Source organism: Brachyhypopomus gauderio, chromosome 5 (assembly GCF_052324685.1).
Source record: "Brachyhypopomus gauderio isolate BG-103 chromosome 5, BGAUD_0.2, whole genome shotgun sequence".
NCBI lineage: Eukaryota > Metazoa > Chordata > Actinopteri > Gymnotiformes > Hypopomidae > Brachyhypopomus > Brachyhypopomus gauderio.
Window position 1 is genome coordinate 28112040 of NC_135215.1, and position 63418 is coordinate 28175457.

The following is a 63418-nucleotide window of genomic DNA, read 5'->3' on the forward strand; positions in this document are numbered from 1 at the left end:
GTAAAAGAGTGATGTACACAAGGACGTCTCATGCCAATTACTCCATTACCACACCAAAACGAGATGGACATCATTAAGCAAGCTTTACTGCTTGTTGTCAGAAACATTACTAAGAGCACTGGCATGCTTTATTCTATTAATAAAGAATAAACCTCAGAAATGTTTCCTCCATGAATTCATGCTTTTGACTCATTTTCATGATATGATTACATCTTGTTTGGACTGTATGTAATTATTTACAAGTTCTTCATGTGTAGTCAGATACTACATATCTGACTACATACAGATGCAGGTAATATGTTAACTAATAATTCTGCTGTACTATTTGTAGACTGATATGATGTATGTTTGACACAGAAAAAGGCAACGCCTGAATAAATAACTTGCAAATAATGGTTTGGATGGGCGTTCTCTGAATGCTGTTGAACAAACTCTATGCGTATATGTAAAAGAGCGCTGCGTTACCTGTGTAGGTGAGTGAGCAGCATGAGGTCATAGGAACATCACCTGTAAGTGCATGAGTAGCCAGCTCAGGCCTGCTCAGCTGCATTCTGCTCAGATCCGCATACCAAGGATTCGCCCTGTATAGTTTATTTTCCTGTTTTCCATCACAACAGGTTGAGCCAGACCAATCCCCATCAACTCACCACACCTACATATCCCAAAATGGAAACTGGGAGGACCAGATGCTTAATAATTTTTCAAGAGAACAAAATTGGACTGGGAAATCCTGTAAAGATGTTCGTACATGTTCTGCGTTTGTTTGTTTTTTTATGATACAAACCACAATTTGGAGGCAATCCTTTTCCCAACAGCATAAGCTGAAGGAGCAGTGATCCACTACCATTTCACAAACTCCACATGCTTGGTTTCATTTAGTTCTTTCATTATGAAACCCCCCAAAAATACAAGGAATTATTATTTTTTTTCATTGTGAATAAGCATTAGACCTAAATCTGATCATCTTCAGACCTATACAAACTGTTAATCTGTATCAGTGTGTTTGTGTGTGTGTATAAGGTCTAAGAGGCAAAAGGTTTGAAGAGAAGATTATTCTCTTCCCTTTTCTTTGTCTCATTCAGAAGCACTTAAGCACTCCCTTGTGACTGGTTACCAGTCATCTAACTGATCAGACTTAAGTTATTCGGACTTGCTTGCGATGATTGATAACAGAGGTTTGTACAGTAGAAACAATATAATCACGATCAATTTAATTAAGACTAACAATTTCTGGTAGGGAATAAATTACATCTTAAATGGTTTAAATAGCATTAAGTAGCATCTTCCAAACATTTCCCTTTCCGTGTCTCAGGCCAACCAACCATACTATGAATTGCATTCTTAGCATACAATCCATCTGAGAAGTCAAATTAGATATGACTGCCTTTCAACATTTTTATTCATGTTTTTAAATAGGTAAATTAGTACTCACTTGACTATTGCACTTGAGCAGTACTAATATTCCCTATCATTTTAATCTAGTGAAATTGGCAAGACTGAAAGATGGACTAAGTCCATCCATCCATCTATTGTCATCCGCTTTATCCAGGTTCAGGTCGCAGGGGCAGTAGCCTAAGCAAAGAGGCCCAGGTTTCCCTCTCCCCAGCCACCTCTTCTAGCTTCTCTGGGAGGATACTTCCCCGTCTTCCCCGGGGTCTCCTCCCAGTTGGGAGTCATGGCCTGGCGGTTAGAGAACTGGTCTTGTGACCGGAGGGTCGTGAGTTCGATTCCCAGACAGGCCATGACTGAGGTGCCCTTGAGCAAGGCACCTAACCCCAACTGCTCAGTTGGGCATGCCTGGAGCACCTCCCTAGGGAGGTGCCCAGGTGGCATCCGGACCAGATGCCCGAACCACCTCAACTGGCTCCTCTCTAAGTGGAGGAGCAGTGACTCTACTCAGAGCCTCTTCCGGATGACCATGCTCCGTACAGGAGAGCCCGGACCCCCTGCGGAGAAAACTCATTTTGGCCGCTTGTATTCGCAATCTCACTTTTCGGTCACTACCCAGAGCTCGTGACCATAGGTAAGAGTCAGAACGTAGATTGACCAGTAAATCGAGAGCTTTGCCTTTTGGCTCAGCTCTCTCTTCTCCACAATGGTCTGTTAGCATCTGCAATATTACAGGCGCAGCACCGATCCGCCTGTCAATTTCTCGTTCCATCCTTCCTTCCCTTATGAACAAAAACCTGAGATACATGAACTCCTCCACTTGAGGCAGGGATTCATTCCCAATCCAGAGAGGTCACTCCACCCTTGTCCGACTGAGTAGGCCTACCATGGTCTCAGTTTTAGAGTCAACTAAGTCATTCCCAGCCAACAATGTTTGATTTTAAGATCTCTCCACACGTGTTCAATGGGATTTAGATCCAGACTCATTGCTGGACACTTCAGAACTCTGAAGTATGTTTGGGGTCACTGTCCTGCTGGAAGACCCATGATCTAGGACACAAACTCAGCTTTCACTGAGCCCCACACTGTGACCCAAAATCCTTTGGTAATCTTCAGATTTCATTGCACATAGTCAAGGCACCCAATGCCAGAGGCAGCAAAACAACCCCAAAACGTCTCTGAACCTTCACTATATTTCCACTATATTTGATTGTAGGCACTTTTCCTTGTAGGCCTCATTCCGTTATGGGTAAACAGTAGAATGATGTGCTTTAACAAAAAGCTATAATCCTTTCCCAGAAGGATTCTGGGTTACTCATGTACATTTTATCAAACTGCAGTGTGGTTTTTTTGTCTGTGTGTCAGCTGTGGGTCTCCTGCCACAACATTTCATTCAAATGTCGACGGATAGCTTGTGCTGAAACTGATGCACCCTGAGCCTGCAGGAGAGCTTGAATTTCTTTGGAGGTTGATTAGAGCTGCTTGATGGGTGCTGCTTCCCCACCATCCGGACATCAATTTTCCTCTTCAGTCCACGTCCAGATTAGCAACAGTGCCATGGGTTATTAACTTCTTGATTATGTTGCGCACCGTGGACAAAGGAACATGAAGATCTCTGGAGATGCACTTATAACCATGAGATTGTTGGTGTTTTCCCACTATTTTGGTTCTGAAGTCCTCAGATAGTTCTCCTCTTTTTGTTCTCTATGCTTAGTGCACACACAGACACACAACACAAAGACTGAGGCAGCTTCTCATTTTTTACCTGGTTTCAGGTGTGATTTGTTTATGGCCCAGACCTGTTTTGTGCCACAGGTGAGTTTGAACGAGCATCACATGTCTGGAACAAAGTTATTTGCCGACAATTTTCAAAAGGTGGCAATAATTTTGTCTGGCCCATTTTGCATTTTATTCTATTTTGCATTTTATTTATAATTTTAAAATTATTATATAAATACCTTGTCAACTATTCTGAATATTTTCCAATGCGAAGAACAAATTACTCTCATAATATATAATACCCCGGTACATAATAATAATGCCCAATAGCATGTTAGCCTATATCGTTCATATTATGTGAGGCAAATAAATATACATGTAACAAGTAAAGACTACAAATGTTTAATCAACATTTAACTTTTTTTTTTTCAAATTTAGCACTATTTTACCATTGTCTGCATGACAAAACTTGTAAGATCACTGGTCATTTTGGATAACATTGTAGTGCAGACATTACAACATCTGGTTGTGAACAATCCTGAATTCTCTGCAGTGGTACATTTCACAACAAAACACTCCTAATGACATTGTTTACATCTAAATTATTTCATTATTCAATGTATTTTAATTCCTGTAATTTAACATTACATAAAGATATTTAAGTAGCCCAACTGAATTATCTTGCACCAATTAGTCAGGTTGCTATATTCTGCAGTCTCTGTGAAGATTCAAGCACATTCTCAAGGTGATTGAGTCCTTTATAACTTTATTCAGCAGGGGAAGTTTCAGAACATGATGTAGAACATTTATTATAACTTAGCAAAAAAAGGCTTTAACAAGAGGTGTGCCATGACAAAAAAAAAATGCCTTTGATTTTGTTCTCGCTGCAATGGTGCTATTTATGAAGGTAGCAGAGAAAAGCAGTGTGTAGCAGAATAGTGTTTGCTGTGTGTGCACATATAAAACACATTCATGTGTTTCAGATCCTTCAATAACTGTAGAATTGCTACAAAAACCGGAGTCTAAATAATAATAATGATAATAAAAAACATAGGCAGACACATTGGCACATAATATACATACAAACACTTAACCTTGAGACAGGACATGGAACTCATTGCATTCACTTATTCTTGTGCCAACACACATACATACACATTCTCTCTTTGCACATTCATTCACACATACATGCATGTATATACACACACACACTGCATTTTACACCACTCATTTCATACTCATTGCAAGGAATTTCTAAAACAGATAAAAAGATATAAGCGCTAAGAGAACAATGAAGTTAAACGTGTTCCTCACTACTCTCCTTGCCAAATTTGGATCACTGTGGTTTAGTAGGCGAGGCACTGCCATCTAAACCTAAAAATACCCTGTGGGCTGGACCAAGGAGAGAGAAACAGGCCCACCCATGTCTCAATGTCTTTTCCACTCAGTAACAAGTTTCAAAATTCATCAATGATGGAAATAGAAATGAATTGTTTCAGAAACTCAAGGACATATTAGTGTAAATTAAAGAGCTGACACACTGCGCAAGAATATGGGAGAGAGAAGACAACTAATTTCACCATGGAACTGGAGAACTCACCCTGCAATCAGAAGATAGCTGAGAAACCATTAATATCATCAGCAATCTGTTTGCCACATCTCTGATCTGGATGCCTGGGATATTTCACACACAGCATACTCACTGCTGCTGAATGTCCTCTTTTAAACACTGCAGCTGTTTAAAATAAAAAAAAAAACATGGCCATTTTACTCTGCATCATGAGGCCATGTATGTATGAAAATATGTTGAGAAGCAACCAAATTCAGCAAAGGCTCTGTGCTCAGCATGTAAACAGGGGCTAAAGTAATCTACACAGATGCATCTCCCGAGTGTCCTTGTGAGGGAATGGCTTGATGCAAGAAAAAAAACATTAAAAGAACAAAACATAGGAACTTAGGACCTGACATTTGTAAGGCCACCTAAGTTAGCTGGGCTTCTGTATTACCTGCCCCCAGGCAGGACCTTTGAATTTCCAAGACAAATGCCACTTTCGCCTTTCGAATTTTTCGCAAATTCACATGCTTGACTTGGTAACTGTTATAAGTGTATGGCAGCTGATGTCATTAATAATGATAGGAAGGTCGTCCACTGTGTGATGCTATACCTTCACTGCAAAGTACTTATTCATAAAGAATTTTGATTACATTAATTGTACAGAACAAGTCAAAGAACACAGAGTACATAATCAAAACAAAATAATACTATTACCTTTAAGCTGAAACAGATGGATGTGGACCTACAAAAACTACACAAAATCCCTTAAAGACTCACTCAGCAATTACGACGTTTTTCTAAGCAGTCCCAGTTTACGCAAGGCATCTCGTCTGGTTTCTTCCGTTGTTCCTTTGCCAGAGAACTGCACTGTGACACCCTCAGCGCGTAAAGAGGATTTGGGAGCAAACATGCTCAGGACCTCTGGAGGCATGTGTGGCCTTTGCACACTCTGGGATGAGGTGGGGCGTGGAGGTCTGGGGGCTGGTGAGGCCTGCATTGCAGGGGGCCTGGCCCGGACCACGGGCTGAGGAACTGGGTCAGGGTGCGAGGGTCTGGCCTCATGGCTGTTCTTGGGCGACTGAGCCTTGCTCTGCCCTTCTGCTTTAGCGAGCGGGAAGACACTGGATCTACTGCCAGTTGGACTGTCGAGGTCGCCAAGACTGGTCCTGGCCGTGACAGTGCTCGTCGGCGAGTGGCCGGCGTGAACAGTGGAAGGGGTTATAACTTTGGATCTGATGCCATAACTGTTGAACTGGGTGTCTGCGGGCTCCTGCTTGACTGGGGGACCACTGGCACCTCTTTGGTCAGAGACGGGCTCGGACTTGGAGCTCACTATGGGATTCAACATGATGGTCTTTCCACCATAGTTGTTAAAGTCACGGTGTGACACCTCCGCACTCGCTGCCGATACTGGAGCACTAGACCTTCTGTTGTAGCTGACAACTGCAGGGGGGTCAGCAGCTGTGATTACAGCTGATTTTCCCCCATAGATGTTAAAGTTGCTAGCACCAATTTCACTCTTCGGTTTTTGCTCATAGCTGCTGCTGTGGCCTGATTCAGCGGCATTTACGCTGCTGTTCTTTAGACTGGCACTGGTGTCAGGACTGTTACTAGCACGTGTAACGGAGGTGTGAGCACTACTGCTAGCTATATCGGGACTGCGACCAGCTTTGTTAATGACTAAGCTAGCAGGTCTGCTGCTCCTGAAGCCACCACTGCCACTGCTGCCACTGCTGCTACTGCTGCCACCGCTACCACTTCTGCCACTGAAGCCACTGCTGCCACTCAAGCCACCGCTGCCACCGCTACCACTGCTGCCACTCAAGCCACTCCTGCCACTCAAGCCACCGCTACCACTGCTGCCACCGCTGCCACTCCAGCCACTGCTGCCACTCAAGCCACCGAAGCCACTGCTCTCCACCTTAGAGCACACCGCTCCTGTTCCCGTGACAGCTGGTGCCGTATTGCTCCCCGTAAGGCCCAGCTTTGACAGCGCCTCCATCCTGGATGCGTTCAGTGTGGGATCTGTGAAGGACACACTCCGGGTGGGCGTGCTGCGAACATGGTTGGGCTCCCCCCCCTCCAGAGGGTGGGCATTGGGGGGGAGGTTGGCCAGCATCTGCGACCGTCGCTCCTGCAAGTTGACAGCTGCCACAGCAATGGAGTGGGGGCTGGGGTCGCAACCGCCCCGCGTCATGCAGATGTTGTCAGGGAGGCGGGCCGGCTTGGCATGCGTGGGCGGGCCACATTTGGAGGGCTGGTTGCGCTGGGCTTCCATGCTACGTCTGCGCTGGAGCAGCATGGAGGGAAGCGAGGGCGAAACACCAGCGCTCTGGTGTTCGGCGAGCCTGCTGGCGATGACCACGGGGGTGGGGACGTAGCCAGGGGGAGGATGGTAGTTACTCTCCTCTGACGAATCAGAGACTGCGGAGGGGGCAGAGAGGGTGGGGTCAGGGAAGGCCATGGAATCCCTTGTGGGCTTCCCCTCAAACTTGGCTTGACTCTGAAAATCTGGCACAGAGAAGAAAGGCACTGTTAAATAGCTAGCACACCTCTCACACAGCCCTTGTTAAACTGGGCAAACTTGCAGTAGTACTAGATTATAAGGCTCTGCGGATTGCAATACCTTTGAAATATTTGCATTCTTCAAATGACATAGCCCAACAACATCTATTAACCAGGTCTGTATTACGACCTGCAAACCTTTGGTTTTTTATTTGTAGCTGTTACAAGATTGTATGACATTTTTTATGACATTTTTCATGTGACATTACATTGAGCCAATGTTCTTATAAAATGTATCATGTGACATTACTCTGAGACACAGTTTTTTTTTACAGCATTTATCATATAATTCTGAGCCACAGTGGCTCCAGTAAGCCCTGACTACTGGTACCTGGTGTGGTGAAGTGAGGTGAGGAGTGGACCAGGTCAATGATGTCATGGTCCATCTGGCTGGGGGACAGGGCAGTGGTAGGTGTCCGGTGTGTGGCCGAACTGGCTGAAGTGCGCAGGTGCTCCTTGGCTGTGACTCTTCCAGATGACGACGCTACACTGTCGTCCTCTAAACCTGTCTGCAGGGAATCGATTGTCTCCTCAAAGAAAAGAATACACTCCTTCTCCTCCAGGCTGAGAAACTGCAGGGCATCATCCTTCTGAAGAGAGAAATGGCGAAACTGTTCAAATACCGACTTTCAAACTGAATCAAAAATGGATAATAACAATGGATAGAACAGCGTGCCAAAGCAATACTGTAGCTTTAAGGTTGTATGTGTATAGGGAAATATTTGCTGTCCAGGAGTTTGGCATTTGGCTTGGTTCAGAAGAACATGAAGCTTTACTTAATTTCAGTAAACTGAAAGCACAACTTCATTCTGTATTTCTGTCGATTTTGGAGACCTATGGCATGTGGTACACTAAAGAGAACCAGACTACTATGATCATCTTGCAAAGCCTGTAATGTGAGCCATCCTCCTCCTTACAGATGGAACTGAAGAAGAGATATGAGGTAGATGGAAAGGTCTGTGGTGATGTGTTAACATTACATAAGCAGTGTTACTCCACTGTAAATGTAGAAAAGAACAGACACCCACCCCAGACATAGGAAACACGAGTAAACAGGAGAGAGGACACTGTGGTTTGTCATAGGTTAGTCTGCTCTTCATTTTTTATTTATTTATTTTTTCTTTGCGTTCCATTTTTCAGAAGAGATCACGCCCTGCGATTTATAGCAGAAACATGGGAGGAGGTGTTGAAGACAAATAGTACGTAAACAGAGAGCCTTTATGACCTGCTGCCTCTCTGTCTTACTCGATCACCTCCCAGCTCCTCCTCTCCCCTCAAACACGCAACACCGTGTGCCGCCCGCCAGCGGTCCACTCCTGTGTGGGTGCGGGCGAGTGTGTGCGTGCGTGTATGAGTGAACAGTGCGCTGCTTGTTTCGTCAACCCCGGGCCCCCACCCCCAACAGGTCCGGCTCTGAAGTGGAAAGGAGGATCCCTCCACCTGCGGCTCCACAGGCCAGAGGGTGGAGGGGGGTCCGTACAATGCTATGCTTCAGAAATAGGAGATTAAGTAAGCCTCTAAGCTTAGGCCTGTACACTACACCTTCAAAAATATATAGCCTATATATATTTTATGAATGCACTCAAAATGTAGAATAGCACCACTGTTTGATGGGGGGGGGAGCAGAACCAGCTTTTCTACTTGTCTAGAATGTAGATAGCAACACACATCACTACACTCTCACATTACTCTGACTCGTGGTAAACACAAAGCATTAGGCTCTGTAGCAAAGAGGCTGTAATGGCTCTATTTCTAATATTATCAGAAAACAATACCAGCACTACTCAAACACAGCGTGGAGGAACAGACACTAGTGTGCACGCGTGTGTTTGTGTGTGAATGTAAGAGAGAGAGAGACAGTGAGAGTGAGTGAGGAGCAAGTTCGTTTAAGAGCCCTATTGCATTACGGTCTCCATCAAAACAATGCTATGATAGGTTCATGACATTACACACACTACAAAACATCTATTCTCAATGTTTGTAGTGTGATAGTTGCTTAAGGTCAACAGTCTTTTAAAACTCTATAGGAGATAAATGTGCTGCTCCTATAAAGATGCGCACACACACGCATGCACGCACACACACACACCTGTGATAGGAGGCCACACCTAGCAGAAAGTATGAAGACCACAATGTGCTTTTCTGTCAAACTCTGCAGTCAAAAACTGCAGCAGAACTGGTTTGCCCCAGTCTCGTCGCCCTCCTTGCATGTGTACAGTTCAGATGTGTGTGTATGTGAGAGAGAGAGCGAGACAGAGAAAGTTAGAGTGTGTATGTGTATATCTAGAATATATATATATATATATGTGTGTGTGTGTTTAGGCAGCTATCTTTGTGTATACTTGGCTGTCCTCATGCAGTTCTATGCTATGTGATGTGTATGTGTTTCTGAGTGTGAGACACCTTTATACTCACAGAGTGGTGAGACATTGAGCCATTGAGTCCATAGTGAAGGCGTGGATTGCTGTGAACGTGAAAATCCATGTTTACCAAGTTTCTTTAGGTGCAGTCAAGTGGTCAAGGTCAACGGTGCAAACATCTCCATAGCTCGTGATGGCCTCAACCGGCCCACATTCGTACGCACACCTGAAAGGCACAGCATTTCAGTGAAAAGAACACCATAAGCCACCTCTAACAGTACAGCCAGCCTCAAAGAGTACTGTCATGTTCATATCACGAGTTAATACTCATGAATGTGAGTTATTAGTATAAACAGTAAAATGTTCCACCAGCTGAGGTAGCTCAGTTGATAGCATGAATGGGCTAGTTGTATGCGGCTCTCGAGGAGCAGTTCAGAGCCGCTAAGATCACGACACGCTTAGGTTTCTAATGATGAAGGGGGAAATGGGAGTTACTAATCAAAAGCGACGTATAAATAAATACATTCCCCCTTATCATTTACAAGAGCATCTTAAAAACCATAGGCTACCTTAACACATTTTTTATTAAACTTCGATTTTATTCTGACCACAAAGTCACCTTAATTGTAACAGGAATGTTAGAACATAGAGCTAGGTTTTCACAAAGAAAGGTAATACATCAACTTTCAATGGTAACGCGAATATTACACTGAACGCTGTTAAGATGATCTTAACGACGCTCTGAAGAAACGGGCTCCACACAACCACAGAGCGTTTCTCACAAGTGCGCTCCGTGCCTGCTGAGGGACCTGGTCCTCCTCCAGCCTTATTCATCACTTTTCTATTCATTGGAGAGTTCAATAAAACCAACGAAGTAAAATGAGGATAGGCAATTTTTTGTTCAATACATAACCCCATAAATTAAACAAAATTAACTGTGATAGACAGCGTTTAACAAAAGCGAAACATAAAACCAAACAAAAATTACTTTTTGACAGAATTACCTATAGAAAAAAATCAATATAAAACGCACCTCTGACTCCAATGACCTGAATTCCGTTTGTCCGCCGATGAACAAACTGCCGAATCCACTTAATGTAGCCAATAAAACATGAAGCTAGTCTATTATACTCGAGGCAAAGGAAACGTGTTTCCCTTTTAACTGCTAGCTAAGAATTGCCTGGGCGCCGTACTCCGTCTTGGCGAAGTCCCTGTGCGTAAGTGGCACGTCTGGTTTTCCAATCACGCGTCACTGTAAGATCTCCTCCCTTACTGGAGACTGCGCGGCAGGCACATGCATACTTTTACTGTTACTTAAACACATACCTTTATGCTCTCACTATGTGACTAATCAGAAAACTTATGCAACTAGTTCAGTACTTTTAAAAAGTAGTTTTCAAAACACCAGGTGAAATAGTGGTTGATTTGTAACAGCATGTGTCAAACATGACCTCCCCTTAGGTAGTTCAGGAACACTAATCTAATGTATCCATGTCAGTTAATGAACTTTGATATCGAGCTTATAATGTTAATATACCTAATAACTTTAGTTGCAAATGCAGTTTACATGGATTAGGTGTGTTTCAGTTGGATTAGACGAGGAGTACCAGAGGCTGTAATGTAAATCCCCAGACTAAATAGTTACATAGGATGTTTTAATATGCCAAACAATACTGATAGAACAACTGAATATTGAAATGAATCACTTAGAGATTTTAGAGATTAATTCATCTCTATTACATAAACGTAAAATGAATTTTCTTTATTTTAAAAGGGTTCAAATATCTATCCATCCATTTTAAAATGTTTATCTTCTTGGTAATTAGCCTTGCAGCAAAATGACAACCACATGAATTTAAGCCTTTGCTTGACACCACTTGATAAGCTATATGGCAATATAATATGTACATTAAACGAGCATAACATGTTTATAACATAAAATCCATTTCTAACATTAGATATCTTGTGTTGTCTATCTGTTACTGTCACTTAAGTTAACTGGTCGGTTTTGACCCGTGACTTAGCCATTAGTTACCCTAAAAACAAATTATATCTCATATATTTTGTTTCTTACCTCTTGGTTATGTTGTTAGACTTCCTTATCCATTACAGTATGGTTTGTTTTGTTTGTTATGGTCCCCTGGGCCTTTCTTTTGACATCATATACAGTACACAAAACTCTAAACTGATTTGGCCTTACATGTCTAGAAATGTCTGCCTTTCCTTGTTTTGTGAGAAAGGCTATAGAAGCCCCTACCTGAAGATGGTTAGAGGAAGAGCTGGCTGTTGGTATACAGTGTGTTTATGATTTCAGTTTTGGGAATTATTATTGTTTTCTAATTATACCTGGGTCGAAACTGAGCCTAACAACAGAAATATCATATTTTCAACAAGAGCATTTTATAATTTAGTAGAAAAAATGTATTTTGTTTGGATATAAGTTCCTGATAAAGTAAAAAGGTCTTGATGCAGTAAACAAATGTATGAATTACTTTTGCATTTAAAACCTACAAACGTGTCGGTCACGACCCTACCACTAGAGGAAGATTAAAAGCAATCTTGTGGTGTTTTAAGAGTATTATGGCGCATGACTCCCTCGTGTGCTAATTAGGTATATGGGGCAGAGATTGGTCCATACATACGAATTCGCAGATTTTACCATATATTTCCAGGATTAGGGCCGTGTTCAAATAGTACAAACATTCATTAATGTGTTATGCTTCGATGATGTCTGAGTGTCGTACGTATGCATTTCCATACGTCCATGGACGTTTTCAAATGCCTTGGTTTGATAGAATAATTAGCATTAACTGGCATTTCATTGCTCTTTAATGTTTTTACTAAAGATGCATATGAGTTGAAATAAACAAATGTGGGATTCGCAATGCATAAATCATTATTGAGGGTGAGCCAACGAATGCTTCTTAGACCAGGTTTTAGTCACACCGTAGTCGGTGAGACTCTGAAGTACAGATAAAAATACTTTAGTTACAAGTCACAAGGGGAACGATCATATATTATGGCTGCCTTCATTCAGCGTCTGAAATGCATTACAGGGCTTAGGACTTTTATTTTGACAAGAGAGGACTGAAAGTTGCGGCACTTGTTCGCATGTTTATTTCCCTGAGAAGTATGTCTGAAGTAGCGTTTCGCAGGTTAGCGAGCCTCACCTGGGTAAGAAGGCATTTTTTGAGGTCTTCGCAAAGGATACTCAGCACTCAAACCACTCCACCACTGACCATACGCGAGCAAGAGGATGGAATAAGGTTCGAGGAGCCCTCGGTGACCTTTTCGTGGGCATATACTTTCGGTGTGGTCTGCAGGGCACAGCTCCAGTATCAGCGTACCTGTGTGACCTTAGTAGAGACGGTGCCGTACAGCAACACCAGCCGAACCGCATGCCAGTTCCTGCCATTTGTGAATGGGGTGTACAGCTTTTTTAAAAGTTTGAATTAGGTCGGGCTAGCTAGCTACAGTTTAGCCGAGAAGAGTCTGGATATAAGAATGTTGTCTTAATTATATTAATGTGTTGAAAGGTTTATTTGAACGTTTCGATAAATTACAAAAAAGCGAATAACTGGCAGTAGCCAATAGAAATGTGGCCTTGGTGCGCTGGATTTTACGAATCTTTAAGTGTTCACTTATATCAAATAATACATTTTATTTCAAGAAGCGATATATTAAAAACAATATTATAAATAGTTCAATCAAAACTTTGTTCTCGAGAAGCTCGCACAACTAGGGTCTCATCTCTTGTAGTTTACAGTGACACACAAGTAAGCTCATGCTGTAATTTTAGGAGGATCGTTTTGAATAACCCAAAGAAGAGGAATGCCTTATCTCTGGCCATGCTAACCTCTCTGCGGGAAGACATCCTGACTGATGTCGACAACGTGGACCTCAGAGTCATCATAATATCAGGCATGTCATATTTGCCAAAGCTCAGAAATCAATCAATTTAAGAAAGCCTGACTTCCATTGAAATACACCAAACAATCTCTACACACAATGTCCCTTTCTCCCCATGCCTTTGTAGCTCGGGGTCCTGTGTTCTCTTCAGGTCATGACCTTAAGGAGCTGACATCGTCACACGGCAGGGACCATCACACTAGTGTGTTTCGTGCTTGCTCAGAGGTTAGACCATAGTCATGCGTTATTAGTCACAAATAATCTGCACTACTGCATTAAAAACACTAATATGTATATAGAAACATTAGCAAGTATGTAAACATTACCATAAAACAGGGTTTTACTTCAGTTAATCCCTCTGTTCACATTATTGTTATTGAAGGTCATGACCCTGATCCAGGATCTACCAGTACCTGTGATCGCCATGGTGAATGGCATTGCTACAGCAGCAGGCTGCCAGTTAGTTGCCAGTTGCGACATTGCTGTGGCAACAGAGAAGTCTACCTTCGCAACCCCCGGTGTGAATGTCGGCTTGTTCTGCTCCACTCCGGGAGTGGCGCTCGGGAGAGCGGTGCCCAGGAAGGTAAGTCCCACGCGCAAAACCCAGGATAGGCAGCAGATATGCGGCTCCACGTGCTCTCATTCCCCACCCCCCCACCAGGTGGCGATGGAGATGTTGTTCACAGGCCGCCCCATCACGGCGCAGGAGGCTCTGCTTCACGGGCTGGTGAGTAAGGTGGTGAGCGAGGAGCGTCTGGAGGAGGAGGCGCTGGGCATGGCGCGGAGGGTGTGCGAGTCCAGCCGGCCAGTCGTGGCTCTGGGGAAAGCGGCGTTCCAAAGGCAGATGGCGCAAAGCCGCGATGCCGCGTACGCCACCGCCGCGGCCGTCATGGTAGAGAACCTGGCGCTGCGAGACGGGCAAGAGGGCATCACAGCCTTCCTGGAGAAACGCAGGCCAATGTGGACCAACAGCACGGAGAGAGCCCACGACTGACTCCCAACACACGAGTGCACAGCTACGCAACTGGGTTTGAAAACCACTTTCTGGAGGTGGGACACACAGTCCAACACTGAGATGGGATGATTTATTCCAAAATGATGTACTGCTTTCTGTGCTGTGTGATAGCAAGTTTGGCTATTTTCAAGACAACTTCCTGTTCATCCCTAGTGCACAAATGAACTGTTGTACTTTTTTCAGGGATGTATGACATCCTTAGATAGATAGATTCACGTTGATAAAAAAAAAAAAAACTAAACATCTATCAGTTTACTGCTCACCGTCTACTTTTCAGTGGCTGTGACTCTGAACATGATGTATTATGATGTAAGCAAATATTAAAATCTGAGAATTTGTTGGGTGGGTTTGTGCTTAAATGTCACCGTTAGTACCAGATGAAGATGTTTAAATGCCAATAAAAGCACTGACAAAACCTGATGTATATGTTCATCTTTACTGAAAAAGAGATGTAAGCACATCCTTCTAGTGAAACCTTTTTTTACTATTTCAGGCCTGTTGAGCGCAATTCCTGATTTTTTAAAGACTGCTCACTAATCATTTTCAAATGCTAATTCTGGCATCTTGCACCATTAAGACGGGAATAACACACTGTATAACTGTCTCATTCCTGAAACAGGGAATGTACTTACTGAACATCACATATGCAAACTTAATCGGAGGTGTGAGTGTACTGGCTTCACTATGTCCATTAGCTCTTACTAGTGTGTGTAAGACACGCACGAATATTCAGATGAAACCTCTCCTGATGTCAGCTGGTCTGCTCCCACCTGGCCTCAATGAACGCCGACCAGTGGGGATCCCAACACCTGGCTCATGACGTGGTAGAGGGCCAATTGGGTCGTAGCGTGGGCGGGGCAGGATCCCTTGTGGGAAAGGTCTCTCATCGTACTCTCCACCGATGATGCCAGGAGGGTAGAAAGGAGCAGGGGGCACAGGGATGGGGTTGAAAGGGAAAACGGGGTAGGGGTAACATCGGATACTGGATAAGCACATCATCTTCCTCTGACTGAATCTCTTTTTGTAAAGCTGTAGGAAAACATAAGAATGTAGGATATAACCGCACTTCTTTTTCTCAACACCACCAATACAATCAAACTGGTTTATACATTAAAACCAAAGCAAGCTGAAGTAAAGTAAAATCAGTAAATAATTGAAATAAACTATAATACAATGAGAATACAGATAACCCTGCATCTCTAAAATGGCATCTTTACAGAAAAGGGTAAAACATTTCAAAGTGTTTTGCGTTTAATGTGAAAAAACTCAGCATTCTTAGGGCAACATATTAATAATGTAACTGCAAATAGAATTGGTTTGTTTCCTCACCTCTTTCCAGTCTGTGTCTCTGTGCTCAGTGTCGGCTCGAATACACACTACAGAAAGAGAAGTCAATTCTGTAAATGGACACAGTTACAGTGGTTCCTTGTACTTCACACACACACACACACACACACACACACACACACACACACACACACACACACACACACACACACACACACACGTTTAATAGAATAATAATCACAATTCTTGCTGGAGGTAATGATAAACTAATCTAGGCTGTGTGTGTGAGAGAGAGAGAGCGAGAGGATGAATATGTGGGTACCTCTGAAATCACGATGCAGGATGTGTCTCCAGATGGCGGGGTCCTGCGTGGCGGAGTGCAAGTGTGTGCAGACCGCCGACAGTGAAAGGAGGGAACGCACGTCCAACAGCCGGAAGATCCTCAGCAGCAGCTCAGGAGGCAGCGCAGCCAGACCAAACAGTGCAGGCAGTCCCAGCACTGCACCAGCAGGGGGAGACACACGCAGCACATGAAGGAACATGTAAAACCAAGAACTGAAACATCAGAGGTGAAGATGGAGAAGGCAGAACTTTTCTAAGTCAGCATCACTAACGCTAATTTTAAAGTAACAGCATACCTTCTCTAGCAGTGGCAATGAGTGGGTAGGCCAGCTGGTCTTTAAAAACACGAGAGAGCTTCTGCAAGTCTTTGTAGACAGCTTCCACATTTTCACCTGCACAGAGACCACATTCAGTCATGACAGGCTTAAAATACAGCATATTTGAAGCTGACAGCACATGACAAAAAGGCGGGGTTCCACGCTGCAAAACTGGCCACGCCCCAGTCACACCTGGCCACGCCCCAGTGATGTATGCATCTGGTTTCAGCACCAACTTCCATGCACTCTCCACTGCGCTGCTCGTCTTCAGAGTGGCTGCGAGGTGAATAAGCACAAAGAAAGCCCATTGGCTACAGCTGCGACAGGCAAACACAGACAAGGGCAGCATTCTGGGTTGACTGGCGTACCATTAAGGACGAGCGTTTGGCCCATCGGCACGGCGACCACCAATGCCGTGCTGTTTTCACAGAGTGGGTGGGTGTACTGCAGTCTGTAAACGCCTCCTGCCGCACGCCAGCCTGAGGGCATCTCTCCCGTCTTGACATCACAACCCTGCACACAGTGCAGAACAAGGTAGCATGCAGTCAGCACGGAACAAACATACTGCAATATTTTTGTTCCATCCCCACATACTGTGTTATCCCAGAATCAGATCCCACTACATGCTTGATGCGTAGAGAACAAAGCTACATCAAAAACAAAAATATATATTTTAAACAAGTATATCTGGACATAGAGACAATGTCATCTTTACTATCAGTTAATCTGAAGGCCAGAATTAACTTTAAGATGGTGGGCCACATATAATTTCGCACAAACCCGCAATGTTATATCCAATAATAAATAATAAATATCTGCAATGCTTGATACAGCACAACTCAAGAAGCTATTCTTTCTTCGCTATGGAGACATTTCTTCCTTTTAGATGCTAACCATCAAACAAGTACCAAACTTCAGAGAAGTTAAACGATGGCACAAAAAAATAAACACACTGTGATGCTCAAGTGTCGGCGTAGATGTTAGAAAACCGAGTGTTCTCTGTGTGACCTATGACCTGTGGCAGGAAGCCGGTTTCCAGGAGCAGCAAGTGACTCGCCACCAGCAGGCAGTCGGAGGCGCACTGGCACCGCGCGGCCCGGAAGAGCACAGCCAGCGAGTGAGGAATCCTGCCCTCCTCTGCCTCACAGCACAGCATGGGCTCAGGGACGAAGGGTGCCGACAGCCCCTCCGCATCCTCCACTTCCGCCATCCCGTCCTCGGGCTCAGGATCATTCATGTGCTTGCTGCTGCTGCTGCTGGGGCCTGCCTGAAGAAAGCAGTGCAGTCAGCACTTCATTACTGTCATCAGAACTGAACAGACACATATACACAGGAGTGCACACACACACACACGCACACAGTGCAGTCACTACTTCATTACTGTCATCAGAACTGAACAGACACATACACACAGGAGTGCGCACACACACACACACACACACACACACACACACAGTGCAGTCACTACTTCATTAATGTCATCAGAACTGAACAGATGCACATACACTGTATTGCAACTATGACCAACCACTTGCTTGTGCCAGCACACTCAAAGAAGCAAAACTATCGCTGTGATTTCACTTTCATTTCACTAGCAAACACTTTCACATTCTTCTTAGGAGAGACAGGAGACAGCTGAACATTTTGACAATTTAACACCTTTTATCAAACAATTTATACTTACATGCACCTATTACCAAGTACAATAGCATGCCAAAAAACACAGATCAAAATCTTGTGACACATGCAACAGGATACACAACTGGGAAATGATTTTGAGTTCTCAGTTTGATCAACAAAACCTCAAACCTACAATCTACACTTGACAGTAGCCTTCATCTGGTTCCATTGTGTGTGTGTGTGTCGCCTCTCCTCACAGACTGCAGTGCTCACCTCTTCACTGGAGCGCTCCATGGCTAACACGGACCGACTCTGCTGGGTGCTCAGAGTCTGGGGGCAGGTGGGCGGGGCTAAGCTGGATGGAGGGCTGTTCTGAGGCAGAACCACGCAGATCATGTCCCCAGACACCACCCCGCACGAGGAGAGGGTCTGCCCTGTGTCCACCAGAGCCTCCTTCCCATTCAGGGACAGAGTGAATTCTGTGTCAGCACTGAAGGAAATACAAACACACACACGTCCCACAGGTGCTTCTGGTGCCATGTCAAGTTTGTTTACTGATTCAGCCAAAGCCTTACTTTCCACAAACTAACCTTAGACCAGTCGAAGGCAACACAACCTCCTTCACTAAGAGGCTAAGTTCTGTCAGGGTTGGATCCGTTCCCTCCAGCTCCACCCGGCTGGTCTGCTTGTTGATCTTCACCCGTATCTTCATACTCCTACAGGAACACGGTGTCAAACAGTGGTATTCTGTGTATATAAAAATGGTTTTGGTCGTCCGGCAGGTCCCTTATGTGTGCGTTGTTATATTTCAACTGAATCTAAACACCATGTCCGGACCAAACGCAGGTTCCCGGTGTTATCTGGACAGAACAGCCGAACACACGCTAACCTGCGTTAACGGCAGCTGGCTCATATTAGTTACGCTAGCTAGCTAACAGTTTGGTTACGAGAACATGCTGAAGTTCGCAGCAACAGCATTTGTATTGTGTTGTATTCGTATTGTACAGACAAAAGTGCGTAACAAGACAAACACGACACGACCGATTTAAACACAGAAAACGTTGATTGACATTTGGGAGGATGAGACACGGCTCGTTACCTAAAGTTTGCGGATTCAAACGTCACAAAGTATCGTAATGTGAAGGCAGAAACGTTATGGCTTTAGTTTCGTTTATAAAATAAGAGTAGCTATATAACCTAAACGCAATAACGGTTAATAATTTCGTTAAATTCTTTTAAATACGTTTAAATTACCGTTACCCGATTATGACACAGTCAAGTCGTTTATTAACTGCGAAATATTAAGAAAGCCCGACTGTTGTGTGCAATGCTGCCACCTGCTGGGCAGTAGTGATGGGCACAGCAGTTCTTTAGATCAGTGGTTCCCAAACTTTTTCTGCCGTGCCCCCCTTTAGTAGATGAGAATATTTTTGCGCCCCCCCTACACACCCCCCCCCCCCCCCCCCATATTGACTGGTGAGAACCCCATAGGTTCACAACTTTGGTCAAACATGAAAAAAATTAACTGCAAGAAACATTTTAAATGGTTCAAGAATTCTAAATGTAATTTAAATTAAATAAGGAGATGAAATAAGAGAAACAGCGATACATATGCGGCTAGTTTGCAAGCGCAGACATCACGCAGAGCACAAAGCATGTAACGGCCAGAAATATGTGTACTGTCTCTTTAAGGGAGCGAGTTGAGCGTGCGTATGGAATATTGTTTTTTTAGCTTTCCGCCGTAGACCGAGTCAGACCACTGCTCTTTAATTTATTTCTGTAAGTAACGCATTAAATGAGCTTTGGACAACTCACCAGTTCATGTATGAACAGTGAAGTATTGCTGGAGCCCAGGTTTATTTTGGTCAACCAGCAAATAAACGGACTAAGTGGAATACCACCAGCGCGAGTATTAGGGTTGAACTAACTCCGAAAAGCAAGCAATACAAGCATAGAATTAGAGTGAATAGATCTGTTTTTATGGATCGGTCACATTGTCCCCGATACCCGATCTAGAATTTTTTCAGATATTAATATCGGAATCGGTGCATCCCTAAGACACATGTGCACGTTTTACTTTCAAGCTCCGCGCCCCCCCTGCAATAGCTCCGCGCCCCACCTAGGGGGCGCGCCCCCCACTTTGGGAACCACTGCTTTAGATGAACTGAATCATTATCAGTTCACTAAAAAGATTCGTTCACCGAATCGTTCAGTGCTTGGCAGGACTCCGACCCACCTAACTGATAACTGAACGGTTAATGTTTCAGTTTAGTTCACGGCCTCGGGGACCAGGGGGCTATTCCACGAAGCGAGCTAACTCAGTAAGCCGGGCTTTTTAAGACAAGCCTGGCTCATTTTGCTCAAATTCGGTTCCACGAAAGAGGCTAGACTTGAGCCTCGCTCAGTTACTACAGCAACATATACGTTTGAACAAACCTGCTCTGTACTGTACCAGGCTAGAGTTGAGGCTTAGCTTAGCTGGACCGCTTCTATAGGCCTTTCTCTCGCTTCCGGGGTCGACATTTCCGGTCTAGACAATTCTGTGTAAAATCATTTCCGTTTGGAGCGTTTGTACTTCTGCCATGGCGCAAGTAGCAAGTGTTTTTGCAGCGTACCGCTGTGCTCTAATTCCAAACAAAAACAGCCTTATTTGAGTTTCCACTCGTTCCCAGCTGACGAAGAACTCAGAAAGAAGTGGTTGATGGCCATTAGAAGGAGTGAGGGGCCGAATTTCCAGGTTATTAGGAACAGCACGCACGTGTGTAGCGCACATTTTGAGCCGCAAGACATCTACGTTACGGCAAAGGGCAAAACGTGGCTGAAGAAAGGTGCTATACCGCGTCGTTTCAGCTGGACTCGGCCAGCGAGGCAGTCTGTGTACAGCAGAGTGAAATCCCGCCTAGAGGCTTTCCGTGCACATCCTATGTACAAGTCTGTCTGGGCTTTGGGTCTAGAGCACACACACACACTATGCTAGGATACCATAATCGGACACAATTTTGTATGCTATAATACTAGAAATGGGAATAATCACCAACCTCTTGGAATGTTTTGTACAAATATGCGTGCCTTCAGGTCAGATTCGTTGTGTTAAGCTAGGTTTATACTTTCGCGAGTGACCGTAGCGCGCGCGTCTGCTCGAACCGCTTGTCCGAAACGATATGTGGTAGTATAAAGAAACACCCCTCAACAACAGGGGAAGAAACATTTACCTGACCAATTTTAATGTTGCTTTGTTTCAGGTTTGAAAAGTGCTGGAATTTAGATTAAAGTGCTTGAAAATGCTTGAAACAAATAAAAAACCGTGAGCTTTGACCTCTAGCTTGTGTGGTGTCTCACTTTTTTTTAAGGACCGGTAGCACCGAGCCATTACACGGATCTCCTTATCCACAACATTGGACACTGAACACACAAAATCATAAGACAACAATGCAGGCACTTATAATAGTACAATAAAACACATGCTTTATTTAAAAATAAGATAAACAGTTTGATGAAGGCATAAATGATAGAATGTTGAGTGAGCACGGAGCTAAGACACTAGCTAGGCATGCTAGCTAGTTAACTTGGCTAAACTAAACTACAGAACTGGATCCATTTACCTTCATAATCAAAAATAAACTGCTCGAAAAAAAACTTGTATCCTTTATCGAGTTTCGCTCGTTTGGTCCTCGATAGCTCCTCGACGGTTCTGGCAACATCGTCCTGCCTAAAGCGCGGAAGGTCAGCCAAAGATGCAGAGTAATAAAACGCATCCATTCTCGTAGCGGTGCTGCTAACCGGAAATAGGTTTACACATCACCTCGCCCGGAACTTGACCCCTCCTCCTTGCGTGAAAAAGGCTTATTGGCTCAGCAGTGTGATGTCAGTCTCGCCATCCAGGAAACAAAATTGAGGAACAAGGTTCCGCTGCAGTTCTATCCATTAGATTGCTGTGGATGTAGCATATCTTTATACATTTAATTAAGTACTGTAAGTATTAGTTTGGAATGATTGCAGGTTATTAATAAAATTTTATAATTATATTTCCAAAAATTTATATTTATATTTCGATATTCAGAGTACATATTCATTGTTAATCAGTGAGGTTTCTGCACATCTCAATGTATTGGTTTAATCTTAAATTCAGGTCAGTGTAAAATGGAATACAGTTAGAATCCACAAACATACATTAGCATAAACTCTATATCACAAAAATACAATTCTTTGTACCTGAGTATTAATGATAACTGAGTAATTTAGGTGAAGATACTTTTAGGTATACATTTATCCCCATACTTCCTCTTTTGTGTTCAAATTACAAGCACATCATATTACTCCGCAATTCACATATGTTCAGTATAAATTATATAAATGCATGGTTAACTTAATGGTGCAAAAAGGAAATGGATACAGACAACTACCTTACCAAGATTGTCATACAGGTGATACAAATAATCCAAAATGTAGGCTATAAAAAGAGCTAACAGTGAAGGCTGAAGGCTGATTGACCATGGCATGCCCATTTGTAGAATATCCAGTAGATGAGGGAGTGTGTGTAGTGCGCAGAGCATTCATGCTACCAGCTCCAAGGTCATTCCAGGGCAGGACAAATCCACTGGGCTTTCCGGATGATGCTGCAGGTTCAGAAGACACAGTATTAGATACAGTAGCGAACCCTGACCATTAAACCTGGGCCCGCTACACCCCCCCCCCCCCCCCCGAATTATTTTTTTCCTCTCCTAATAAACTGCACTAAAGAATAAAGAAAAAACCGAGACGACAGTATAACTTTAGAAACGCATGTAGTGCGTTCAAATAACATTTGTACTAGATAACTTGTTAAGCAAAAGATGTTTCCAAACAAAATAAGGTTTCACAGCTCCGTGGTTCTCGCAACCGGAATATGTAAATGAGGACGTCAAAGGGCCGAATCGAAACTAGCTAGCGGCGGTAGGCTAACGACAGCTAGCGTCGCCACAGCGGGCGGAAATTATCATACAGTTAAGCCCGCCCACTAAGAGGGTAGATATGATTGGTCAATTTTGCTGTCATTTGAAACTGGTATTGCGCTGAATTATAACTGCCAGGCCCTCTGTAAACGAACAGCGGGCACCACAGTCCTGATAGGGAGAGACACAGGCTCACAGGCTTCCACTTAACCCCTCACCTTCCAACACAGATTGAATAGACACGGTTGAATATTTTATTTGCTTATATTTTTGTAATTGTTTAGATGTCGATTGTAAAACTGTAAGTAGATAAAATAAAATTGGATAATTATATATATATTGTTTTAAGAATATTTTAGGCCCTCTGAGAGGGCGTAGAGGGCCCTGACGGTTCCCCACTGATTAGATATCTCTGTAAATTATTAGGGCCATATATTGAGGAGACCACTAGACGTTGCAAAGCTCTTACCAAACCCCAAACGGTCTGTATCGCTTTGCGCTTCTTTGCCAGTGGTGCATTTCTGTACAGCGTTGGGGATGCAGAACATCTTAGTAAGGCAACAGTCTGCCGCGAAATTCAAAAGGTTTACCTTGCACTTAAGCGCTTCCTTAATAAAAAAGCTGCTCGTTCCTTCAGCTTAGATAGGAACAATATTCCATTTGTTCACGTCGCTTTAATGAGTATAACACTGAAATTACAATAATCAAACAAGTTATCGACGTGTCTCTGAATGCTATACGGCATCACTTTAACGTTATACACTTCCTGTTTTCCCGTGTCACAGTATAACGTAACGTAGTGCAACATTCTCTATCTCCCCCCGAGCCTTTAACACCTGTAAACAAAGGCTGAAGGACATAATGCAGGTGGCATAAATATTGCAGAAACAATGGCAAACAGTGAACAAAGCGGTAACGTACACCGAAACAAATCGTACCATGCCCAGAAACCCATTAAAGGCTACCCTATAACATAGTCTTTGTGCCAGGCAGGCACGCCGGACGGCCTTGTGGACTGCCGCAAGCCCATCGCAGGTGGCACGTCGGGCGATGGAGGCGGGGCAGCCGCAGGGGCTACAGGAGCAGGCGACGTAGGGAGGGGGCCTTGGGCTGAGGCCACTGGTGTGAGAGGCCGCCCAGCGAGCCGGGAAGAGTCCAAGGGAGGGAGGGCAACAGGCAAGGTGCCCAGAGGCAAGGGGGATCCCGGCCCCGTTGCAGTCTGCGCTGGACCATCCAGAGGGCCGGACAGCAGTGGCGGTGTGACAGGCGGTGGGGTGCTAGCGCGAGTTGCCAGATCGTCGTGGATAGACCGGGGGGCAGGCAGGTTGTTGTGAATGGCGTGGAACCTGCGCAGGAATCTCCGGTTCCGAAGGGAGACCCTGCCTGATCCATCAACCTTGACCACGTACTGATCATGCTGGCGCACCTCAACGACGCGGCCAGTCCTGTCCCACTTGTTGGGGTGAGGCCCAGTCTGGTTCTGCATGCGTACCAAGTCCCCCACTTTGAGGGGTGGCAGACGTTTGGGTTGCTCCGCCCAATTGTCAGCTGCGCGGATGTGCCGTTTGCGGAGGGCCTCCTCCCTCAGTGTCAGCGTCTCACGCCACGTTGCATGGCGCCTGTATCGCCCGGGTGGAATCGGGATGAAGTCCCGTATTGGCCGGCCGAAGACGCACATCGCAGGGGAAAGTTTCGTGTCAGGGTCGGGCGTGTTGCGGTAATGCAGTATCGCCCTCTGTACGGAGTCGGTGTCCAGTTCCCCTTTTGGGCCAGTGTTGTCTGTGATGAGCTGCTTCATCGTCTTGATGCCGATCTCAGCACGGCTGTTGCTGTGGGGGAAGGCCACAGACGCGAGGCGGTGGTGCACGCCCCATCTACGCAGGAAGGATCTGGTGTCAGCAGAGGTGAATTCAGGCCCCCCGTCGGACGCTAGTTCTTCAGGCGTCCCATATGTGGCAAAGGCCCGGTGCAGGTGGCATATGAGGTCTGCGGCGCCACCCTCAGACCTGGATATGACCGGCCAGTTAGAGTAACGGTCCACTATCACAAGGTAGTGTACACCTCTGTGCATGAAGAAGTCAGCACACACAGCCTGGAAGGGGTACACAGGCAAGATGGGGGGAGTCGGTGGCGCTGCAGGCTGAGAGGGCGCCATCCGATGACAGTGTTCGCAGTCATTCCGAGTGGCAAGGATGTCGGCCGACATGCCCGGCCAGAATACAGATGATTCGGCACGGGTGGTCATCATGGAGACACCCTGGTGAGCGGCGTGCAGGGCGTCCAGCACCTCGCTGCGGAGGGAGGGCGGTATCACCACCCTGTCCCTGTACAGAACAATCCCATCAGCTGACGTAATGTCCTCACGGTACTGGTGGAAGCCACGGATTGCCGCAGGCATCCCCGCCCTGGATTCGGGAAAGCCGTCTGCCGCCATCTCCTCTAGCACCCGCATGTCATCATCACTGCTGGTGGCCTCCCTGACGCGATCCCATGTCACAGACTGCAGTAACTCAAGACCTGCAGCGCACCAGGTCAGGTCACCACCGTCATCGTCACCCACAGGCCCCATCCGTCGAATGAGAGACAGAACATCGGCGTGAGTGGTCGCATGGATGTTTAGCATTGCTGCCACCACTGCTACCTCCGCATGTGTAGCCACATAGTCACAGCCCGCAATAGGGCAACGTACGCTCATGTTTGTAGGGTCGTACGGGTTTATATTTCACTCTCTTTGCTTTCGATGACGTATTAATTCACGAGTCAGCGGTGGCAGGTTATTCCTCAATGCATTAACCGTCTACTCACTCATTATTCGCATTCCAACGTTGGCGAGCTCCGTTCGGTAGAGCCTGAATGTTTGATTATAGATAGGAACAATATTCCATTTGTTCACGTCGCTTTAATGAGTATAACAGTGAAATTACAGTAATCAAACAAGTTATCGACGTGTCTCTGAATGCTATACGGCATCACTTTAACATGTTATACACTTTCTGTTTTCCCGTGTCACAGTATAACGTAACGTAGTGCAACATTCTCTACAGCTCTTTCGACATTTTCTTGCCTTTTCGAATATCGATTAGTGAGGCTGTTTAAATATTGTGTGCACGCGCATGATCACCGATTACAAAAGTCTGGCTTGAATTAGTGGGAACAGGTTGCGTCTGGATTTCGTTAGTGGAACGGAAATAGACGGAAGTTAACTGTTTGGCTAACTCAAGCGAGGCTCACTCACAGAATAGCTCCCAGGAGACTACAGTGTTGTAAAAAAATTATAAATAAAAATATGCAACTAAATGTTGGGTTTATTATAGGAAATATAAATCACGTTATAAATACAGTAATCCCTCGTTTATCGCATTCTGGAGATTCCAGAACCACCCGCAATAACCAAAAATCCGCAAAGTAGAAACCGTATATTTATTTATTTAGTATTTATACACTGTATTATGTTACGGTCCTTAGCATAAGGTGGCTCATAAGAAAATGATGTGTAAGAAAAAAGGAAATTTAAAGGTGAATAATTAATGTTTAAACTTAATGTTTTTCAGGGAGACTGTGGGAAAGCAGAAGTGAGGAGGCCTCAGTGGCCTTGAGGAGAACAGAATGGGCCTATTCAGTGTAAGCTGCAAAACAAGCAGTTTGAGATGAGGAGATGGACAGCTAGAGAGGAACAGGGGGGGCTCTAAAGAAGAGTAGCAAAGGTGGGGGCAGATACTTAGAGATGAGGTATGAAAGGGAGGACATCACCCAGCACGGGGGCTTTTCGCTTGGACACTGCTGAGATCCACTTGGGTTAGGTAGACTCCTAGGCAACTAGCACCAGTGCACTGAAGAGTTTGTACCACGTATACTTTTATTATATTGTATTCAATTATATTCCATATAAATCAATTAAAAATAACTTTTGGTGTCAAGACTTTGCCTGGACCACTCAGTCAAAAACCAGTCGGTTCATCAGGGCGGTGTTGGGGCCCGTCTGGGTCCGGAGAAGAAAATCCCAACAGATGCAACATAAATAAACCATGACACCACACAAGTATGGTTCTTTCATACAACAACTTTTATATTTGTTTTTATATTTTCTATATTCCAACCCCTTTTTAAACAACAGACAACTTAGGGAGATAACACTTGGAAGGGCTCGTGCCAAAATAACAAACAAAACAAGCTAAACACCCCCCTTCTAACTTTCTTAAAACAAATAACCAAATAAACACAAATCAATCGTCCCTAACTCCCTATCCTCTCACAAAACAGAAGAAAAGGACGATTCAAATAAATAGGCACTCACCCCAAAAAAATACAAACAAAGCAACAACTTAATGAGAAAATATGGACCCACACAAGGTCTAGTTAGGACTATAACAGCTCATAAGTCGCATTAAAACACCTCTTTAGCTCTTAGCGCCCAAAACATGGACTAACGTCTCAAATCGGTTGTATCTGAACATACACAAGTCAGACACAAATCAAAACACCCTACTATGCAATGCTTTGGCAAAGAGGACTGCGTGGTGAACTGAAAAAAAACACACCATGGGCCACCGTACCAGGAGCACGAACTTCTTATAAAGGGAAACCAATTATTGAAGTAGCCAATCCCGTCGTCCCATCGTCACATGGAAGCAGCACATGTCTTCCATCGCGTCTTTCTTGCTTGCCCTCTAGTGGAAAACCTGCAAGAAAACCCGTTAGCACAAACAAAAAGAAAACCAGGCATGTAACAATTAAGGCTTTATAAACCCTCCCCACACCTTTACGTTACATAAACCTTTACCATTCCCTTAATAACCATTCCCACACTTATATTTTTATACATTTGGGGATTTTGTCATGTAAAAATATATATATTTTTTGCTGATTTAATTCCACAGACAACCAGTGACAAAACGAAGACCTGCAAATTATTTTTCCCCATTAATATCTTATAAAAACCCACGTAAGAGTGAATTCACAAAAGCTGAAGTGTGAAGTGGCGCGGGATCACTGTAACATAATACAAAATTAGTATGAACTAACCTACAACTTTGAGTGCAAAATAAATATTAAATTAACAGCAAAATTAAGATAAAAAACTACATTCAGAAGAAAATATCAAATTAAATGTGCAATCAAAAAGAAAATTTGAGTGAGTGGCAGCGCAAACGTCAATCACGTCCTTAGCAACAGTTCTCTGGGTGGCAGCATGTATCACAGTGACAGTACATTCAGTGAACGAATCAGAGAGTGAACGAGAGCCCTCAGTTCAGTGAACTCGCAATGAGTCTCCGCCTCCAGATTTGCGGGCGATTCGGTGATTCACAGACCACACAGCAGTTCCCCTGCCTGCCTGCACGGTCACTGCTGAGTTCAACTACTGAACAGAGAAAGGAACGAATCAGCTGAGGAAGTGATTTGATTCAGTATGCTCACTCAAATGATTCGTTCATTCGAACGAATCGTTAGTGAACGACACAACACTACTGGGCAGTTGTGTTATTTGCAGACCAGCGACAGCGCAGTCAGACTTACAGAGGGCCCCTAGCTCCGCCATAGTTCGAGGCACACTCAGTTGCTCTGCCACAGCACTGAATTTGGCAATAACACATCAGTGCCAGAAAAGGCAGAGATGTCTGTCACTTGCTTGATTAACCTTTCACACTAATCGCATGTAAATTCACCATGAGGAATCGTCTGCTACCCTTTGAATTAATCTAATGAGCACTTCTGTGGCCATGTTTAAAAAAACTCACATGTACTGCTTAGCATGCTATAGTCCTGTCCTGATTGGCTGCCTGAGGTGGAAAGCTGTGGAATCTGATTGGCTGAATAAAGTGGAGAGCTGTGGAATCTGATTGGCTGAATAAAGTGGAGGGCCTTCTGATTGGAAGGCTGATGGAATCTAATTTGACTGTACCATTCTGCTCGGATTGCATTTTCAAAAGGCATTTTGACACAGTTTGAGCAATATCGTAATGTTATTGCAAACACGAGAGGCACTATTTCTCCATTAACATTTGAATATTGACATCTTTTTAACATGGAGGTGAGGTTGCAAATTACATTTCAAACACGTTTTCACAGAATGCAAAGCATATTATGCGAATAGCATTTTAATTACTTTTTAATTAATTTTGATACAACCTTTGCATGATCACATGAACTTGATCAAATTGGGAAATACATTTTCATTTCAATAAAGGCACAAATAAAGCATCATGTAAATGGAACTATTGCATTTGAATTTTGAGCTCAAAGTTGCTTGTATGAGTGGAACATGTAAATGCAAATTTTCATTTTAATATAGACTTCCATAGGCCCTGCATGATGTTACTGGCCTAATGAAAGAGGTAGTAGACGTATCCTAGTCATATATTAATGCTTTAAATAGCATTCATTTAAAATTATTAGAGGTCTGCCGTGTACGTTCTGCCGAGGCTTCTCACAGGTTCTTCTGCCAGTAAGGGGATTCTCTCACCAGCCACAGTGAAGATGATTTTATCATTCCTGTTCCCTTTCTGGATTGACAGGCTGCGGTCCTCCCAAGGTTTCTTCCTAATCCCCACCATCATAGGGAGTTTTTCCTTGCCACTGTCGCCTTTGGCTTGCTCATTAGAGATCTGGACCCATACGATTGTAAAGATGCTTTGTGACAAAATGTGTTGTAAAAAGCGCTATATAAATAAATTTGACTTTGACCTGTTACCTTGTTGCCATGTTACAAAGAATCCGTAATTCAGTTTCATCCAGTGGGATCTCCCACTCCAAATAGGGTTCAACCTGAAAACTATGGCTGAGCTGCCGTGGTCCTTCCCCCCTCTGGAGCCTAGCACAAGCAGACCGGGGTCTGTGCCACCAACATCACCAGCAGCATCCTTCATCCTTTGTCTTTGTCTAGCCAGCAAGGTGAAGACGAAGCGTCGGCCTTGCAGCATGGTGACGCCTAACAGAAACGGGGCAGCCTGAAGAGAAAGAATGAAGAGTAAGACAGCAGCAACAGCGTGCAGATCCTGGAAGAGCTCTCTACCCCTGGGGTGTCCAACCGCATGGCCAGGTGTGGGGCCGCCACTAACCAGTCCATCCAACCAACCAGCACTTTGCCTCCATGGCTAAAATGAGCAACTCCCTCAGAAAGGGTGACTACCATCTTGTGTAGCATGAGGTCCTCTACTCTGTCTCCAACAGCTATGAGGTGCTGAAGTTCCTTGGCCATAGGTGGCCGAGTGCTGGAAGTGCGGCACCAATGAAACGGTCACCATCAAGATCCTGAAAAATCACCCTTCCTGGTGTTCACGATGCTGGGGCAGAGCCTGTACAACTGCCTGAAGCACAGGAAATTCTGCTGAACTGCATCCAGCCCATGCTGCAGCAGCTGGCCACGGCGCTCCTGAAGCTGAAGAGTCTGGGCCTGATCCACACAGAGAACATCATGCTGGTGGACCCAGTCAGGCAACCGTACCACATCAAGGTCATCGACTTTGGCTTCACTACCCACGTCTCCAAGGCCGTGTGCTCCACCTACCTTCAGACAAGATACTACTGGTGAGTGGTACGATCTGGGGGCGCGTTGGAAACGGACACATGGTTGCGGGAGTTGGTTCCGCTCGAGTGTGCTTGAGAGGTGAACTGCCTGTTGTGGATGGCTGTGGTGACATGGCTACACAGTAAAATCATGATAAGGCTTACAATGAACTGCAACACATTTGATTGACGTTTGATTTATAAATGATGCATTTTTATCTGGATCATGTGAGCGTTGTCATTTATTGGCTGCTTGACAGACGAACATCTAAAGCAAACCTTATCTCCAGGACAACATCTATTCAGCACAATAACAAATCTGTACGCACGTTTTTACATGTGTGGTGTAGTCTGTAGACGTTTTCACATGTGTTGGCTACGAGTCTGGCTGGTTAGAGTTTCCTAAAAAACTCGAGTTTGTGGTGAAAATCCCACAAGGGCTAACAGAGGAGTGAGTCTTAAAACAGTGGTGTGTATCCTTTTGGGTAAAAGTGTGCAAGAAACTTGACTGATGGGAGCAGACAACACGGTTTAAACTGCTAGTGATCAACAAAACCAACATGATCAATGAAAGATGCTTTATTCTGTATAAAAGAAGACCCTGAACATATGGGAATAACTCAAGGACGAACAGGATTAATACATACACATTCCTATCAGAGCGACGCTCTCACAGCATGGTTTCCAATTTGTGTATTGAAACACTACCTTGATGCCGCAGCTTTCAGAGAACAATTCTCTTGCCTGTCGAGTGGGGATTGCTGCTTCTAAACAGTTAGGACTCATATGCTTGCCTGGCCAGTATCAGGGGAGCGATGGTCTTGACAGAATTGGCTTTGTTCCGGTGCTTGAACCGGCGTTCTGCACAGGCTTGCATCAATTGTGTCATCATACATGTCATCAGAATAACACCCATAACAGGACTAATATCAAGCTACAGATTGTACACAAGGGAAAACGTGGAGTGGATTTTCACCTCCTCTGGCCAATTTTAAGGCATAAGCCCCCTCCCAACATTAAATTAACCCTTTTCAATGCCCAGTCTCTATCAAACAAAACCAGTCTAATACAGGACCATATTCTTGACAAGAAGATAGATCTTGTGTGTCTAACTGAAACCTGGCACAAATCAGTCCTATTTTGAATTGAATGAGACTTGTCCCCCAGGTTACACCTACCTGGAAAAGGCAAGATGTACAGGTCGTTGGAGAAGGTCTGGCAGTTGTTTATCATATGGCGCATTTCCACTAGGGCCTGCTTGGCGCGGTACGGTTCGATACGGATCGATTCGCAACGGAACGGTACGGTCGCGTTGTGTTTCCATTACAATGGTGGACCACCACAATGTGGGTGGAGTCGCTGTTGGCGCGCGGGTTGTAGTGTCGTGACATCATTTGTATGCGACCACAACACCGGTCGATGCCTCTTAACACATACTATTTTATAGTATCTTATTTATCTTTATTATTGTATGTGGTTGCTCTAATTATTGATAATAATTTGGTATTACTCAAACAGGCTGAACACACCCTGCATAAAAAGCATCAGTCATACAATCAAATGAAATCAAACTATTATGAAATATAGATATTTAAAGTACAACATGTGTAAATAATATATAGTTTTAAAAAGTGCAAAAAGCAATTGACCTAAAAATAACGTATAGCTTTATATGAAATAAATATTTATAGTACTACAAGCAACATTTTGTGTGCTTTTACTGGTGTCTGTCTCGCATGGTGTTCACAAGTTCGCCAAGCACCCCGAGGAAAGCCCGGTTGAAGGAAACATTTTCCGCCAACTCCGCTCGCCTCGTCAGTGGAAGGGGAATCTTGAACGTAAAAAATAACAAATATTAAACACAAGCATTCCCGTGAAGGCAACAACAATATAGCGTAACTGCACAAAATGTGTAGCACGTCATCGCTGCTCATGCTTTGTTTATGGCTACAGCTAACTAGCAACTAGCAAGGCTAAGAGCTAGCTATTGTACAGTAGTGACTGGTGGTAACATTAACTACAAACACAGCTCTAAATTCCTACGTTTACAATAGATGCGTTCATATTACATTAATATTACATCTTTTACGAGCCTAGTAAAACTGAAATCACAATACACTCACCATTCTCCGTGGCCTCCAGCACCGACATTGTCCAGCACGTTTTCTCTTCCGTTACTGGCTGGCCGGTGACCGTATATGACATCCATTTGCTGGAACAATTTCCAGTGTTTGCGGTTTGCTCCGCTGCGTCCGTTATGGTCCTTCACCGCCCGGTAATCGCGTTAAGCTTTTTTAGCTTGGACCGACCGGCACTGCTGAACGGACCGCTGGTAGCCATGAGTGGCCATTAGCGTGGAAACCTCGCTAAAAACCTTTACATTTCTAGTGGCCCCGTCCAGTTCGCCCTGGATTTTTTGATCGCTGATTATTAACAGAAAGGTTTGTACCTCGGCGTTTGACCAGGGAACAGACTTCGCTCCTTGGGTTTTAAAAATGGCTGAGGAGTCCATAGCATAGCGGAGGAGTCGCTCTCCTGACGCAACCTGTGACGACACTCCCTGGCCAATCAGTGTCATGCTGTTCCTCCACGTCACAGAACTGTACCGCTTTGGAACGGTTAGAACCTCGAGCGAGTCGGTACGAAAATAGTACCCGAAGGGGCCAGCTAACTGGGGCCTGGTACTAATGGAAACACTCACAAACCGTCGCGAATCGAACCGTACCACGCCAAGTAGGCCCTAGTGGAAATGCGCCAATATAAACCTGCACCTATCCCCTCTTCCTTTGCCTAAGTTGTCCACATTTGAAAACCTCTTATTCAAATATGACTCAAAATAACTACTTATACTACTGACCCCCAAACCCAACCCAGGCTTCATCACAGAAATACAGGATTTGCTGACAGCACTCAACTTCTAATATAATTATACTTCCATATTATATAACGTCCACGTGGAAAACTTAGGAAAGTTTATCCATGTAAAAAGTATATTAGCAAAGCATATATTAAAGTAATATTTACTCAAATGTATTTAACTACAATGTTGCAGTAAATGTTACTTTGCAACATGTTTATAAAAATTACATTACCGTAGTAGATTTTACTACAACAATGTAGCACCACATTCTCCCATGGCTTTTATTATTTATGTAATAGTAGTATTTTTAAAGTTCTTTAGTAACGCTTAACTGCAAATATTTTATTTATTACAGGTTTTATCTCTGATATAAAACATGCATTAAATGTTACTTGCAGTGAAATCAAAACATTGTACGACATATTGTGGAGAAGCCAGGAAAATTGCTTTTTATTGCTGCAACAGTAACACCAGAGCAGTGCATCAATATCACACAAGAGAAGAACTCTTCAATCTTACGAATACCTCTATACAACACAACCTCACTCACCCCTCTATTCTAGCTACTAGACATGGTAACGGTGCCTAAGATGAACTCAATGGGCATTCAGGGTAGATGAATGCCCAGACGTCTACTAAACAACAATAACATCAGGGCTAGCCAGCGACACTACAATATATAAAGCTTTAAATATTCTTAAAATATTCACATATTGATGTACAGAAAAAATACTTCAGCAACTAAACTACATAACTAAGAAGTTAACACAGCAAAGCCTTTCCAAAAAACACACTTGAATTTAAAGTACATTCAAATGATTATATCTACACTGTTAATACTTTAATGGTGACTAGTGCTGGGTGGTATGACCAAAATTCTATATTACGGTATTTTTCAAAATTATATCGGTTTCACTGTATTTGACGTTTTTTCTCCCCATGCATGATGTGTTAACTGCATTGATTGCGAAAAAAGAATTACTGCAGTAGAGTGGTTAAGAGTACCATATTCCACTGTTAGAAAAATGTCTCCACCTAAGTTTTACATGTAATACAGATTTGCATGGCCCCACATGATCAGTTTTCAAATGGTAGCACTAAAGTATTGAATTAATCATATAGCATGACAGTTGCAGTAAAAATGCAAAACCTTTTATTTAAAATATTTTTCAGACAACATCAAAACTGTAGGTTTATATAACTTATGTGAACCAGTTACACGTAATATTATAAATTGCACACCAGTTTGTTAATAACAAATAAGAGGTATTTAGACATAAAGTAGACAGGGCTGTTTGTCAATGGTTGTACTGTACTGAAAAGTCTCAAATATCGTACCTTTAATTAAATAACAATATTTAAACAAATAAATTATAACAGTGGTCGAATACTGGGGAGACGGTACCATTTCTTTTCATTTATTTTAAAGTTTAAACACAAACTTTTGCAACTTAAAAAAACATAGCATTTTATTCATTTCTTTAGTTATTTTTAAAAGTCAATTTTGTAAGGACAATATATCAGTTCTCATAATGAGTTCAGCAGTTCATGAGAAGTAGCAAGGTAAACATTTCTAACAGTTTTTGTCCCAGATGGCTATGCTAATTCCACCTGAGCATATGCCATGTTAGCTAGCAAACTAAAGTTAATTATCGTGTTTAATTATTAAGAGATGCGTTTTAGTGGCAGGATAAATTCACTGGGTTTTCATACTTCGTAACAAAATTCTCTGTTAAGCTCCTGTGTAAGTACCACTAATCACAAAATGTTGGATATATGCTTGTTTGACCATGTATTCTTGTTGCATTTGTGGGGAATCTTTTCTATCTCTAAAGGCGTATATTCTATATTGCAAACTGCATCACAAAGAACCACGTTAAATTTTTAAGTGTGTTGAAATTAAATCATTATGAATGATGACTCTGGAGTTTGTTGAACTCATTCTGATGTTAATGAAAGATGATTCATCACTTCATTTTCTGATGCAAGTATATTCTAGTGATGGGAATTTCGGCTCCTTTTAGGGAGCCGGTTCTTTTGGCTCAGCTCCTCATAAAGAGTCGGCTCTTTCGGCTCCCAAATGGCTCCTTATTAGGGGAGGTGGCGAACGTACTTTGTTGACGGGGGGGGGGGGGGGGGGGGTGTGTTTAAGTTACTTATCCAAGTAACTGTGCGTTACTATTTATATTTTCCCTCGTAAAATATTATATTTTTCTTTCTTCTTGGCTCAGTTCTACTTTTGCGTCTGACCGTAGCGCTCGACTCCGCACGCTGCGCTGTGAGAGCACCCTGTGAGAGCGCGAGCATGTTTTACAAGTCATTTTTTGAGTTATCAATAAAGTTTCCCTCCTCTGGATTTTTGGATTAAGCAGTTCATGCCTCGGTTACCGAACCTGCTTCAATACATTGTTACTGTTAAAAATGCACTTCCAATAAAGTGAGTATTTGAAAAATAAATTTTGCTGCTGAATGTAGAGGGGAACCGGCTCGGTCTTAGAGGGGAACCAGCTCTCGTTGTTCACGTTGTTAAAAGAGCCGGCTCTTTGAACTGGTTCGTTCGCGACCGACACATCACTAGTATATTCAGTGGAATTTCTTCCACAAGGATGACTGGAAGATTGCAGTGACCAACAGTGACCCAGAACGAAGAAATAAAACAACGCGGAAGACTCGACGTGCAAAAGAATAGAAACCAAAACCGTGAGGGCACGGAGTAAATAGAAACAAAAAAACAATGCGGACAATACAATGCATGAAAAATAACACTCAACCGCAGAGAGACGGGAGAAAGAAACAAAATAACAGTAACAAAAAAAACAGCGCGGATAAATGCAACGCGAAAACGAAACCAAGGATGCCAGCGGAAGTAACTGACAGCAGGCAAAAAACGCCCCAGCAAAATAAACCCTTCCCAAAAATAAAGGCAAAATGGATAGGAAGAAATACAGGATTGGGAAAACTTAAGATGGGTTAGGAAGTGACGCAGGAGATAGATACTCGAATAAGTAAAGAGAAAACATAACAGAGAGAGGTGGCGAGACACCTTCAAACGAGAAGCAATCACAGAGAAATCAGAGACAGCTGAGAATGTACCGCTTATGCTTAGTCTGGGACTGACTCTGGTGCTCCTAGCAACGGCTGGGGGAACAGCATCCAAGCCAGCCCTGACAGCTTGCAAAATGAAGCTCAAGAATTTTGGTAACACAACAAAAAGCATTTTATTTTACCAAAGCACTTTATTTTTGTTAATTAACTGAGAAAGACACTTTATTTTCTGTATTTGTCATTCTGTCTTGCAAAGCAAACTAGTAGATCATGCAGATTTATAGATTGAAGCAGAACGTTTTATAAATCAAATAGTTTTGAATCGAAAATCGATTTTGAATCTAATCGTGGCCCCCAAAATTGGAATCGAATGATAGTAAACAATTCCCACTAGGGATGCACCGAAATGAAAATTTTTAGCCGAAACCGAAAATGAGGAAACCAAGGCCGAAAACCGAAACACCAAAATACATTATGCCAATTATTAGTAACATTGGATTTATGGCTAACCTCACTAAAATCAAGGCATTGCTATTCAAAGGATAAATCAACTATAAAATTTGAGTTGAAAATATTTATTTAGCACTGACATTACAGTAATGCATATTATAAAATAAAATTAGTGGTGGTCCGTTAACGGCGATAACGCTGACAATGGCCGACCACTAATTAAATTTAACTCGCTTGCAGACCGTTTTTATCTGAGAGGATAAATATATGAGTTAAATTTAATTATAACTGACTGGCCTGAAAGATAAATATAAATTCTCTCAGCCTTCACGCCCTAACCGACATTCGGCTGCTGAGCCCCACAAAAGTGTGCGTGTGTGCAGGCTACCTTCCTGGGGCGCAGTCCTAACCAACTCCTGGACCTACCTCCTCCCGGAGCTGACCCTTGCCTTCCGCTAAGGGTTACCCCAGCCTCCTGGGTAGTCAGGTTCTCCCAGGGCCTCTCATAGCAAGGTGGACTCCTCCACCCAACCCAGGAGCACCAGAGACCGAGGCCCAGAGCACCCCCATCACAGGCTGGGGAACAGCCCCAAGGGCCTCCTGGTCACCCCAAGCAGGAGGGAGGATCTCCATCTTCAGCAGGAGCTCTTCAGACTGGAGCCCCATGGTCCCCAAATATCCGGGGGGGGGGGGGGGGGGGGGCAGCCCTAGAGGGAAGGGCTCTTTCAGACCAGGCTCTGGGGTCACACCACAACATAAGGGGGCTACTGCCAGGTGGAGACCCCCCACAAGGTCCAGGAAAACCCAGGATCCACCACCAGGGGCAACCTGCACACAACTCGCACACGCGCACACACACACACACACACACACACACACACACACACACACACACACACACACACTCTTACCCTGTTCCCCCTACCATGGGGAGGGGTCTCCCTCAGGAGCTGTGCCCTGTGGCAAGGGGCACAGGACCACCACTGGTGTGTCATGCCCCCCCCCCCCCCCAAACACACATTTGAGGGCAGGAGCATGCGTGGAATTACATACAACAAATCACGCAACACGCTAGGACAAAATGAACACACAAAGACAAGACAAACAAAAAACTGTACAACTGACAAATGGACAGGAGCCACACATGCGTGCTCTTAACACATACTCGTGACGCGCCGCTCCAGTTCGCAGTCGCTCCCCACACAGAACACAAGACGAACGGCGAGCGAGGCGACAGTGACGAATGGCACTCACGTCACACACAGAACATTCAACATTAACGCAAAGTAAAAGAGACTCATTTCAAAATAATAAATAAGATATATCCTGTTGCCATGTTTCTTGAAAGAAGATTTTAACTTGATGTGGATTCGTGTAAGTCAGAAGATGAATTCCAGGAGCATTTGTTTTTTCATGTCAATATTCATAAAGTTTTTGCATGGACACTAGAAACTGGATTAATCTCAAACTTAACATTGTTTCTTTTGATACCACTTTACTTTATGTGGAAAACTTGGTTCGGATTTCTCTGATGCCATAAATGCAGTCGTACTTTTAGGTAAATACCACATTCACTACAAGTGGAGTGGTTAAAAGCCTTCTTTTCTCTTTATGAATGAATTAAATTCATATTACTCTTCATTAAGTAGATAAAAAATTTGGAAAATACTAGAATCATCTCACACCAGATTTCTCTAGATATCTATAGTTCTAATCTCATTATATGGCTTTGCTCCTGTTTTATGTATGTACTGTATGTGTATGTAACGCAGCATATGCTGTGGAGTGAGGAGGTGGACACAAACGCTGAGGAGAGCGAGATTTAATAAAGGGAATTCCAAACTCGGGGTCACACAGGAAAGCAGTGGTCAAATCTGATAGGGAGTCAGAACAAGATACAGAGACAGTATATAGTATACTGTAAATAGTATATGACTGAACGATATACTAGAAATAAAACACGGGCAGAACGCAGAACAAACGAAACAACCAGGAAACAGAAAACAGAGCGACTGGGCAGCGATAACAAGTACTCACAGGATCAGGATCGCACAGGAATAAGTACATGAACACAATCACAGACACGGAGGAGAAATACAAAAAGGTTTAAATACACAGGACTGAACTAGATACAGGTGAAGACGATAACGACACGGCGATGGCAGACGGGAAACCAGGGCAACAGATAAGCAGGGCGGGAATAACGGGCAAGGAATAACCGGAGTGACAGCTAGGAGAGGGGGGCGTAACCCTACGTGACAGTGTATATGCATATGTGTATTATTATTTGTCTACTGTTAATGTGTCATTATTTTGCCAGCACAAGTTCATTTAAAATTACATTGATTCTACAGAGCCTATGCTGACTTTTACTTTGCAAAAGTTTGTTCATTCTTCTGTAGAGAAATTCATTTGTTTGTTCAGCACCGAAAGCTAATGTTTCCTGTATGTAGTTAACGTATGTGAATGCTTTACGTGAATGTCACCTTCTCACAGGTGCATTGCTAAATTGCCAGTCATGTTGAGTGTGAGTGAAGTTTTCATTGAATCAGCGCTTAATGTCATGCACAGAAAATTTCAGGATGCATGTTTTGAAATGACATTCAGTCTTTTGAATTTGCATTGTATTAACATCGTTCTTTGATAACATATTCAGGGGTAACAGTAGGTAAATGCTGCCAGGTGCAGTCCTTGAATTTGAGGAAGTTGGTTCTGGAAAATCATTTAAAAGTCCTTGAATTTGATGTTAACCAAGGTGAGGGAACCCTGTGGTACAAAGACAAGACATATAGGATGCATCTTAATTCAGGGGCTGGAGCCTACGTAGACCGCATAGACCACAGCCTAGGGTACGCTCCATTATAGGGCGTCCCTTTGGCATGATGAAAAGCAGATTTAGAGCCATCTTTCTGCAAGCACTGGAGGTGTACCACACCTTTGCACATCATGTAAGAACTTAATTTTAATAATAACAAAAATTGTTTTATCAGAGTTCATACAATTATTTGAATTTGACTCATTTTACATTTTCAGGTCATAACAGCATGTGCCGTCCTCCACAACATCTGCCTCAGGATTGGTGACATCATGGCCCCGGAGGACGAGCCTGATGACGACACTGAGGAAGAGGGGGAGGCTCACCAGGAAGCAGTTAGTGGCGCTTTCTGGAGAAACCAGATTTCTGCAGAGGTTTCTGCTCTGGAGGAGGCACCAGTGGACCATGATTATTGTTGACAGGCAAGTAAAACATTTTAGTAACTGATGTTAACTTCAAATGTTCAAACTCTTAGTTTTTATTAGTTACACTTTCTAATAATATTCTTAGTGACATGGCAGCTGTCGAGTTTGCCAGTCTTGCAAGCCCAGCCCATGGACAAAGCGGTGGACAGTGGAACGATAACATCTTAATGGCTCTGCAGTCCACCCCAGATGTCCTGCTGAGAAGTGGAAACCAGGGTCACCTTTTGTGGCAACCCATCCCAGATTTGCCAGCATTACCAGGGACTATTTGCTCAGCCTAATCATCAATATTGAATATAGTTAATATACTATTATATTTGCTCAGTTTAAATGTTTTTAATCCAGTTTTCTTTTATTAAGGTTATATTCTAAAATGTGTTTAAGACCACTGCAAATAAAAGCCAGTACAAATAACTTATTTAAATTAATCCAAAGCCACTGATCAAGCTTACTTCCAAGTCACACTGGCAGAGTGCTTTGCACCGGTGAACATGGCTTCTTTAGCAGCCCTCAATCGGATAAACTGCTCCGTTTTTTCCTTGGTCCCTAAAAAATAACTTGAGTTTTATATCACATCACCCACAAATGCCTAAAAGAAAATGCGTTGAACATGTATTCACATGTTTGGCGGGAAGTATAACTTCATAACAAAATTCAATGTATTTTAAAAAACGTTACACTTTAGTAAATACTCAAAGCACAGGTTTACCTGCAATATCATTAATAATTGGCATGTTATTTAGCATCTCATTGCAGTATAATTTCCATATTTAAAAAATACCTACATTTAAAAACGAATTCTTCGGCCCGTATACTAGACTCCGCCATGTCGCCTGTTTATTGTTCATAGAGCAATGAATCCTGGGATATCGTGGGACGCGAAGGATACTCAGATGCATCCTTCGTTTTTGGGGTTTTGAAGGCTACATTCGCAGGGGGCCTGTTGTACCGTGACACTGGAGCCAATTCAGTTTGTTTTTTGTATTATTTTGTATTTGTTTTACAAGAAGCATACATATGTTTTCGGGATCTTTATTGGTCATTATACAACTTTTATTTTATGTGTAATAATTTATTTGTGAGATTTTTAATAAGATAGTTACATAATGAGAAGTAAATGAGAAAACGGGTATTAAGTTCACAATATGTCATTGAATAGTGTTACATATTCTTGTATTTATGATGACTGTAATAAGATTTTATATTACAGATTTTATAGTGTAACCCAATTAACTAACTCATTTAACAGTGAGACACTGTTTAATGGACAAACTTTAATACATATTAGATTATTACATTACTGTTAATTTCACAATAAAACACTTTCATATTTCATGGCCACACCTTTATATTCCTATATGCATTTTAGGGAAATTTATATAGGATAAAGTAATATTTTATATTACAGACGGTGAATTAATGGCAAAAAACAATTTATATTTTGTATATGTAACTGACCAGGATCATTGGTTTAAATTCACTGGATTGATTGATTTTGGTTTTGTGTGTTGATGAATTTGTGTTCTGTGCATGTTTGTGTGCGTTTTGTATTTGTGTGGTTGAATTTGTCCTGCTGGGGATGCCGTGGATTGCACGGGGTGGAATGCCTATAAAGGTAAAGGAGTCACAGGTGGGCGTAATGAGACGCCGCCGTTTGCAATAAGCCTAGATGCGATGTATTGCGGGTTTGCATTGTCAAAGAAAATATTGACGCCTGTGTCTAACAGAATAAGGCAATCCATGTTTTGCAGTCCTTGGTCAGCACAGCGAGGTATGTTTGTTTGTATGGCTTATATATGGTTGGTGTCATTTGTATGGAGTGACTGATGTCTTCTTTGTATTTTATTCAGTTTTCACGGCGCTATGAGGTGAAATAAATGAACGACGTTTATGCTGTGATTCAAGCAAAATAAAGGAAACTTAAGCACCTGTCGAGACTCTCTTTTTGGAATCCAAGGGTTGCTACAGTAGAGTATTATTGTGTTAATTCTATGGCAAAAATTCTATGGTGTTTCTTTCTCTGGAAAAACATTTATACAGTAAAATATGGAATCAAACTTGAACCTTAACAGTCAAATCAACAGTAGGGGAGAGTGAGGTAATGTGAGACATCGGGTAATGTGAGACACCCCTTGTATCCTGGCAACTGAACACTATTGGGGTTGTGTGGCTGTGGGGTTAAGTGAGACAAATGCTGTGGGGTAAAGTGAAACACTGTCTCACTTTAACCCACCATGAGGCACAAATTATATTTAGTCTATATTACATTATATATAAGTATTTTAGATCTCTCATCTAAAACATATGTAATGTAATATTACATTACATATGTTTTATTTCTAATGTCATAAACATTGCAGAAAAGCAGTCATGCCAAGAAAGTACACCAGGAAGACAACCTGGGTCCAAACACCCCTTGAAGATTTGGAGAGTGCAGCTGCTGAGGTTATGCAAGGAAAGAAGTCCTTAAGAAAAGCTGGAAGGGATAGAAATATTTACAAATCAACCCTACAAAGATTCATGAAGAAAAAGGATAAAGGGAAAGTAAAATCAGTAGCCTGGGGTGCAGTAGCTGAGACACAGAGAATTTTCACAGATGAGATGGAGGAGGAGCTTGCCAAACACTTGAAACAACTAGCTGACCAGTTCCATGGCCTCGCTCCAGTTAAGTGTCGTGAATTGGCATTTAAATACGCAGAGAGAAACAATATCCCTGTCCCAGACAATTGGACTGAGAAACAATGTGCAGGTAGGCTAGTGATTCTGTAGGTTAACTTTCCAAAAGCAAAATCTGTAATAATGAATACTGTACTTTTTAGGAATAGAGTGGTTTGGCAGATTCCTAGCATGTCAACATCTCTCTGTACGAACTCCTGAGGCAACATCCCTGGGAAGGGCTACAGCTTTCAATAAAACAGTGAGGGAGTTCTTTGAAAATCTAGCTGTAGTAATGGACAGGTGACAATCAATTCTTTAGCTTTAGCTAAATCAAAAAATTTCGTAAATAAACATTTAAAAAGTGAAAGTCTCTCTGAGCTTTACCTTGTGCACCTAGAAATGCTCACCGTTGAAGTTTGTTGTTCTGAGGGTTTCTTATAGAAATATGTTCACAATTAAAATAACGACATAATAGCTTCTTCTAACTGTTTAGATCTGTTCACATTATAATGTTTTAAATGTTACTGTTTTCATTACTCAGGACAGAAAGATTTTTATTTAATTTTTTTATGTGGCAGGTTGTCTGGACCACAAGTCCAGGTTGTCTGGACTACATACAAGTATGTAGGCTTGTCCGATCAAGAAGAGCCCTGCGAATATACCTGCGAATCCAGTTTCTCTCACATGAAGGCCATAAAAACAGACAGCCGTGCCTCTTTGACAAATGAGCATTTGCATCACTGTCTGTGGATCGCCCTCACTTCATATTAGTCTAATTTTTCAGTCCTAGTTCAGTCAAAAAAATGTGTTGTGACTCTTGTGTTGATCTCCTGATTAAAAAAAAATGGAGAAAAAAAATAAATGTAGTGTTTGCCTCAATTTTACATCCACTATGACAGTATTAGTATAGGTCTGAAAAATGTCTGGCCCACAGGTCAGAGCTCTCTGCCAAATCTGGCCCGCAGAAAAATATAGTTGAATAGCCCTGCTATAGGCTGAACAAGTTGTAATGGCAACTTATATCAGGACTCCCTGGAAGAAGAGCCATTGTGGCTCAATGTGAGTTTTCCTGGTTAAACTGTAACGAGGCACCCCCGAACACGGTGGTGTCGCGCTGGTTTCGAGGAGTGTAGGACTCAAGTGCAAACCCACTAAAAGCAAAAGCCAAAAAACAGCCAAACTGAAACCTCCGCGACAGCGGGAAAACGAAAACAAAAAACCCAGAGGGAACAACAGAAGAACTACACGGAGAAACTCGACGTGAGTATAGACCAGGTAAATAAACAAACAAAAACACGCGGAAGGGAATACAACGCGTCTTAAGAAAAAACGGGAAAACGAAAATCACATGGAGAACGGCTCAACATGTCAAAAGGAGAAATAAAATAGATGAAGCTTAGGTAGGCAAGACCTAAGCTTCTACCAGATTACCTGTCAGCCTGTCCACCAGAACACTGGTAGACAAACCGACATAGAACAGAGAGGGAAGAAACAAACAGAACGTACGAGAGACAAAACCTGAGAACACTCAGGGGAGAAACAGAAGTAAACAGAGAAACGTAGCAACTGCACAAAGGCAAGAGTAACTGGCTTAGGCTGCGAGCGTGAATACAACAACTTCAGCAAAGGACTGCTGAAGTTGCTCGCCTTAAGTAGGCTGCAAACACCTGCAGCCTATTGTGCCTGATTGCCCCCAGGTCTAGCTCGCGGGCTCCTCCTTGTGGCGACCGGAGGAACTGTCCTGGGTCCAACCCTGACATAAACAAGGGTTATAAAAATAAATAAATAAATAAATAAAATATGGGACCAATGTAGGCAACTGTGGACTAAGAAGTCAGCTAAGAAAGGGCTTGAATTGGGTAAACTCAGATAACAGCTGATTGTGGGTAGCCCATTTGGGACCATAACAGTGGGCCCCATTATGCCTCCACGTTCAAGCTGGAGGGGGTCCACTGTGGGCACCCAAATTGGGCCATATATTGTGTCAATACAATTTGTAAATTATGTTGTGAACTAGGCTAATTTGTTGTTTCAGAAATGGGACCAGTATCTTTAACCAGCGTAGTAGCATAACCAACCTGGAACTCAGTTTTGTTCTGCACTTAAAACCCATATCCAGATACAAGATATTTGTGTTCAGCTTCAGTAAATACAACTCAACTTGCGTAACACTGTTTTTACTGATTTAAATGTGGAAACTGGGGTAGATCACATTTTTGTATTACTTGAATTGCAACTTGCTTGACCTGAGCAATGACTCGACTTGACTAGCTTGATTCTCATCACAGTGACTTGAGACTTGCTTGTGACTTATTCATGAGTGACTTACTCCCACCTTTGCTCAGCACTGCTAGGGGGCTCCCCGACTTCCCAACCACACTCCTCCAAGCACTCAGACTCCTTCATGAGATGGAGCCTTGAAGGAGGATTCAGGGAAGCTCCCTAGCCTGAAGTCCCAAAGGCTCCATATCCCACACTGACCTCCTTATGGACTGGCTGCCTCCCCTAAGACAAGCAGCAATCCGGTCATGAGCCTGTTTATACTAATGCGGCCTTTGAAATTGGAATAATTCATTTATCAAACCCAGAATTTTAATGTTCTACTCTCTATAGAGTTCTAATTGTGAGGAAGATAGAACTATTCTAATTAATAAAAGAACACCAAAACTCACTGTACTGAAGTGTCTTCTGCATACTCTCCCAGACTCTGAACTTAAGGTTGTTAAAGGATATTTTGCAACATTGAGGATTGTTTCCCTTGGGGTCTGGGGAAGTCTGGAAATGTATAGTTATGTTATATATACCTTATGCACATTAAACTAGAAGCGCCAAGTGCCGGTCATTTGACCGGTGTGACGTCTTACTAGAAACGCCGCGTCCGTTCGACCTACTTATACCTAGAAGCGCAGCGCACCGGTCACTTGACCGCAGCAGCACAAAAAATTTTTTCAGAACCCTCCTTTCATGACTTTTCCCAGAATTGTCCTTTTAATAAACTCGTATTTTCGTACACAATTCTCTTTTCTGCCAGCGGGTGTTACAAAGATTCGTATGTCATTTAATATTTTGTATAATTAAATAAAGATCAATAGTTTTCAAAACAAAATTAATCAAAGTTCAAACTGATTATATGTAAAGAAAAAACGAAATTCGTCCGTTGAACGAAAGTGATTCACTTTCCAAAGTGTTAAAATATATAATTTATTTATTAATATTATTTAATATAGTTCACATCAATGGTTTTCAAACCGTGAGTGAGTCTTGCTTTGCCTAATAAATGCTTTAGTAGTTTGCAGGAATTCTGTGAATGGTAACCTACTTATCAAGTCAATATCTCAAAGGAATGATCTCTCGGGTATAATCCCTCTTCGCCAGGGCTAGCTGTTAGATACATACACTACCGTTCAAAAGTTTGGGGTCACCTAGATAATTTTGTTTTCCCTGAAATCTCGTACTTTTATTTATCAAATGAGTTGCAAAATGAATAGAAATGTAGTCCAGACATTGACAAAGTAGAAATAATGTTTTTTTTTTTTTTTTAATAATTTTCTACTTTAAACTTTGCTTTCGTCAAAGAATGCTCCCTTAGCAGCAATTACAGCATTGCAGACCTTTGGCATTCTAGCTGTTAATTTGCTGAGGTAATCTGGAGAAATTTCACCCCATGCTTCCAGAAGCCGCTCCCACAAGTTTGATTGGGTTAATGGGCACTTTTTTCGTACCATACGGTCAAGCTGCTCCCACAACAGCTCGATGGGGTTGAGATCTGGTGACTGCGCTGGCCACTCCATTACCGATAAAGCACCAGCTGCCTGCTTCTTCTCTAAATAGTTTGTGCATAATTTGGAGGTGTGCTTTGGGTCATTGTCCTGTTGCAGGATGAAATTGGCTCCAATCAAGCGCTCTCCACAGGGTATGGCATGGTGTTGCAAAATGGAGTGATAGCCTTCCTTATTCAAAATCCCTTTTACCTTGTTTAAATCTCCCACTTTACCAGCACCAAAGCAACCCCAGACCATCACATTACCTCCACCATGTTTGACAGATGGTGTCAGGCACTCTTCCAGCATCTTTTCAGTTGTTCTGCGTCTCACAAATGTTAGTCTGTGTGATCCAAACACCTCAAACTTTGATTCATCTGTCCATAACACTTTTTTCCAATCTTCCTCTGTCCAATGTCTGTGTTCTTTTGCCCATATTAATCTTTTTCTTTTATTAGCCAGATATGGCTTTTTCTTTGCCACTCTGCTCTGAAGGCCAGCATTCCGGAGTCGCCTCTTCACTGTAGACGTCGACACTGGCGTTTTGCGGGTACTATTTAATGAAGCTGCCAGTTGAGGACCTGTGAGGCATCGATTTCTCAACTGGAGACTCTAATGGAGACTTGTCTTCTTGTTCAGTTGTGCAGCGGGGCCTTCCACTTCGAGTTTCAATTGAAAGTTGTTTTTTTCTGGCCATTTTGTGAGTTTAATCGAACCAACAATTGTAATGCTCCAGATTCTCAACTAGCTCAAAGGAATGTCAGTTTTATAGCTTCTCTAATCAGCAAAACTGTTTTCAGCTGTGCTAACCTACTTGCACAGGGGTTTTCTAAATATCCAATAGCCCCCTTAAAGAGTTAGCAAACACAATGTACCATTAGAACACTGGAGTGATGGTTGTTGGAAATGGGTCTCCATACATCTATGTAGATATTGCATTAAAAACCAGATGTTTACAGCTAGAATAGTCATTTACCACATTAATAATGTATAGAGTGTATTTTTGATGCATTTAATGTTAGCTAAATTGAAAAAAAAAACTGCTTTTCTTTCAAAAACAAGAACATTTCTAAGTGACCCCAAACTTTTGAACGGTAGTGTACATTATGTTTGGCTGCTTTTGACACACTGGCATTACAAAAGAATGAATTAGAATGCAAGTTACGTATGTAAATGCATACCTTTGCGAGCAATGTAAAACTGAGATGATGGCATGGGTGGTGCTGTTATGAACACTTTATTCACAATAGCATTCATGAGGCAATGCTAACTATAAATTAGTTGGGGCGGCTACACAGTTTGAGTGAAAACTCTGCTTGGGCAATCGAACAGCAACGTAGTTTGCTTGAAAGCTCGGTTTGGGTGATCGAACAGCAACGCATTTGAGGTGGGGAACGAAACTTATTCAAGCCGTAATAAATGCACAAATATTGTTCAAACAGTGCATGAACGTTAACCACAGCGACGGAGATTTATTCTCATGTTCACAATTCACTACATAAATGGAACTTAATTTGAGGTGGGGAACGAAACTTATTCAAGCTGCATTAAATGCACAAATATTGTTCAGTGTATGAACATTAACCACAGTGACTGAGGTTTATTCTCGAGTTCACAATTCACTACATCAGGGATGGGCAACTTCCATGATAGAGGGCCAAACAATTTTCAGCGCTATTATTGGAGGGCCACATGACTACGCACTTCAAATAATTGGATATGAAAGACACTACAAATTATTCTCAATAAGAACACATTTTAAATGAATTCAGATCTGTATGTTTATTGCACCAACATACATCTATTTTCTGCATATAAATGCATTAACATGTCCTTAATAAGAAACAAAGACAAAACATTTGCTTAATAAAAAAGTGCAAAAAGGAATTTGAACTCCTTCCTATTAAAGAACTGTAACGCGTAGCACACTGCGGAGCAAGGAGGTGGACACAAACGCTGAGAAGAGCGAGATTTAATAAGGCGAATTCCATAGGCGAAGTCATTTGTACAGGCACGGGTCAAAACGGGAGAGCCATCCAAATGGTCAACAGGACAGGCAGGCAGGAGTCATAACAGGAGAGCCATTCCATCCATCCATCCATTATCTACCGCTTATCCGGAGCCGGGTCGCGGAGGTAGCAGTCTGAGCAGGGAAACCCAAACCTCCCTCTCCCCAGACACCTCAGCCAGCTCCTCGGGTGGAACACCGAGACGTTCCCAGGCCAGTCGAGAGACATAGTCTCGCCAACGTGTCCTGGGTCTTCCTCGGGGCCTCCTCCAGAATGGAGAGCCATTCACAACGGAAAAACACAACGGAGACGGAAAATACCAGAACAACGATGACAGATAATCCACAAAACCGAACAAACCACAAATAACCGACAACGGGCGAAACACAGAGATACAAGTACACAGAACTAAACTAGACACAGCTGAACACAATGACGACACGTGCGTGGCAGACAGAGGGAAACCAGGGCAACAGACATGCAGGGCGGGATAACCAGGCAAGGAACAACACAGACACGGGAGAGGGGGGCGTAGCCCTACGTGACAAGAACAAAAAAGTCCTGCTCTATCGTTTTTTTTTTCTTTTAATTATTAAATTATTATTGATCTATTTGCGGGCCGCACTGAGTGAGGACGTGGGCCGCCAGTTGCCCATCCCTGCACTACATAAAGGGAACTTAACTTGAGGTGGGGGACGAAACTTAAGCAATATAAGCTAAGTGTAAATCGCCGAATGGTGATAACGCTGCTTGTGAACCTCCATACTGTGATGGAAACATCTTCAAACAACTGGTGACACGGTCGTTAGGACGTAGGATCACACACTGGCTATTCACCGATCAAACACTTCTCCATTTGAAACGGCAACACAATATGGCGAGAGAACAAAGTGAACATTAGAGAGGAGAGAGGCAACTATATTCGTGAAGTCATCAAAAGTATCATTTTAATATAGGTATGCTGACGAACCAACGTTCAATGCGAAAAATTCTGACTCAGTAATGTGTTCCAAACTACGTTGTACTTTTGTAAGGGTGTCATATAACATCACTCCTCACCGCCTAGCAGGTGTATGTTTTTTCCTGAATACTACTGTGACTTCGTCAAGCACAACCCAGCCAGTCATCAGGCACTGCTAATAGTCAACTCTGAGGCGATTTCTGTGGGCTTCATCAACGCTCCGGACACCATCGAAATTAATGTGGACCTAAAAATACAGCTTTTATCTCAATACTAACCAAATTTAATCGAAATCCGTGCAGGCAAAAATATTTTACTAGACCGCGGAAAATAGGTAGTCATGATTGACGTTTGTGTATCGAACGTTACGGTAGCTAACAACTTTAGGCTAAAAGCGGCATCACGGTTTAACTCGTTCCCACAGTGTTTTCTTGACATCGGTACAGATACCAGTGTTGTGTAGTTTAATATCTCATTGTTTTTTTATATAACTTGTTGTTAAATGGTAATACAGTTAACATCACTTCGAATTAGATTATGATTATTTATTAATTATGATTAATTATAATTAGATTATGTGAATTTCAGTCACACAACTTCTATTGTAATTAATGTATTATATTTTAATGTGATACATGATATTATAAATATCATAACTTTATCAGTTCTCAACCAATTTTCAAAATCCAGGTATCATTTTTGTCACGGTGAGGCGGCCCCCTACCGGCCGCCTCTGTCCACAGCGGCTGTTGTTGTTATTGTCTGGTGACGTCATGTGCGTCCCTCAGGTGGGCGGAGCCCGTGATCCGTCTCACCTGAGGGTCGTTTGTTTGCCTATATATGTCTTGTCTTTGTACCAGTTGACCGCTGGTCATTATATCCTTAATTCGGATCTATTGCACGGGTTTTAGGTTTGCACACTTTATATTAAACCATCCTTTTTCCCTGAGACTTGGCGTGATCGCTTCCTTTTTGTTGCTCACACCTGCCCGTCACAGAATGACCAGCCACCCTCCGGAAGCCGCCGAGTCTCTTTTTCTTTCTCCTTCGTTCGTGGTCATGTCTCGTGGTGTTTGTCTGCGTGGTGTTTTGTTTGAAGAGCTCCGCCGTGCTTTTGTGTTTTGTGTGTGTGTGTGTGTGTGTAGCACGGCGAGGACCAGGGCAGTCTGCCCTGAGACAGCTCTTCGTGTCCGTTGTATGTTGCGGGAGTTTCGCCGTGCGCTTGTGTGTATGTGGCACGGCGAACACCAGGGTGTCTGCCTGGTGGACTCTCGTGTGTGTTTTGTATGTGTGTACGGGTGACGGACGTGTGGACCAGTGTGCGTGCTCGTTCTGTTCTATGTTGAATGTTTTATGTGTGACGCGGTTGCCGCTCGTCACTGTCGCCTCGCTCCCCGTGTGTCGTGTGTTTAATGTGGGGAGCGACTGCGGCTCTGAGCGGCGCGCGTCACTGTGTGTGTGTGTAAGCAGAGCGCGCATGTGATGGGTTCCGTCTGTCTGTTTGTACACCGTTTTTTGTTTGTCTAGTATTTGCGTGTGTGTTTTGTCCTAGCGTGATGTCAACTGTTAAATGTAATTCCACACATGCTCCTCCCCTTAAATGTGTTTGGGGGGGGACCGGCTGTGGTCCCGTGCCATGGGGTGTGGCACGGAGGGCGTCTCTCCCGAGGGAGGCCCTGAATAGGGTAGGGCGCGTTTGTGTTTCGTGTTTGTATGTGTGTGGTGCGTGTGTGTGTGTGTGAGGTTGTGTTCTTTGTGCAGGTGCTTCTCCTTGGCAGTGTTCCTGGACCTTGTGGGGGTCTCCACCTGGCAGGAGACCCCTTGTGTTGTGGGGTGACCGGAGCCCGGTCGTGAAGAGCCCCTCCCTAGAGGGCTGGGGCCCCCGGATGTTTGGGGACCATGGGGCTCCGGTCTGAAAAGCTCCTGCTGGGGATGGAGATCCTCCCTCCTGCCCGGGGTGACCAGGAGGCCCTTGGGGCTGCTCCCTAGCCCGCGTCGGGGGTGCTCTGGGCCTCGGTCTCTGGCGCTCCTGGGTTGGGTGGAGGAGTCCACCTTGAGATGAGAGGCCCCGGGAGGGGTTGGCTCCCCAGGAGGCTGGGGTGACCCCTAGCAGAAGGCAGGGGTCAGCTCTGGGAGGAGGTAGGTCCAGGAGGTGAAGTAGCCACGCCTTGGATAGGTAGCCTGCACACCCACACACACACGAGGGACGAGAGAGGAGCCGTAGCCCCTCGTCCTCACACCCATGGGGCTTACCAGCTGAATGCCGGTTAGGGCGTGAGGGCCCTGTGACCGACCGGGGCGTGGTTTTGTGGTGTTAACGGCCCGGCCGGTCCAGGGTCCCGCCCGGGGAGGTGAGCTGTGTAATGTGTTGTGTTTTATGTTTCAGCTCCTGGACGGCAGGAGGTGTGTTCCTGCCTGTCTCTGCCTTCCTGCCCCTTCATGTTTTGTGTGCAGCCGCTGTGTGCCACACACCCAGTGGAGGGGAGTGCGGCTTGGTGGGGGGGTCTGTCACGGTGAGGCGGCCCCCTACCGGCCGCCTCTGTCCACAGCGGCTGTTGTTGTTATTGTCTGGAGACGTCATGTGCGTCCCTCAGGTGGGCGGAGCCCGTGATCCGTCTCACCTGAGGGTCGTTTGTTTGCCTATATATGTCTTGTCTTTGTACCAGTTGACCGCTGGTCATTATATCCTTAATTCGGATCTATTGCACGGGTTTTAGGTTTGCACACTTTATATTAAACCATCCTTTTTACCTGAGACTTGGCGTGATCGCTTCCTTTTTGTTGCTCACACCTGCCCGTCACAATTTTAAAGGTATATGTCGGCTCTGTCTAGATGTGATTCTTTTTAAGCTTGGGGCTGTTTGAAAATTGTGTCATCATACCTATTTAATAATTTTGCGTTTTGTTACGCAAAAGGTACATAGCCTACCTTTTTTAATGATATTTTTGTAATTAATTTTGCCTATTTGTGCTTGTTGTTCTTTGTCCAACACAAAACATTAGACATTTATTTGTAGATTTGTTATGTTCACCATAGCCTGCAATTCACCAACATACACAACTTTTAGACATTAAAACTTGAAATGGCGTAACATTGAGTATACAAATAAACTTGCTTTGGCTCAGTCTACGGGCTTCACTTTGGTACTTTGAGTATTGAACAAGCTTTCTGTGGATGTGGGGGTTGGAGACTCCAGCACAGTCTGTTACATTAGCAAGACAAAAGACGTTAACACTTCCCAGTGGGAGGTGCGGGCCAGTGGGTTAGTGGTGTGCCGTACGAACATGATAATTTAGTGACATATATCAGGGCTCTAGAGTGCAACCAATTTGGTCGCACGCGCAGCCTAATTTCTCAATGGTGTGAGGGGGAAAAATACAAAATCTGAGGTCGCACCGGTGTGACTAGCTGTTCGATAGGAAAAAGTCTCCCTGTGGTTCAACAACAAACCAGTGTTAATTTCCAGGGGTGGAAAGTAACTACTCACATTTACTCACATTACTGTAATTGAGTACTTTTTATGAGTAATTTGTAATTTTCTGAGTAGTTTTTGAAATATGTAATTTTTACTTTTACTTGAGTACATTTTGACCCAATTAGTTTTACTTCACTACATTTGAACGCTCTCACATTACTGAGTAAAAAAATATTGATGGTGAAAAATTAAATGTGGGCAGAAATTTAAACTTCTGAGTCCCAGAACTGAAGGCCAATTGTGTTGCATTGCCTTGCGCGCGCCCTTTCCATTGTCTCATTATCAGGTCGTAATCTGGTGCACTTTTTTTCCAAAAGGATGAGATTGTTCTATCTTTAAATCTTCTATCTATCAGGTTCTGTGGGATCCTGTGGACATTTTATTGTGAAAAGTGGAATCCTGTGGGCACTGTATTTTGAATAGTTGGATCCTGTGAGTGTTTTAAATAGTGGAATCCTGTGCGCATTTTGTTTTATTTTGAGATGTGGCAATCTGTGGGCATTTTATTGTGAATAGTGGGATCCGGTGGGTACTGTATTTTGAATAGTTGGATCCTGTGAGCACTTACTTTTAAATTGTGGGATCCTATGAGCATTTTTTAATTTTTGATGTGGGATCCTGTGGGCATTTTATTGTGAGTAGTGGAATCATGTTGCATTTTAGTTTGATTTGTGGCATCTTGTGGGCACTTAATTTTGTGTGCATTTTGTTTTTTGAATAATTTGTAATTTAAATTTCGTTATTCTTATCATAGTGTTGTCATAGACAATATGACTGAAAATTGTTTGCACTTTATGGTACAGGTTGTGACTGTCCTTGTGCTGTGAGGAAGTATGTTCCTGAGCCCAGCTGATCTTTTTGCAAGTGTGGATGTGCACTTAAATATGCTTTGAAATTGATTAAAACTACTTGTGCTGAATTTGGTTCATGATTCATCCATGCATTAAATAACTGAAAGTAACTAAGTAACTTTTACTCAAATTACATTTTAAATTAAGTAATTTTGTACTTTTACTCGAGTAAATTTTGAGATGGGTAATTTTATTTTTACTCTGAGTAGATTTTAGGCAAAGTAATGATACTTTTACTCATGACGAAAACGAGACGATAACTAAATAAAAACTATACGAAGGGATACAAACAATGACTAAATTAATGGACATTTTTGTCAACGATTAAAAAGGAGACGAAAATATTGGCCAGCGACGACATCCAATCAGATCTGATTTAGTTTAGTGAAAGGTAGGGATAAGTTAAGAAGAGATCCAACCGTAACTACTTTAGCGTACACGGAGAGGCGGGACAAACCGGGTAACCATCCAATCAGAACTAACATCTTCACATCGCACAGACGCTGGGAACACCATACGAGCCTGTGATCTGGCCACTCATGAAATCCAACTCGAAGTTAACTCGACAATGTCAGCATAAAGATAAGAGGCGATATATGGACACATTTCTCCTTTGACTTTGAGAAAAACAAGTCGGTGTGTAAACCATGTGGGACGTTGACGTTGGGAAAAATATGACAAATGAAAAGACACCTGCGGGCTATGGCATTGCTGTTTTTACGGCACACCGTTTTATATAAAATGTAATATGTATTGTTTATAAACTCCACGTTTTTTCAGGTAGAGCGGGCCTACTGGTCTTCAATGTTTTGTTATTGTTATGCTCAATAACTATAAGTTCAGGTCAATAAAGTTGTTTGGAAATCTGTTTTTGTATATATTACACATACAAATGATAATATTCTGTAACTGGTTAATAAATGTTTCATTTTGTGCAAGTGTATATAATAGTGGTGGGCCGTTAACGGCGTTCGTTAATTTGATAATCTTATCAGGTGATATAAAAATTATCGCCGTTAATCTATTCTTAAAGTTGGGTTGGGAACTGGGTCAAAATGGGTAAGCAAACTATGATGACTTTCAACTTGATAGTTTAGCTCGGCTGTATTCCTAACCAAATTGCACAGTAGGGGCGAGAACGAGTTTTCAAACCTGTGAATTACAAATCGAAGTCGCCAGGTTTGCTTCATGGAAAATTCATTTTTAGGAACGTAAAGTGTTACCGGAGCGGAGCTCGAAGCGGTGGTTTTCTGCATGGTCCTAGCGCTAGATTCGTCGCTATTTAAACATGGGTTAAAGCAAGAAATTTTCATTTGACTGAAAAATTTTTCCTGGCAAAAGACAATGCCAGCAATTACTGAAAATGTGGTGTAGTTGGGACACGGCCTCTTTTGCCTAATTCTACACAATAAACACATTTATAAAGTATATTTATCTAAACAGCCTGTGTAAGGAGAGAAGAGAGAATGAACACCTGAGCAATAAATGTACATAAATGTTTATATAATGGAGTTATCTGGGGGTCCTCTTCCAGAAAATTATTTAAAGATCAAGTCAAATTTAGTGAATCCTGGTGAGAGGTATGAAGCTCTCTTGTTTTTATCAGATTCACCATCGCAAAAACATAAGCCGTAAGATTACATGCTTTAAGTAGGTATGTTACAAAAAATTAACACCACTGGATAGAGCTTTTAAATACAAACAGAACAACACCATCCATGTTAAGCCATGGTTTAAGCCTTTATACTTGACGCAGCACGAGTGGCGTGAGCAGCGCGAGGGTCCGCACGCCGAAAATGACGTAATCGCGGTGGCTCTACCCGTGCGCGAGAGCCTCGCAGTTTTGTAACTTCGCACGCACAGCGCTTCAGCGCAGTGAACCAAGTCATGTTTGCCGGGTTCATACACCTTTATAAGGTGGAATTAAAGCACTTGTACGTCACTTTCAAGGTCCATTTCAACGCGTTCTCAACGTAAAATTTAAGTTAAATATTTATACATATACTCGAAATGATTCGAAATAATTAGCTTTTTATCACATTATTTAATGGTGGTTTATTTTCAAAACGCCCAATCTTAACGACTTCACGTTCTCTCATGTTTCGTCCTGGAATTACAAGAGGCTCGTATTTGTTAACGTAATAACTGTTCAGTCAGACAGATATTTGTTGTGAAACGAAGTAGTTACATTTTCAAGCATTTTAAAGTACTTTAGCCTAAATTCCAGCACTAATGCAACATTACAATTGGTCAGGTAAATGTTCATTCCCCTGTTTTGAGGGGTGTTTCTTTATACTACCACATATTGCTTCGGACTACACTGCAAAAAGAATGTGACGCAGCAAGTAGCCTCCGTCGTTCGCGCAGATGTACAGAGTCGCGCGCTACGATCACGCCAGGCAGGAGGGGGGTAAAAACTTTTCTAAGTAACATCCGCAAATCTGAAGGCGGAATGAACCGCAAGTCAATCAAATGACACCGCCGTCATCCATCCAGCGCTGATGAGCGCCAGTGAGAATCATATTTCGGCCACAAAACAGATAGCACGCGCGTGTGTTGTTTATTATGATTTGACAGATTTTTTCCCCAAAAAAATCAAATGACGGAAATCCGTCGTAGTGACGGCAAACTTTAACCCATGACATAAACTTACTTAATAATACAACATACATCTTGATAAGGTGGTTTAGGTTATCGAAATCACATTAATCACAGAAATTGACGTTCACCAATTTCGTTTTCCCCCCTTCCCCCATAAATTGCGGTGCTGTTCCATTCTGGCGCCAATAACTGCTGGAACTAGACGTATAAAACAGACGTTGGTCTTAGTTTGAAGACCAGTAATGTTTTGATATAATTATGTATTGCTTTTAATCCCAATTGTCAAATTATTATGGAGAGCTAACTAGCTATCGCTACCAGTTTGCTAACTTATAGGTTAGGTATGCTAACATTAACTGTGCTAATCACCTCAACACGTTTGCTATTCGGTCCCTAGCATCCAGGTTTTGTAAGTATATAATCTCCGAGGGCGCTTTATTGTACATAATGCATTTCTCATAATCAAATTCAACCGTTTTCAGCAAGACTGAATAAATAACACTCACCATGAACTTATTTCGCTAAGAGGAAAATGGCGCCGACCTTCTCCACCGAAGTGAAATACGTGGGCGGAGTTTCATTTTAGCGGTCATGTCGTCATTTAGTTGGATTAACACTGATATGATCAGCTCTGTCAGATAACTCCCTACACTGAACACCATTTAAATCTAACAGTGTTCAACTCATTTTTTGGGAGTGAAAATCAACTCGGAATGTTTAACTCTGAAAATTTAACACTCCAGTTTTTTGCTGTGTTTAGCCGACAGCCGTATTTATTGAAAATTTCCTCATATGTCAGTCCCAGACACACAGCAAAACCTTCCCTATTATTCTAGGTTATATAGTTTTTAAGCCACCCTGGGGCTTTTACTTCCCTCCTTGGGTGAGCCCTTTGAATCCCCTTCCCTCTCTTCTGGATCTGCTGTTCTGTGTCCCCCACAATCTGTGTAGGCGGTTGTATATGCGGTAGAGGCCTGAGGTGTGCCTTGTTTGTCCTCACTTCTAAATTTGTCTCCACCACATAGGAGCGAGGAGTGTCTGCATCTCTCAGTACAGTAGCATGCTCCTGCATGTTGGTAATCCAAACTCGCTGCTTTTAGTTTTGGTCTGCCTCAAACTCTATGTTTGTGATTGTTTGCAAATGCTTTCCTGTTCAGCCACTGTGGTCTGAGTTGACCTGGTGAGACTGGTAAAGGTCTACGGAGCTTCCTGCCCATTAGGAGTTTGGCAGATGAAGGTCCTTGATACGGCAGTGTGAAACAGTCTTTTTGGTCCAAATAACCAAATAACTATACATATAACCAAATAACTATACATTGTAGTAGGAATGGCTGTCACTGTTGCCCTGTATCAAGTTTAAAAGACACATCCACATTCATTCTGATCTGAGTACCAGCCTGTACTGTCTGACTTCACCTCAGCCAGGAAAAGGCTTTCCTTTGTTACGACCACTGGTGGTCGTTGTGGTGTTCGTGTCTGACGTTACAGGTCCAGATGTGTGTGTCCTCCCACCGTGTATGTCATTCGCTTCCTGGTTGTTGTGGATTGGCTGTCCACCGCCCAAGACCCACAGTCCTGCCTTTAAAAGACCGACAAATCAGCAAGACGAGGAGATCTTTCTCCAGATTGGCATTTGGTGTGGTTTAGTAGCGTTCGTTCGATTGTGTGGTTGGTTTTCTGGTTTCATTGACTTTGTATTATTTCGTCCCTGAACTTGAGTCTGGATTTGCCCCTTTTGGTCTTGGTAGCTGATGTATATAATTTATGTGTATATATATATATAAATAGTGTGTAAATGTAAATATCTGTGTAAATATCCTGCTTGTTAATTCGGCCCAGACGGGAAGAAAGGACACGACGCTCTTTTGGTTAAACCGTTCTCTTTGTTTTGTCATAGGTAGTTAGGGTAGGTTATTGTCATTTACTTTCATTTCTTTAAACATACATCAGGTAAGGTAGTTGATATTATTTTGGTTAGAGATGTTTTTGTTTATTATTTTGAGCATTGGGTCGTGTCCTGGAGTTACATCCCTTGGCCATAATTTGAATAAAGTCGTCATTTCATTCATATCTATCTCACTCCCTCTTTTCCATAATATACTCATTCTCTGTTAGGGCTATAGCCTAGAGTAGTCATAACACCTTAAAGAGTTCCTCTCCTCTGCACAGGCTGCTTAGGCCTGCAGACAGAAGCAACGTGTCCTTGTCTGTGATATTTCCTGCATTCATCATCTCTGACAGGACAGTCCTTTCAATTGTCGTGCCATGCAGCAGCACTTGCTGCTGTTTCACAGTCTCACTTTGTCTGACCAAGTTTACAGCTTTAGTCAAGGTCAGTTTTGCATCCAGCTGTACTTTTTTGGAAAGGGAGACATCTCTTATTCCTACTTCAGTGCGATCGCAAACCAGTTCATATCTGAGAGTACCAAACTTACAATATTCCGCCAATTTTTAGACCGCAGTGATAAAGCTCTGAGCTATGTCCCCTGGCTCTTGTTTACGCAGACCTGGCCCTTTCATAGAACGTTATGATCCTATGAAATTTTTGTCAAAACACTGTTTAATTTTACTGTAGATTCGTTTCCCCCTCCTTTAACACATATCCTCCACTTCATCTCCCATGTAATATATCAATGAGTTCACTTGAATCACCTCATCCCTTTTGTTCAAACCAGATGCAACTCTGTACCTTTCGAATTGTCTGATCCATTTAGGCCAGTTCTGAATATATCTGCAGTCAAACCTATCTAGCGGGCTGACTTGAAACGTATCTCCACCGTTGCTCACTGCTGCGGAGCCTCCTGTGCTAACTCTCTCTGTGTCAGACATCAAGGCTAACCGATTTATTTTCTTTATCTTCTGTCTTGTTTTTCTTTTGAATTTAGAAGTGAAGTCAGAAGTGATACTGTTTAGAAGAATCACTTCTGACACCATGTAGTATTTTGTATTAGCATAATAAGGATCTCGGACAACAGTATGGCACCGCCCAATATGCCCTCCTATTCAGTACACTAAAGCAGTACGCGATAAAGTGTAGTGTGTCTGAATACACAGTATGTGTTAAACAGTAAGCGAAAAGTACCCGGATGGCGCGATTTTGAAGTATGCGATTACGGAACACTGTCCTATCCAATAATTAAGAGATGAGGTACTTCAGTGTACTGCCATTTAAGAAGGAGGAGGTACGTCCATTTTTGGCTTTGTAAGCCAAGTGTCACGGTTTTAATTCTGATGTAGGTGACACCCTGAAGAAAGTGGAGGAAATGCATCATTGTTAGGGCTCAGCTTGGGAAAACTGAGTCATGCAGCGGACCACACCCATATTTCTTGAATTGTTGAATGGCACGATAATAGAATTCTATAAGGAATTCTTTAAGATTTATTTGGTAGTTACCAAGGAGAGTTGGCAAAGCATCTCCACCCTTTATTGATCTCATAATCACAATTGTACACCTAGCAATTAGCTATACCACCCAAACACATGATACACCTGTTTGATGTTGATGACAATCATATGGAAATGAAAGAACATAGCTGTTGGCCTGTATGTTTTCAAGGTAATTTTGCAAATGTTTTCATCATATTTATTTGATTCTTTTATAAACATCTAAATTTCCAAATAAACTGTAGAATAAATAAGCGCATTAACTGTCCTGAATTAATATCTTGATTTTCTGCTTGGGAGCAGTTTAAAAAAACCAGAATTAATAGTTAGTTGGACAGAAAGAAGATGGTGAAGCTGAATAGTGCTGATTGTGTGCAATTTTCTAAGGATTAACGGGAAGTGAAGCTCTGTGTGTGTCACTCCTGCCTCCAACATCACGTTTCTCAAGTAGATCAAGATGTTACTGAAGTAACAGCTCAGAAAAGTATGATGTTATGAAGTTCTAAGTAAATAGGGAGACTGTGTTAGCTTGCTGTTTTTTTAACTGTGTGTAAAGGTGTTTTGTGGCATGTGTAAATTTATGTAATGGAGCTGTTGTGGAACACAAGATTAATTTCAGAGAAATCTGACACTAAAGACAGAATTTTATTGTATCATATAGTTTTCCTTGGCCCTCTACCATCTACAACCACCCCCAGCAAAAAACAAAAAACAAACAACAACAACAAACAAACCAAGAGAATATAAATATCACCACGTAAACGTTAAACCAGGGAAAATAATCTATTTTAAATTTTTCAGTGTAGAAAAGCCACATCCAGGTTTCCTTTCATTTAAATTTGTTTCAAATACGCATCTGCTGGCCAAAACGACATCGGACAATGCGATAATTAAATTATGTTAAAATTAAAAAGAGGAATCAATAGAGTTGTATAATCCAGGTTCAGAAAGTAAAAGTCCTCACCAGGATTTTGCTCAGGCTTCCTGGATTGTGTTGATTCCACTAATTTTACCTGGATTGCACTAATTAGAAAATCTAGCAAGCTTGAGCAAAATCCTGGTGAGGACTTTTACTTTCTGAACCTGTATTATACAACTCTGGGAATCAATGCTTTTATTACCCACTGTCCTTAGCTACAGCGGGGCAGTTATTTGTGTATTATTGTATTGAATTATCTAAAGCAATAAGAAAATATAGCCGCAAGCGGCGATAGGCGGGTTCACACACACAATAAGCAAAAGGAAGCCCAAAAGGTCCTTTAGACCTAAAAGTGAAAAGAAGCTGTTTGGGTTTGGCCAGTGTGTGCTCTACAGATAGTGTGTAATGACATCTGCATGTGTCAGAAAGGGAGACACAGAAACAGCACATCTGGCTAGGGCTGCATCTATGTGAACAATATAGGAAGGCCTGCATGTGTCTATACATGATTGGGCCTGTATATCACCGACAGAGAGAGATTGAGGGAGCCAGAGACTATGCTTTGTTAATTCACTCTTTACACACCTAGCATGCCTAACATGACTGCCCATGTATTCAAAGTATGAATGTAGTCTGCAAAGCCTGGCATTACATGACTGACATGACTGGAATGACATCACTGCCATGGCGAACAAAATTAACATGACTGATATGACTGACATAACTGGCATGACTGTAATGATTTGATGATTTGACTGAAATGACTGATATGACTGGACTGAAATGATTGGCATGACATGACTTACATGACTGGCAGAACATGACTGGCATGTCTGATATGACTGACATCACTGGCATGACTTACATATACTATACATATACTATAGATATGCATACAAACTACATACATTTAGGTAGAAGTGTGTGTGTGTGTGTGTGTGTGTGTGTGTGTGTGTGTGTGTGGTAGTGTATGTACTCAAACTATGACAACATATACTAATACATACATACATAAGTTTACATAGAAACTATACATACATATAGGTATAAAGGTGTGTGTGTCTGTGTGTTTGTGTGAGAGAGAGAGACAAAAAAGAAGCCAAATATCAGTTTGTATGAGCATGTGTTAGTCACTGAGATATGGGTGGGTATGGCTAGGGAAGTGTCATTGTGAATGCTATAGGAAGGCCTGCTTGCGCCTGTATGTGTGTGTGCCTGGTTAATAGACACAGAGAGATCTAGGTAGCCAGAGCAATGTTTACTTAGGGCACAGAGATGGGAGGGGGAATGTGGGTGAGAGTGTGAGAGAGACTGAGAGTGTGAGTTTCAGCTTGCGTGCGTGTGAGAAGGAGAAGGTGACAGAGGGACTTTACATGCATTTTTATGCATTGTATATAATACTGCACTGTAGAGCCATACGATAACCGATTTAGATGAAACTTGACAAATTTGTTCAGGATGGGATTCTGAATGGGCTTGTGCATTTTGGTCAGAATTGGGTAAAATATGAAAGAGCTTTAAGAATATGAATATTATATGTATCGATGCTGTCAATTAAAAAAATATTTAGCAGGTATAAGTGTCCTCAAATCCAAAATCTTTGGATTGTTTTTTGATTTCACACTCTGTAGAGTATTATAAGACTTTGCTTGACATGATAGTATGAAAATCCTAGGAGGAGTATGAAAAGTGATGATTTCAAACTATTATTAACTGTAAATAAACTGTGCATTTTTTAATAGGACATGTAATGGGAAAGTTGTTCGCACTACTGCAAGGAATCAAAAGAGTCTAATTGCATGTTCCCAAGTGGAATTATGTAGGGGATATACTTGCTTTATTTGCAATAGCGCCCCCCAGTGGCCAATCGACACCCGGCTGGATTATGTCATGGGGGGCGTGCACTTGTCCACACCCAAGAGGTTTCGTGCAGATCGACCAATGGTAAGCCTGTCAAACGCGTGCCGATCACTGATTGGCCGATTACGTCAGCCATTTTGGAAGTATGGCATGTCTGCTTTATGACCTGGTTTCCAGAGGCCCATAGATGATGTCTGTCAAGTTTCATGTGGATCGGCCAATCTGAGTGCATGGGGCAAATTTTTGCATGTTATAGCGCCCCCTAGCAGGTGAGGTATGGCAACCTCTGCGAGCTGCCCCAGACCCTCACAGGGAAGCTGTCTGTGAAGTGCCATCTCATTACATGCAAGTTTTCTTAAGTTAGAGCTCCATATGCGCAAAATTTACTATTGAATTTACGCCCCCTCATTTGATTGGCTTATACTGACTAGGTAGTGAAGAAATTAGCATTTCTTGGATACATTTGTTGGATACATTTTAAAGTTCAGACTCTTCTGAACGTTTTGATACCACATATGTGCATGTATGTGAAAAATCCAGGGACTAGTTCGCGCTCAAAAATGTGTGTGATTTTGCACATTATGCAAATTAACTCGAAATCTAAGTGGGCGGAGCTTAATGGTTGTATATTAATTGTCCTATTGAATTTAGTCAAGGAATGTATAGGAACTGGAATTTTGGTTCTAGGACCTACGGTGTAGGAGATATGGACAAAAAGTCAATGTGGTCTGCTATAGCGCCACCATCAGGCCAATTTGGGTCCCTGTATGGGAATCTGGTCCTTGGAGTTAACTGAACCTTTTTGCCAAGTTTGGGGTTTCTAGGCATTA

The 63418-nt window shown here is 42.8% G+C and overlaps 4 protein-coding genes across 8 annotated transcripts; 2 read left to right on the forward strand and 2 right to left on the reverse strand.

Annotated features, from left to right (window-relative positions):
• Positions 1-3857: 3857 nt before the first annotated feature.
• Positions 3858-10936, reverse strand: proser2 (proline and serine rich 2). The gene is made up of 4 exons (XM_077006870.1): positions 10622-10936; positions 9644-9814; positions 7560-7818; positions 3858-7174 (listed from the first exon to the last, which is right to left on the reverse strand). Exons 2-4 carry the CDS (start codon positions 9710-9712, stop codon positions 5448-5450), a joined length of 2055 nt encoding a protein of 684 aa, XP_076862985.1. The 5' UTR covers positions 9713-9814; positions 10622-10936; the 3' UTR covers positions 3858-5447.
• Positions 10937-12682: 1746 nt separating this feature from the next.
• echdc3 (enoyl CoA hydratase domain containing 3) lies at positions 12683-14932 on the forward strand. Its single transcript, XM_077006876.1, has 5 exons — positions 12683-12854; positions 13388-13509; positions 13625-13722; positions 13880-14080; positions 14159-14932. Exons 1-5 carry the CDS (start codon positions 12700-12702, stop codon positions 14489-14491), a joined length of 909 nt encoding a protein of 302 aa, XP_076862991.1. The 5' UTR covers positions 12683-12699; the 3' UTR covers positions 14492-14932.
• Positions 14930-20605, reverse strand: fbxo7 (F-box protein 7). 5 transcript variants are annotated; one of them, XM_077006873.1, is made up of 10 exons: positions 20515-20605; positions 18669-18794; positions 18352-18568; positions 17474-17725; positions 16827-16971; positions 16651-16734; positions 16438-16533; positions 16122-16298; positions 15842-15888; positions 14930-15541 (listed from the first exon to the last, which is right to left on the reverse strand). In XM_077006873.1, the coding sequence occupies exons 2-10, from the start codon at positions 18788-18790 to the stop codon at positions 15242-15244; spliced, it is 1440 nt and encodes a 479-aa protein (XP_076862988.1). In that variant the 5' UTR covers positions 18791-18794; positions 20515-20605; the 3' UTR covers positions 14930-15241. The 5 variants fall into 5 exon arrangements, with proteins under 5 accessions (XP_076862988.1, XP_076862990.1, XP_076862989.1 ...); XM_077006875.1 differs by lacking the exon at positions 20515-20605 and adding an exon at positions 19416-19438; XM_077006874.1 differs by lacking the exon at positions 20515-20605 and adding an exon at positions 19339-19357.
• A 21872-nt stretch (positions 20606-42477) lies between these two features.
• LOC143513952 (uncharacterized) lies at positions 42478-45211 on the forward strand. The gene is made up of 2 exons (XM_077004633.1): positions 42478-42856; positions 45111-45211. The coding sequence occupies exons 1-2, from the start codon at positions 42478-42480 to the stop codon at positions 45209-45211; spliced, it is 480 nt and encodes a 159-aa protein (XP_076860748.1).
• The last annotated feature ends 18207 nt before the right edge of the window (positions 45212-63418 follow it).

Coding starts and splice junctions, on each gene's coding strand:
- proser2 (XM_077006870.1), bottom strand. CDS start 9,712: ATGGATTTTCACGTTCACAGCAATCCACGCCTTCACTATGGACTCAAT. Junction 7,819..9,643: donor GCTCAATGTCTCACCACTCT/GTGAGTATAAAG, acceptor TTCTCTCTTCAG/AAGGATGATGCCCTGCAGTT. Junction 7,175..7,559: donor ACCTCACTTCACCACACCAG/GTACCAGTAGTC, acceptor TCTCTGTGCCAG/ATTTTCAGAGTCAAGCCAAG.
- echdc3 (XM_077006876.1), top strand. CDS start 12,700: ATGTTTATTTCCCTGAGAAGTATGTCTGAAGTAGCGTTTCGCAGGTTA. Junction 12,855..13,387: donor GAGCAAGAGGATGGAATAAG/GTTCGAGGAGCC, acceptor CTGTAATTTTAG/GAGGATCGTTTTGAATAACC. Junction 14,081..14,158: donor GGAGAGCGGTGCCCAGGAAG/GTAAGTCCCACG, acceptor CCCCCCCACCAG/GTGGCGATGGAGATGTTGTT.
- fbxo7 (XM_077006873.1), bottom strand. CDS start 18,790: ATGAAGATACGGGTGAAGATCAACAAGCAGACCAGCCGGGTGGAGCTG. Junction 17,726..18,351: donor TGGAGCGCTCCAGTGAAGAG/GTGAGCACTGCA, acceptor TGCTTTCTTCAG/GCAGGCCCCAGCAGCAGCAG. Junction 16,299..16,437: donor CATTGCCACTGCTAGAGAAG/GTATGCTGTTAC, acceptor CTGCTGGTGCAG/TGCTGGGACTGCCTGCACTG.
- LOC143513952 (XM_077004633.1), top strand. CDS start 42,478: ATGCCAAGAAAGTACACCAGGAAGACAACCTGGGTCCAAACACCCCTT. Junction 42,857..45,110: donor GACTGAGAAACAATGTGCAG/GTAGGCTAGTGA, acceptor ACCTTTGCTCAG/CACTGCTAGGGGGCTCCCCG.